At 35.6% G+C, this 72,089-nt stretch overlaps 2 protein-coding genes and 1 long non-coding RNA gene across 4 annotated transcripts; 1 reads left to right on the top strand and 2 right to left on the bottom strand.

Annotated features, from left to right (window-relative positions):
* Nucleotides 1–31,935: 31,935 nt before the first annotated feature.
* Nucleotides 31,936–38,231, bottom strand: LOC126601419 (uncharacterized). The gene is made up of 9 exons (XM_050268127.1): nt 37,609–38,231; nt 37,369–37,507; nt 37,069–37,190; nt 36,743–36,946; nt 34,409–34,468; nt 33,307–33,445; nt 32,914–33,032; nt 32,591–32,815; nt 31,936–32,415 (listed from the first exon to the last, which is right to left on the bottom strand). Exons 1-9 carry the CDS (start codon nt 38,065–38,067, stop codon nt 32,221–32,223), a joined length of 1,662 nt encoding a protein of 553 aa, XP_050124084.1. The 5' UTR covers nt 38,068–38,231; the 3' UTR covers nt 31,936–32,220.
* A 15,559-nt stretch (nt 38,232–53,790) lies between these two features.
* On the top strand, nt 53,791–56,333 carry LOC126601333 (uncharacterized). Its single transcript, XR_007615718.1, has 3 exons — nt 53,791–54,060; nt 54,669–55,968; nt 56,065–56,333. It is a non-coding gene; the product is annotated as an uncharacterized LOC126601333 (long non-coding RNA).
* LOC126601331 (sulfate transporter 1.2-like) lies at nt 55,684–60,132 on the bottom strand. 2 transcript variants are annotated; one of them, XM_050268016.1, is made up of 14 exons: nt 60,007–60,132; nt 59,363–59,718; nt 59,226–59,274; nt 58,918–59,125; nt 58,633–58,807; nt 58,473–58,538; nt 58,272–58,385; nt 58,067–58,183; nt 57,852–57,978; nt 57,231–57,517; nt 56,954–57,144; nt 56,484–56,569; nt 56,306–56,382; nt 55,684–56,184 (listed from the first exon to the last, which is right to left on the bottom strand). In XM_050268016.1, exons 2-14 carry the CDS (start codon nt 59,702–59,704, stop codon nt 56,041–56,043), a joined length of 1,983 nt encoding a protein of 660 aa, XP_050123973.1. In that variant the 5' UTR covers nt 59,705–59,718; nt 60,007–60,132; the 3' UTR covers nt 55,684–56,040. The 2 variants fall into 2 exon arrangements, with proteins under 2 accessions (XP_050123973.1, XP_050123974.1); XM_050268017.1 differs by lacking the exon at nt 60,007–60,132 and adding an exon at nt 59,820–59,918.
* Between the last annotated feature and the right edge of the window lie 11,957 nt (nt 60,133–72,089).

The following is a 72,089-nucleotide window of genomic DNA, read 5'->3' as shown; positions in this document are numbered from 1 at the left end:
TATTTTTACAACTCATGTAAAATTGTTTCCTAATTTGTCTCTTAGCTTTTTTTTTTACTGCACTCGTGTCTAAGTATATCATATACATGTTGAATTCTAGGTCTTATTGCAATATCATTTTTCTTTGGATGCTTTTGGCATTCATTCCAAATCTTTTCTCCTATTGGTCCTTTTATTTTTGTCATGTAAGTATCTAATAAATTAATATAACTAATTATACATGTTCTTCCTAAATATTTAAAGAAATATGTGGTATATTCAGTTATATACTGTAAATCACAAATTTGTAATTGTTCTAAATTTCTAATTGCTCTTATTTGTTCTTGTTCGCTTCTGTCATCTAACCTATTATGATCTAAAAACTCTTGTTTAATTAAAGTAACAGAACCATCAATATTAAAATGTGTTTTAGCTGCCTGATGATGTTCTGGATGTTGGACTTTCCATGACTGGAAATAATAAAAAACTAAACGATTCAAAGTATGCTCAAAGTAATCTAACATGTTTTGTGAATTACTAAAATCTAACATTAATGCTGCATGTACGCAACCTTTTTCCCATCTCTCAATCATTCTTTCCCAATCTTATGGATTTACATTATCTAAATTTAATATATTACCAGTTATATTAATTTGTTTTAACCCTCTCAAATATGGAATCCTATTTTTTCTAGGTTTTATCATACTTTCTTCTGTATAATCTACTTTTGCTTTTTCATTATATTGTTCATTTGTTGGTCTAAAAAATTGTTGATCAGTTCTACTTGCGTGTTCTGGATTTTCTACTCTTGATGTACTACTTTTTTATGCTGGATTACATTCTGCTTTCAATTCTAATAAATTATTATATTCTTTTGATCCTAAAATATGTTATACTCCTATTTCTAAGATTAATTTTTTCAACTCTTCATCTGAAATTCTATGTAGTCCTAAATCATATGTCTTATATTTTTCCAAATATTGTTCTTCATATAAATGATCAATATCTTCTATAAGCTTATCTACAATATGATCAAAGTTTTGCTCAACTAAATTATATCTAAATTATCAAAAACCATATGTATACTGTTATTTTCGATCTCACTATCATCCTCTTCTATTTTTTCTAGTTGCTTATAATTACTAAACCTAATTGTTGCTTGACATGTACTAGTTTCATATATTTGTACTTTATCTGGTTATCTATTTGTTGCTACTTGTAAATTAGGCAATGTCCACTGAGTTCCTTTTAAAAAGTTATTATCTACGGGTTTTGCTTCTATCATATTTACATGTTTACTACCAAATGTTTGAACTAAATTTTGAAACTCTAAATTAAACCTATGATTATATCTATCAGACACTTTACCTATATACATTAAGCTAATACACAAATTTTTATACTCTCCTTTCATATTATAATTTTTTGTTCTTATACTTACTTTAATATATTTACTAAATTCATTAATCGTCATAACATAATTTGGAATACAACTTATGACTGCTAAGTTTGAACTTAAGTCTACTTCAGTTGTTGTTATTGATGCTTGTTGGTGATTATCCCATCTATCATCATATATGTATACTAATGCTTTTGTGCCTACTTGTGCTCTGGTTAATCCTGCTATTCCAATTAATATTGTTCCTATATAAATCTGACTAAAATGTGATTTTCTCAAATGAGTAACTGCTTCTTTACTAATTAAATTAAGTGTGATTTCTTTATCAATAAAGCTAACTTCATGTTGACTGATGCTACTTACAATTCTACTTCTGTTTTCAAATAAACTTAATTGATACAAGTTTTATTTATTTTTCTGTGTTCTCTCAAAACCTTTTCGAATAAATTCTTGTGCTTCTTCTTCCTTTGGATAAATATCATCAGCTTTAACTACTTCTTTTCCTTTTTTTTCCTAAAAAGTTCCATTTTCTATTATCAAAAGAATTTGGCTTAGGTCTTCTAATATTATTATTTGCATTTAAAGTTAAATTTTCTAATTTATCTAGCAAAGATGGTGGAAGTGATGAAGATGCGTTATGTAAAACATGGTTTATTTCTGCTATTTGTTCTTCAACTTGATCTAATTTTTCAGCCAAACTTAAAACTAATTGAATAATCAAATTATTTTGCCTAATGGGAATATTACTACTGGATACTTGTGTTGAAAAATCTGTTAAACTTACTGGTTCTTTATCTAGCTCACTAATTTCTTTCAAAGCTTGAATACATTTTCTGCTAGGTCTGGAATCAATCATTAAACTAATAATTTATCTATTTTATTATGTAACTTATCTACTTGTTCACTTAACTCGTTTTGTACAAATTGAATTTTTTGAACTTCTAATTTTAGCTGCTCAACTATTTATAATGATCTAAGTTCTACTTGCTTCGGCTTACTATCTATGAGATCAACAAGCTCTTTTATCTCTCTTTTGCTAGGAAACCTTGGAATATTTTTATTATTATCTTCTAACTGATTATGCTTATTATTTTCTAATTTTATGTTTTCTGCTTGACTAATGATAAGATCTACAATACTATTGGCTTGTGGATTTTCTTCACTATGCAAAATATGATTATACTTTCTCAATGGAAAATAACAAACTAAACTATTTTGGCCTAAGGTTAATTTTTTTTTTTTTTTGAGGTTCACTAATTTCTAAATTAAGTTAATCTATCATAAACTATAATCTACCTTTCTCTAAAGTTACAGCTAATTAGTTTCTTAGAAACTCTCTTTCTTCTCTCAGGGTCTCTAAAACTTGATATGTTGCTCTTTTTGCTTCTAAAACTTTATGCTGAACTTCTGTATTATTATATTTACAAATAAATGAAGGATGTTCAAGATAACCAAGATAAAACTTTTGTTTCTTCAAAGTACTGGTAATTCTTCTGGATATATATGCTAATATTCTCTTTATGCTATTTATAGTTGGATGTCTAGGACAATAAATACATAGTGGTTGTGGCAGACAAGGTCTACAAGGACAATAATATTTGTTGTTGATACAAAATAAACAAGTGTGATATCAGTTGTGTTAATGACTTTCGTCCTCAAGGTATTTTACTATTGTAATTATACTATTAAAATGCTAAACTTGGCTTTGATACCAAATTCGCACAGCAAGGCCCGGTTAAATAGTCGAATGACCATTATAACAACTAGACATAAAACTTTAAAGGCCTTAAAGGCTGAACTCAGAGGTACCCTGGTTAATGTCCAGTTATTTGTATGACAAGCATTCAACTATAATAGAGTGCTCAAACAAAGTATGATCGTCAGTTTAGCAGGTTAATAATATAACTACAATAGTGTTTTCCTGTTTTGGACTAAAAGTCCAATTAAACAAACACACTAAAGAAAGAAAAGAAAACTTACTTAGGACTTGGAGATTGCTTGAATATGTACACTTGAACTTTTATCGATATATGGAATGTTTACAAAGATAGGTGTTTACAAGAAAGTGTTTACAAGGATGCTATGAAGACTACAGATGCTTGAGAGTATGAAGATGGTGTGAGTATGAGAGTAGGGTGTTCAAATGTTGAGTGGTTGAGGTAGTGGTGTTGAGGTTGAGAAGTGTTGAGGTGCCTTTACAATGAATGGAACTCCACTTATATATATTGAATGAGGATACAACAGTATAAAAATTTACAAATGGATGGTGTGGACATCTCCTTGATACTTGTCACTTTGCTTCTACTATTGCTGAAAATATCAGCAATGTTTCTGAAACGTGTCTGACTCTTGCTTTGTTTGATAAATGCATGTGAATTTGCTTGTCTCCTTTTGCTTTGCATGTGAACTTGCTTGTCTTTTGCTTTGCATGTGAACCTGCTACATAGTTTATTCTCTTGAAGTTTTTATATTTGCTTTGATGAAGAGCATGTGACTTATGATGGATGTTGGAGATTATGATACTTTTGGTTTTTTCTGTCAGAAGGTTTTCAAGGGCAACATTGCCATTTTTGAAATTATTTGTCCTTAAGGTTAAATGAAAGTTTTCTAGGGTGTTTCCATTAGTTTTCCCTAAAAAAAAACCGTCGGGCAAACTCTTATATATTAAAATGGTATGTACCTTCTTGACAATGAAGTTGAGGAACTTCCCAGAGGTGATGCCAAATGCAAACTTCAACGGGGTCATCTTGAGGTTGTAGTGTCGTAGTTTGTCGAACATCATTCGTAAATCCTTCAAGTGATCAGATCTCTTCTTGGTCTTGACAACTATGTCATCTACGTAACTTTCTATGTTTTTATGTAGCATGTCGTTAAAGATCTTCTGCATTGCATGTTGATATGTAGCATCAACGTTCTTCAAGCCAAAATGCATTACCTTGTAACAGTAGATACCTTTCGGAGTGCGGAAGGCTGTTAGTTCTTTGTCTTCAAGAGCCATAAGGATTGATTGTACCCAGAGGAGCCGTCCATGAATGATAGTGCCTCGTGGCCAGTGGTTACATCTATCATAATTTCGATGATTGGCAAGGGAAAGTCGTTCGAGCAAGCATCATTGAGGTTGCGGAAATCTACGTAAACATGTATTTGCCCATATTTCTTAAAGACAATTAAAGCCTGCTTTGATTAGCTTGTCAATCTCGACCTTAATTTATGGGATGAGTTCGGATCGATATCGTCTTTCAGTTTGCTTTATTGGTCGCGTTCCAGACTTGACTGTGAAACGATGCACGACGATGGGAGGTCAAGTCCGGGCATTTCTTTGTAAATCCAAGCACAGACGTCTTTGTACTCCAATACCAGTTAGTAGTACTCCTCGATTTCGTCTATACTTAGTAGCGTACTTACATGGATAGGCTTTGATTCCTTACTTGTGCCTAAATTGAGCTCTTTGAGATCATCAAATGTGGCTTGCCTCCTATCCTCGAGCTGTGGTGGTGCAGCAGTGACGTCCTCTTCGGGTATTTTGTCTTCTTTGTCTTCTTAGGTTGTGATATGGAAGACGTCTTGGACCTCATCTTCAGTGTCATCCCCTTGGGCTTGTTGGCATGAAGACTGGCCAATGTAAACGATGATGCCCTTTTTTACCTTCAGTTGTCCCTTTGTGTCGACTTCTAAGGTGGCTTGGCGCTTCATCCTTAAAGGAATTGAGCTTTGAACGTCATCTTTTTCTGCTAGACCGTCGAACTTGTCTTTCTTGGGTGTCGGCTTCCTATTTCTAGAAGGCTTTTTGGTTTCTTCAAGTCTTTCCAAGGCCGATTGTTGCGGATGAGAGCTAGCCGTGTTTCTTTGTTTCTTGGGTTTGGACAATCTTTCGAAAACATAGCCTTGGGATGTTGGCGTGTTAAGCCTTTTGAAGACGGAGGTTTGGTCTTGACCACCAATGCAATCAAGTGCCGAAATTCTGGGTTTTGAACAATTCAGCTTATCGAAGACTAACGTTCGAGGGGCGAGTTTAGGCTCTTCTTGATCTTGTTCAATGCTTACGTTGATGTGTTGAGCGCTAACATTTTTCTCTTTTCTTAAAATATTCACGGGTGTATTTGGTGTGAAGCCAAGTCCAGCTTTGTTGTTTTCAACTCCGTAACCATGCTCCTTCAACTTCTTTTGAGTCTCGGTGAGGTCACATTCTTTATTGTTAATGGTGTTTGCATTCTTCTTTCCAAGATTTGAAGATGAGGTGAAATAGTACCCAGCCTTTGACATGAGTTTGTAGGCATTTGGGTCGAAACCTTCTTCGATCCTCTTGGTTGGAAAAGAGCTTGGGTATGCCCCGTTTGATAGAGGTTTGGCGAAGCCTTGCAGTGGTTTTGAACCCTTAGCGTCGCCTAGCTGTGTCAGAGGTAAAACTGCATTTGTCTTGAGCAGCTTTACATCATCCTTGTGCAGCTGTGAGTTGGCTTTGCTTGTTACAGTTTCTAACGGAGATTGCCCATTCTTTCTTCTTAACATTGGGATGTATCGAAAGACAGGTGTGTTTGATCCTTTTAAAGGCGTCACACTTCCCTTAATTGTTGCAGGCTTGCCATGCTCATCATCGTCTTTGCTTGAAGATGGCGCAGGTTGCCTTCTTGCTTCTTGGGCATGGCTTGCCACTCCTTCTTTTTGGGTGCGACTTTGCCAATGGATTTGATATCCTTTGGAAGAGCTTCAGGTACTATGTCTTCATCCATATAGAACTTGGTATCGACGAAGTGTGATTCGGCTTCGGTGAATGGCTTGGTGTCGCCTTGTATCATCTTCACCCATTTTTGGTAGAACGTTAGGCAATGGTGGAGGGTGGACGGCACCACTCCATTCTCGTGGATCCAATGCCTTCCTAAGAGCAAGTTGTAGGAAGGCTTCAATCACATGGAATAGCGTGCTTAATTTGAGTTCACCAATGGTCATTTCCACTCAGATCATGCCTATCGCTATTTTTCATCCTTGGTTAAAACCTTGGATTAGGAGGTGGTTTTGGTATAATTCATCCACCTTGATGTCAATTGTAGTCATTGTTGACTTTGGCATGATGATTATGGCCGATTTGCCATCCACAAGCATGCGGTTGATTTTGTTTTTTCTCACGTACCCAGAGGCAAAGAGATGATGGTTTTGAGGCTTTGACCCTAGCAACAAGTCTTTGTCAGTGAAGTTGATCGCATCATAGGCAGCACAGCATGTGGTATATTCATACGGTCGAAGCTTCAAGCCTTCTCATTTGCTTTCTTAAACCTTGTGGTCATCAGGACTTGCCAAGACTACTACTAGTGCTCTTCGCATCGCCTTGGGCAATCGCAGTGCCTCCTCAATGCTAAAGTGTGTCGACATGCTTTCTTCAGGCATCAGGGTCTTCTCTTCCTCGACGGTGATAGCTTTGCCTTTTGAAAGCTTTTCTATCTCTATTTCAACCATGTGATAGGCAACGGTAGTGCACTGTTGGAAGAAATCCTTCAAGAAACACTCGTGCAATGAGACGGGAATGCGTGGCTCTTGCTCCATAGGTTCCCCAACGTACGTTGGCTTAGAAGCTCTTACATTTCTTTTGGGCTTCCTATTCTTACGACAGTGATGCTTTCTCCCTCGTTCTACCTTCGACCGTGTAGCTCGTGGTCTTGGCTTCTTTGTCTTTTTGTAGGTCACTAGTGTCCACCCTTCTTCATCGTCGGTAGGTGCATTTTGGTTCCGTACCCCTAGTGACGGATGTGCAGAAAGTGTCGTGTGGCTTGAACATGGACGGGAGTGGTCAAGTGTCACTTAAAGAGGCATGGGACCGAATGATCCAAACGCAATTGTAGTAGTATATGTTGCGGCCGGTCTTCAAGGTCAAGTTCAATTTGCCCTTGTTATGCCAACTTCATGATGAGCTCTTTGAGCACGAAGCACTTGCCAACAGGATGGCTCACGATACGATGGTATTTGCAGTACCTAATATCGTTAACGCGATTGATCTCTTCAAGGCGTTTGCATTCAAGTAGCTCGATCACCTTCTTTCCAGCAAGTTGTCTAACATTGCAGCCATATCAGAGTCAGAAAACGGGTACGTCTTCTGCTACATCTCCCTCAAGGTGTTTTTGGACCTGTCTTGGGTACGAGAAGGCTCACCTCTCTTTATCTCCTTCACTTTGTTTTTGGATGAGATCTTGAAGGGCGCAAGGGAGGTCTTGATGAGAGTAGTGTTAACGGTAAAAGCTTCATTGGCGGGATTCTTCCCAGTCTTGTTTACCTTTGGAGCAAACACCTTATCATTCTTGAAGTCGGTGATTGGCTCCTTTTTCCCATGATTAGTAATACTCAGCTGCATGTCATAGGACCGAGTTGCCAACTCTTCAAACGTTCTCGGGTTTATGCCTTAGAGGATGTAATGTAACCCCCAATGCATGCCTTGAATGCACATTTTAATGGCGGAGGTTTCAGAAAGCCAATCTTTGCAATCTAGACTTAATGAACGCCATCTATTGATGTAGTCGACAACAGGTTTATCCCTCCACTGCTTCGTACTCATCAGCTCCAGGATGCTTACAGTGCGGCAAATGTTGTACAAGCGGTTGAAGAATTCCCTTTGAAGCTAGTTCCAGCTGTTGATAGACTTGAGCTCAACGTCAGTGTACCAGTAAAAAACAGTACCTTTTAGCAAGCACACGAACTGCTTGACGAGGTAGTCTCCTTCCATCCCAGCATTGTTGCAGGTTTCAATGAAATTGGCAATATGTTGTTTAGGATTGCCTTTTCCATCAAATTGCACGAATTTAGGTGGCTGATAACCCTTTGGCATCGTCAAAGGGTCAATCTTCTTAGAGTCTAGCTTTAAGTACAACATGGAGTCATGTGAGCTTCATTCGTACTGCACCCTGATGGTGTTTGTGATCATCTCTTGCAGTTATTGGATAGAAAGAGATCCCATGAGCATCGTAGCTCGGTCCACCTCCAGCTTCGCCTCAGCTTTCTTCACCAAAGGCTCCTCTTTCTCGTCAGTTTCCTCATTTGATAAATTAACATTTGGGTCAGCTAGCTCGTCGTGTTACACCTCCAAACGATTGACGAATGTAGCAATCTACAATTTTTTTTCCTCCACAGTCCTTGTCAGCATTGCAATTGCTTCATTCATTTGGGGCAGCTGCTCCTCGATGGACATCGCACCAGTAGTCATGACTTGCATGGCTACAGGATACGAGTTGCCAAGGGTGGAGCCAGGATTTTTTTCTTGGGTAGGCTAACTGAAATTAGTGCCATAAAATCATACGTTTATTTTTTTGCTTATATAAAAATTATACAGTAATCAATATAAAAGAACAACAATAGATTATAAATTATTCTCAAAATCATAACCTAGCTGATATATTCAAGGACAATATAAATAATTAATCTATTAATTAAATCAAGAATAAGTAAATAAAGAGATTAAGAATGTACCAAAGGTGACTTCATTGGAAAATCGCAACGAAAAGTAAGGTATTGCGGACATAGGGATTATGGATTAAAAAAAAAACTATTTTCTTTTCTTGATTAAGAAGCACAGAGGCTAAATTTCATAGGGTAAATGATCTTTTTCTTTTACAAATAGGATAAAAGGGGATGGGAGATAGAACTAATTTATAATTTTTAGCATAAAACTTATGGGGTGTGATATCCACACACCTTTTCTTACTTCTCACACACCCCTTATTAATTTATGTCCTTTGATCTTCTTAAATTCATTTGATTTGATGGCCGAAAATTAAGAGGGTGTGTGAGAAGTAAAAAGGGGTGTGTAGATAACACACCCCAAACTTATTATTTAGGGCAAAAGACAGTTTACTACCCTCATGTTTCGTGGTTTTCAACATTTAGTACATCAATTTTTTTTCATCTCAGAGTCATACCTAAAGTGTAAATTTTGGGACAGTCTCATACATCCGTTAGTCAAACTGTTAAGTTTTCCGTTAAGTGATGACATGGCGTCCATGTGGACAATGACTGGGCGCCACGTGTCATTAAAAATATTAAAATATTAATTTGAAAAGAAAAAAAAATCCTTCCATCCTTCTTCTTCTTCTTCCTGCAGGTTGTAGGGAAGAAGCTTTTTTTTTTTTTCTTCTTCTTCTTCCTCCTTCCCAGATTTTTTTTTTCCTTCTTCTTCCTCCTCCTCCTTCTTCTTCTTCCTCCTTCCTCTTCCTTCTTCTTCCTTCTTCTTCTGCGTTTGCATATTTGACTTTTTTTTTTTTTTTTATTCCTTCCTTCTTCTTCTTCTTCTTCCTGCGGGTTGCAGGGAAGAAAGTTTGTTTTTTTTTCTTCTTCTTCTTCTTCTTCCTTCTCCTTCCCAGATTCTTTTTTTTTTCTTCTTCTTCTTCTTCCTTCTTCTTCCTTCTTCTTCTTTGCAGATTCGGCATTTTTTTTTCTTCTTCTTCCTCCTTCCTTCTTCCTTCTTCTTCTTCTTCTTCTTCTGGGTTGCAGATTCCCAGATTTTTTTTTTTTTCTTCTTCTTCTTCTTCCTTCTTCTTCATTCTTCTTCCTTCTTCTTCCTTATTCTTCCTTCTTTTTCCTCCTTCTTCTTCCTTCTTCTTCTTCCTTCTTCTTCCTTATTCTTCCTTCTTTTTCCTCCTTCTTCTTCCTTCTTCTTCTTCCTTCTTCTGCGTTTGCAAATTCGCCTAATATTTTTTTTTTCTTCTTCTTCCTCCTTCTTCCTTCTTCCTTCTTCCTTCTTCTTCCTTCTTCTTCTTCTTCTTCTGGGTAGCAGATTCCCAGATTCGTTTTTTTTTCTTCCTCTTCTTCTTCTTCCTTCTTCCTCCTTCTTCTTCCTTCTTCTTCTGCGTTTGCAGATTCAGCTTTTTTTTTACGCAGATTTTTTTTTCTTTTTTCAAATTAATATTTTAATATTTTAATGACACGTGGCACCCCGTCATTGTCCACGTGGGCGCCACATCATCACTTAACTGAAGACTTAACAGTTTGACTAACGGATGTATGAGACTGTCCTAAAATTTACACTTTAGGTATGACTCTGGGACGAAAAAAAATTGATGTACTAAATGTTGAAAACCACGAAACATGAGGGTAGTAAACAGTTTTTTGCCCTATTATTTATTACCTATCCTCTACTAAATTTACATTAAGTAATAACCTGTATTGAAATTGAATGGCCTATAAGCATGAGATTACAAAAGAATATTGTTATTCACCCTCATTTTTATCTCAAACACACCCTTATTAATTTTTTGCCATTGGCCATCTTCAATTCACTCTATCCGGCAGTCAAAAATTAAGAGAAGTGTGTGAGAAGTCAAATGAGTGCATGAATAACACTACCCTTATAGAAAACCTCCCTGGGCTATAGCCCACCTTAGCCTTAAGGGTGGAAGGCACAACAGAGAGAGTTCTTGCTTTGCTTTGGGTTGTGACGCCCAAGGTGCCACCACTTGCGGCAATGATGTTCTTGTTCTTCGCATTGGTTATAGGAACAACTTGATTTTTTACACTATGTGTGTTTCTTGTGGATTTGAAGACAAAGATGAAAGGCAGAGAAGTCCTACTGGGCGTGCCAAATTTGTAAACATGAAAATTCTATAACGAATGAAACGAGAACACATGTACAAAGTAGATTTGTATTAATGAATTTGTAGGGTTACAATCTCTATTTACAATTTTCCTCTGATTCAGTCTTCAAATTTGATATAGATACGTAGATTGTTGATCCAAGGGTCACGATAACTTGATCTTGGACAAACAATTGAATGATTGCTTCAAGATTTGAGCTTGAAAAGATGCTTGGATGGTCTTCACCTCAAAGTTATGGCAAAGGTAGAGTTGATGTAGGACTTCGTTGATTTAAGGGTTTTGGTGACTTGATCTTGAAACAAACAATGTTATAAGTTTTTAGCTTGCAACAATGTCTTGAAGGAATCTGCACAAATGCTTGTTGATTCTTCAAAGGAATGCTTCGACTTTGGTCGAAAGAAAGCTTCGGCTTTGGTTGTGCATTCTTTGAAAAGAGCTTTGACAGCATATTAGTCTTCAAAGATTTGGCAGAGGATCTCCTTTAGTGAGAATTTCGGCCCTTGAATGTAGAAATTGTCAACCTTTATGCTTGTCTGAGGACCTTGTATTTATAGACTTCTCAAAGCTTGCCTTTGGATGGATTTGGCTTTGATTTGTGTCTTTGATTCGTCCATGGGAGAATTTAGGCATGTCTTATGTCTTAATTTTAGCCATTTTCCCTTGCTTGGCTGAATTATAGGGCTTTCTTGCCTATTTTGTGAGCAATCTTCAATTCTTACTTGATTTATGAAGATGTTTTAGCTTTCTTTCCAGTTTTGGGAGCAATTTGGATCCCTTGCCGATATTAAGAGGGATTTTCTCCCTTTTTCCAAATTTTGGGAAGGTTTTGTACTTTCTTTGCTTGATTTGTGCCATATGTCATTGATGACTTGTCCATTTGTGATGAGTCATACGCCACGTGGAGCTTTATCATGCATCATTTGTATGCAACGAAATTTACATGTCTACAACTTTGTTGCAAGCTCAAAACTTGTAACGACGTTCGATTCAAGATCAAGTCGCCAAGACCCTTGAATCAACAAAATCCCACATCAACATCACATTTTCCGCAGGTCATACGCAAACCTAGAGGTAAAGACTATCCACGCCTTGTTTCAAGCTCGAAACTTGAAGCAATCATTCAATCGTTCGTCTGAGACCAAGACATCACGACCCTTGGATCAACAACCTATGCATCTACACTAATTTTGAAGACTGAATCAGAGGAAAATTGTAAACATAGATTGTAACCCGACAAATTCATCAATACAAATCTACTTTGAACACATGTTCTCATTTCATTTGTTACAGAATTTACGGCAGCAGCAACAAAAAAAACAAAAAAAAAGGACGGCAGCAAGCAGAGTCAATGTGCATGGCAAGAAGAGTTTATGGAAAAAAAACACACATACACCCAATTGCCCTATAAATAAAGATCAATTGCTTCCTAATGCTATAAGGGAAATACATACCAAATAGCAAATGGAAAATCAAAAGAAGGAAGTACATTCCAATCAAAAGAAGCAAGCAAATTCCAAGTAAAACATGGCAAGGTGATTTCGGCCACAAAGGGAAAAAAAGCATGTTGTTTTTGCAACAAAATCAGCAAAGAAAAGAAAAGGAAACAAAAAAAAATTAAGGAAAGGGCTTCAAAATTTCCAAAACATGAAAGGAAAGTACCTTTCCTTGTCAAAATACAAAAGGCAACCCCTCCAAAGTAAGGACAAGCCTTCAAGTTTCCCAAACCAAAAGGGAAACACTCCCTTGGCTAAAAAAGTGGAAAGAGAAAGGAAAAAACATGCAAATCCTACTTACCCAAAGACAAGCACTAAATCTTGAAGGGAATCACCAAGGCTTTCCAACACTTTGAAGGAAATCCCCTTTATTACCAAAATTGAAGGAGGTACCTAAGGAAGGAAAAATATTTTTCCCACAACCACAAGGAAAAAAATCCAAGCCTCAAAATACACCAAATGTATTTTGTCAAAATTAAGGAAAATCAATACGCACAATAAGTATGTGCCAATTTATCCATTTCCAAAATTTCTTTCAAAATCAAGCCTCTACGGCCCTTAAAGAATCTTCCAAGATCAAGCCTCTATGGCCTTTGAAGAAAAATTTCATTACTTTCAAGATCAAGCCTTTACGGCCATTGAAGAAAATTTTCATTTCTTTCAAGATCAAACCTCAACTGCCCTTAAAGAAATGTTTCATTCAAGAAATACGCCTCAACGGCCCTTGACGAAATTCATCATGTTAATTCAAGAAATACCCTCTACGGCCCTTGAAGAAGCCAACTAATTCAAGATCAAGTCTCAATGACCCTTAAGTTAGAACATTCACATTGCAGGACTTCAACATATGTTTCCTATAAGTGACAAGCACATGCCTACAACGTGCCTTGAAGTGGGGACATTTGTAGACTTGTAAATTTTGTTGCATACGAATGATGCATCACAAAACTCCACGTGGCATATGACTCATCACAAATAGACAAGTCATCAAAGACATGTGGCACAAATCAAGCAAAGGAAGTACAAAACCTTCCCAAAAGTTGGCAAAAGGGAGAAAATCCCTCTTAAAATCGGCAAAGGGACCAAGTTGCTCCCAAAACTGGCAAGAAAACAAAAGCATCTTCATTAAACAAGCATGAATTAAAGATTGCTTACAAAATAGGTACCAAGCCCTATAATTTAGCCAAGCAAAGGAAAGTGACTGAAATTAAGACACAAAACATGCCTAAATTCTCCCATGGACGAATCAAGACAAAATCAAAGCTAATACACCCAAAGGCATGCCTTTGGAAGTCTATAAATACAAGGTCCCAAGACAAGTAGAAGGTCGACAATTGCTACATTCAAAGGCAACAATTCTCACATTGAGAAGAACCTCTTCCAAATCTTTGAAGACTAATACATTGTCAAAGCTCTTTTCAAAGAACACACAACCAAAACTCTCTTAAAAAAATGCACAACCAAAGCTGAAGCGCTCCCTTAAAGAATCTACAAGCACCTGTGCCAATTCCTTCAAGACTTTGTTGCAAGCTCAAAACTTGTAATGACGTTCGATTCAAGATCAAGTCGTCAAGACCCTTGAATCAATAAAATCCTCCATCAACACTACCTTTGCCACAACTTTGAGGTGAAGACTATTAATGCATTGTTTCAAGCTCAAAACTTGAAGCAATTGTTCAATCGTTCGTCTGAGATCAAGTCATCGTGACCCTTGGATCAACAACCTACACATCTACATCAAATTTGAAGACTGAATCAGAGGAAAATTGTAAACAGAGATTGTAACCCTACAAATTCATCAATACAAATCTACTTTGTACACGTGTTCTCGTTTCATTTGTTACAGAATTTTTGTGGTTACAAATCCATGGCCATGGTTGCCCGCAAAATGGTGGGGGAGAAGCTATGAAAGGAAGAGAGAATGAAGCTGTCGTGAGGGTAGGATAAAGGCATAAAGACGAGCCAAGAGGTGTAGGATAAACAAAATTATGGAGGGGATGGGAGAAACGGAATCACAGTGGGTTGGAAGGTTGGGGGAAGATGGGAAAGGAAGGAAAAGCTAGAAGGGAGAATAGCTGGGCTTCCGTCGATCCTAAGCCGTAGCAGGAGACCAGTGGCTGTTGTGTCTGTAAACTAGGGTTTTTAGGCAAAGAATGAAGCAACGCGTTCTAATTTTTACGAAGTTGAGTTTATTTAGGGATACTAAAATGCACTTAGATATGTGGAAAACATCACCATCTTCATAGTTAGCGATGAACATGGGATAGTAGAATAGGTAAAGTTTTTTTTCTTCTTTCAATCGTTCAGTTGAGAGGGTTAGCGATGGCATGGTTCACTCGACTCCTAGCAGATGTGGCTTTCTTAGCCATCGGAGTGATTTTCTCCCTGGAGACCTTTGGATCAAAATCGGATGGCTCAATTCGTCCACCTAACTGAGTTTGATTCATCTACTCTACTTCTCCACTGCGTCCAGCGATGCTCTCTAAGTCACTTTCTTTGGCGTAGTTTGAGGTTGACGTTGTTGAGAACCACAAACTTTTGAAGCACAATTAGAAGCGCGAGGTTGTTGACACTTAAGACCCTTATGGTTGAAGACCAAGACCATTTTGTGTGACTTCACGCTCCCATCGGCGACCAGCAGCTTCATGATTACTAGAACTTCAGACCCTTCCACACTTGGCGATCAATGGCTTCGCCACTCTTGGATGAATCTCTTTTGCTGCTTCCTAATGAAAACAATGATAGTTTTTTTTTCTTTTTTTATTTACATTTTTTTAGATATTTAAAAAAAATTATTGTTAATACAAGTGGCGTCATATAATTGGATAGGTGAAATCCACTTGAGTGACACTTCAACACATTAACAAAAAAATTGATAGAAGTAGGGGTGGGTTCAAAAAACTGAAAACCGAAAACCAAATAGAATCGAAGCCGAAAAAAACTGAACCGAAACTACCGAACCGAATATGGCTGGTTTTGTTTCGGTATTTGAGGTCCGAAAACAGAATCGAACTGAACCGAAAAAAAATACCATATATAAATACTAAAGATGTGTTGGCGTCAGGGTTTGAACCCCTTCCCTGCAGGTTGGGGTTAATCGCTACAAGCCAACTTGACTGTAGGCTGAGTTGTTATAATTGCACCAGTAAGTTATTTATAGGTTTCTTAAATTTAATGCTTTATAAAATTTCTTAACTTTACAAACCCTAGCCGTCTCACTCCCATCCCATTTCCCATTTACCATTTCAGATCTCAAACACTCACTCTCTCTCCCCTCCGCTACTTCTTCTTTGCCTTTGCTTCCTCAGTCTCTCTCTCTCTCTCCTTCCTCTCTTCCTCCAAATCACTCTCTCTCCAGTCTCCAGTCTTCTCCTGTCCACCTCCTCTTCTTCCAAACCATGATTTTCCCTCTTCCAAACCATGATTTTCCCTCGCCCCTTTCGATTCAAAACCCCTTAGGATTCTAATCCAGGTTTTCCAATCTCTCACAGGTAATTTTCGAATCGAAACAAATATGATTTATAATTTTATATTGTGATTTACTGAATTAATAGACTATATGATTAATAAATGATTTCTCTTTTGTTCATATATGTATCAGCAACTCCTAGTTTGTTTCCCACGGTTTTTTTAGAAACCTTTGAAAATACAACCCTGGTTAATAATTGGTTTTGTAAATTCCATGAAACCAACAAATATTGGATTTGTATTTATAAATTATTATGTGCACAGCTAATGTCCACGTAAAATGGGTTTTTCTTTTAATTATTTTGTTGGGATTTTGCATATTATAATCTTCCAATTTGGCAGCAGATGCATAGGTGTTCCATGGCTGACGAGTGACTAGATGTTTGGGACTAAAAACAAACCCCCCAAGGTAAAAATCTCCCTGGCTAGCTGCTATTTAGTTCTATTGGGTTTATTTTCATGGAAAAATCAAAGAATTAACACATGCATGTGTTTTTTTCTTTGCGAGAACTCTTGGATCCACAACAAGAAAAATGCACCAACACCCAATAATGTCATATCCATGGCCAATCGTCCCAGTTCGTATTCATTTTATGCAGAAGTTTCTGCATCTTCAGTGCTCAATCAATTGTTGCAGATTTGTTCCAGATTTAAAAAAAAAATCATGGAAAAAAAACAAACCGAACTGAAACTGAACCGAAAAAATTTGAACCATTTCAAACCGCACCCAGCCCTAGATAGAAGTGTAACATAATGACTAAATTGATTTGCAAGACTTAATTTAGAAATCAAATCGATGAATTTCTATTTTAGAAACCATTTTGATTGGAATGTGCAATTTGAGGAACCAACCGTGATAAAAACCATAGTTCCTCTCATTTTCTTAAAAAAAAAAATGAAAAAGGATTTCATCTCATAATTAAAAAATAAAAATCATATCCAAAGACATCCTTGAATTTGTAATACATGACTTATATCCAACTCTAGAGGAATTAAAAATTATACAATTTAAAAAATAAAAAAACATAAAAAAAAAAGCTATAGTATATTTCGAATTGATTTGTCTAGAGATTTTATTCCAATAGACAAGAACCCATCACCAAAATATAAGGGTACAAGAAAGGAAAAAAAAATAAAAAATTACTTGGAAGGATATCTCTGCATAAATTGGCACTTCGATCATTTCTTCACTTTGTGCTTCATTTTTGCCTTCTCTTTTTCTTTTCTTCTCATCTCTTCACGTCTCTTCTTCTCCTTTTCTTGTTTCCTTTTCATCTCCTCTTTTTCCTGCCTTTTCCTCTCCTTCTCTTTGGCTTTTTTTATCTTTTCTTTCTCTTTAAGCTCTTCCTTTGTCAGCTCTCGTCCTATTTTGAGACACATTTTGATCTTTCTTTCTCAAAGATGAACAGATGAATTAATATATATGGTGGCTTTTTTTGGTATTTTCTGGGTTGGTTTCATGTGATGGCCGTCTCATTTGTTGTACGTGAAGGAACATTGCGTTTCTTGGCACGTATAAGTTGCCGTCCAAAACGACGTTGGTGGTGGCATTACCATGTTGAATCATGACATCCAGAAGGCCATCTTCCATGTCCTAATACATACTCTCACTTGACAATTAATAATCAATTAACCCAACGCACATGACATGTTTCAATTAGAATCTTAGATAGACAGTATAAACAACAAGTGATTCGGCACATCGCATTCAAACCAAGTCTCTTTCGAAAACACCAAATTCTTAGAGGGTAAATTTGTCATTCACCAGGAAACTGAAAGAAAATTGAACTTAATAAGTTGTTTTTCTACCACTTAGTACTATGGTCTAATGTATTGCTCTTCACTTGTAAGTGAGAAGTCTTAGGTTCGATTCTCACCAAAGACGATTATGCACAAAACCTCCTCAGAAATGTCTTCTCCACTTATTTGCTCGACGGCGTCCCTCAAGTCAATCGTCCAGAAATCCGAAAGTCATTTCCACTTCTATTGAGGATTTCAACCTCACAAAGGCCTCCACGGTCCGAACTAGTTACTTGCATTGTCTCTGATGATATATTCGTAAATCAACCTCTAATCATAAAGATTAATCTGAACCAAAGAATACGCAATTTTTTTTCCATTCAAATCTGAGTAAATGGAAAGAGAGAACGATGCAATTATGGTAGTTAAAAACAAGCAGATCTACACGTAGCTAACCTGGTTTCCAGTCCATATGTGGCTACCCACACAAATTTTGTCGAGACCAACAGTCTCCAGTATTGCCGTTTATAAACCTTCGATTCCTTGACCAGTAACAGAAGATGTCAAAACATGCTTACTGAACAACGCGATATCCTTGGAGGCTTGGATAATATGCAATACCGAAAGGCAATGCCATGATACGGCCTCTTTGGAAAATTGTTTTTAGCAGAATTGTAACACCAAGGAATTTGTGACTTTTCATCATATTTCAAGGTTATATTAGCATGAAAAGTTGTAACCTTACAGGCAGCTTTTGGGGAAGCAATGTGTCCAATTCAATGGGTGTAATTGAAGAGTTACACACCATTTGAAGATGCACATGTACTCCTATATATAGATACAATTGCATACAACTCGAATACATTATTTTTCTCCTTTTTATAGGGGTACACAAGCCTAATTAATAAGTAAACTAAACCAAATTCAAATAAGTTAACCTAATTCTTTGAGGACAAAGAAACCTACATCTTAATAAACTAACATAAAACAAAAGGGTAAGCTAGGAAGAACAAATTTTTAAAACCAAATTTGCAAACAAATGATGTTGTTGATGATTGGATTATTAATTAAATGCCGATTAACGTATTTGTTTCTTATTGGTGACACATTATTTAATTTGCAATTTGGTTTAAAAAATTTGGCCTCCCTAGCATTATCCAAAAAAAAAATAGTTAATATAGAAGAGTAATGCTAGATAGACTAAATTTGTAGACAAAATTTACAAACTAAAGGATGTGTCACCAATAGGAATGACCGAATGAGCACGTTTACCAATGCTTAAGTCATAATCCAATTTCATATCATTTAGTTTATAAAATGAAAACTTTCAAGAAAAGGGCTTGAGCTAAGTTTATTTTAACCAAAAATCATGTTATAAATTTATTTAATGAAAAAGAATAAATATAATAAAAAAACCCATTAAATTTTAATGAAAATGACACAGTTTTAATATAAAAAAATATTAAAAAAAAAAACTGACTCACAGGGTCCCACGCATCCATCACAGACACTGTTTATGAAACTGAACACTATTTATAAAACTAAATATTATTTATGACACTAAACACTATTTATGATAATGCCTAGTTTTTTGTCTACTTTCATAAATAGTGCCAAGTTCTTGGTCATGTTTCATAAATAGTGCCTAGTTATTGGGTCCGGTTTCATAAATAGTGTATAGTAATGGTACAGTTTCATAAATAATGCTTAGTTATTAGTCTACTTTCATAAATAGTGCTTAGTTTTTTGTCATGTTTCATAAATAATGTATAGTTCTTAGTTCAGTTTCATAAATAATTTACACCTGTTGGTTTAGTTTTAGAAATAGTACCTGATTCTTGGTTTCGTTTCATAAATAATATCTACTTATTGGTCCAGTTTTATAAATAGTGTCTACTTATTTGTCAATTTTCATAAATAGTGTTTACTTATTGGTCAAGTTTTATAAATAGTATCTAATTCTTGGTTCAGTTTCATAAGCTTTGAAACTTATACCCTGTATGGTCTTGTAAAAGCACCCATTGCACCAAAAATGATGAACCCAGAAGTGATCCTTTAAATCAAAACCTTGAGAAGATTATGTTTTCAGTAATTATATCTAAAAAGTTGTTTTCAATAACCAAATAAAAATACTGGATATTATGTAATTTGTGGAAAATTTTTCCTTATAAGTTGCACAAGATACTCTTCAGTGTTTCATATGTCCATAATATATAACAAATAATAGAATATGTATGTTTGGTGGAAAAGTTTTCCTTATAAGTTGCAGAAGATACTCTTCAGTGTTTCATATGTCCCTAATATATAACAAATAATAGGATATGTATGTATGTATGTGTGTATGTACGTACGTACGTATATTGAAGCAGCAGGCATTTGATAATGATGAACAAAGCAGCGGCAAAAGAGGTGCACCTGGTGACAGTAAAAATATATAGAAGCAGCAGTAGGCATTTGATAATGATGAACAAAGCAGCGGCAAAAGAGGTGCACCTGGTGACAGTAAAAATATATAGAAGCAGCAGTAGGCATTTGATAATGATGAACAAAGCAGCGGGCAAAGGAGGCACACCTGGTGCGCGTGTGATATATTTTTTTTCTTTGTCTTTCTTGTCTTTATCGTTAAATAAAATTGTAGGCATCGAAATTTCGGTAAATAAATGTTAACCGATAAATCAAAGTTTCGACGCTCATGTATTACATAAATTCTACACGTAGCGTATGTCTAAACAAAAAATCGAAATAAGTTAGAAAAGTCATCAAATAGGACACGTGTCAACACCTGGCAGAAATGACTTATTTCATCTGGCATATTATATTCAAAATTAGGCCTTGGAAAATTCTATAAATAGAAGTCATTTCATTCATTTTAGAGGAGAAGAACCAAAAAAATCATTAGGCAAAATTCTAAAGCTCTGAAGCTCTGAAATTTCGAAGCTCTCAAGCATCCAGGTTCCCAAAGAATCAAGAAAGCCTTCTTCGTTCTTCATTCTTCCAAGATCAAGCCCCGACGGCCCTTGGATCAACAATCATCCACCTTCAAGATCAAGCCCCGACGGCCCTTGAAGAAAGCCTTCTTCGTTCTTCGTTCATCATTCATCCAAGATCAAGCCCCGACGGCCCTTGAAGAAAGCCTTCTTCGTTCTTCGTTCATCATTCATCCAAGATCAAGCCTTGACGGCCCTTGGATCAATCGCACATCCACAAGTCAACACCTTACGGAGATCGAATCAGATGATCAAATTTGAGAGAGATTGTAACCCAAAATCATCAAAAAATACAAAATATTATTTTGTGCACGTTGTTCTTGTCTCTTTCGTTTCAGGAAAATTTCGTGTTCACAAAAATTATTAGATAGTTTTTTTTGTTAAAATTCAAAGTTTTGAAGTCATTTTCATCAGTTTCGTTTATAAAATTTTGTCTACAAATTTAGTCATCCTAACATTATCCATACATTAAACCTTTCCCTTTTTTTTTTCTAAATTCTAGGCTACTTTTGAAGTGAATCTAATCATGTTTTCTTGTCCGGTTACAATTTGTTAATGTATAATATCTAGGAAATTACATTTTCTACATAACAAAGGTTGAAAAACGATGAAAGCATACATATTCTTTTTATTTTTTATGCAAAGAAATTTATTAAAGTACAAAAAATCTAGTACAACTGTTTCCAATACAATCAAAATTAAGGGCAGGAAAAGCAACATCAGGCAAACAGAAATCCCAAAAACGAGGGTTCGAGAGGGAAAGACCAATGTGAGCTAAAGCATCCGCAACAAAATTTGCTCCTTGAAAATGTGCTTCCAATCAATATGACTAAAAGACCGAGCCATGATACAAATATCATTGATGATAGAGCTAACTCCCCAAGGAACTCCCCAATGACCCTGCATTGCTTCAATGATGAGCTTAGAGTCCCCTTCCACCGACACTTTAGTGAAACCCTTGCACCTAGCACATTGGAAACCCTCACACAAACCCATCGCTTCTGCAACCGAAATAGTAGTGCCATCAAGATTAAGAGCCCCCACCCCAATCACTTGTGAATTAATGTTACAAAGCATAAAGGCAGTAGCAGCACGGTTGTTCAAAACTGAACCATCAAAATTGAGCTTAACCACATCACGCTTGTCAGGAGGATGTCATTTAATAGAGGAAGAGATAGGTAAAGCCTCCTTGGGGTCACACTGAGAAAAGTTGAACCAACACTACATGCGATAGAAACAAAACATGCCGGGACCAAAGGCACACTTTTGAACACCAAGTTATTTCTTTCCGTCCATATATGATAGCTCCACTTTAGGGTTAATGTATAATATGTATAATAAATCTATGTTATAGGGCAGACACAGAATACTCAATCCTTTCCTTTTACATAGATAGAAAATAAATTTAATTTGTAATGGATGGAGGTAGATAACGTTACAGGGTAAACAAAAATAACCTGTGAAAGAGGTCGATTAAAAAAGTTGTAGTACAAGTAGATAAATACATAAAAATTAGTATTCGGTCCCTAGTTCTTCCTGTTCATTGACTAAGACCTTATTAGTTCTCAAATTTTGATTCAAGTCCCTATCATTAATGTGATAATGAATTTACATGTTTATTATATAATTTTTAATATAAAAATTAGTAATTAATTTAGGGTTTAATACTCACACCTCTATTAAACTTCTAATTAATTTTCAATTCAAACATTTCTAAAATAATAAAAAATTAAATTAAATTAAGTTTGTACCTATTAGTTTTTTTTATATATATAAAAAGATTCTCAATTTTTTAATCTTAAATATACCCATTCATATAATTTTTCAATTTTTTAAATCTTAAATGTACCCATTCTCAAATATATCAATTTGTTATATGTAAAATGTACCCTTTTTTTAATATAAAATCCATTCAAATTTTTTAATCCATGTTTAAACTTATATGGGTACATTCTTTTTCGTTGATTTGAGAATGTATCCATGTTTTGGTACAATACCTTTTTTTGTTAATTTTGGTTAATGTACCCATACATATATGTATACACACACACACAATATAATAGAGAGTATAATTTATATTTTATTATTTTTAATCCCATAAATTATGGGTTTTATTTAAAATCTCATTAATATAAACAATTACAAATTTCAATTTTTAATTTTTAATTTAAAAATATAGTAACTTACATTATTATATTAATGTCAGGGACCTCAATCAAAAACTAAAAACTAACAAGGTTTCAATTAAAGAATATTGATAGCTAGGGACCGCATCCAAAGTGTCCCTACATTTAATGTATGACAAGTATGAAACCCAACAGAAACTCAAAGATATGGTAGAGGTAGATAAATAACATGCGTAATTACAAGAAGCCTTCCATAAAAGAAAAAATTTCGGAGACCTACATCACAAGTAGATGATCCACGAGGAACAAATTGAAGAAAACACAAAACCAAGATGATGCATGAAGAAACCAAAAAGATAGAAAAAAGAAAACAAACGGTGAGGATGATCCATGAGGAACAAATATAAGAAAACACAAACCTCTCCCGAGTTGTGTATATATATAACCTTACCGATTTTCACTGAAAGTACTCTGCTCACAATATTTTCAGTGAATATGGACTTTAAGTCTCTGCATCAGTTGTGACCCTCGCATCTCGTATAGGTACGTGGCTATTTACTGCATTTAATTTTTAGTTTATGGGGTTTAGGGTTTATACACACACACATATATGTGTGTGTGTGTGTGTATTATTTTAGCTATATATCTAAATATATAAGGGAAGCACCGCAAAATGATGAAACCAGAGTTACATATTCGTCCAGTTCTTTCTGTGTTTGTCATCTAGACTTTTGTAAATTTCTACTCTCCTAAGTTAACTTTACTTAAATTTCCAGGGAGTAAAGTATGTTGGAAATATTGCTACTTCTCCTACAACAAATCACATAAAAATAATATTAACATATGATCATTTTATTGCCACTGTTTGTTAAATAAAATAAACAAAATAAGATAAACTACTTATCTTTTGTAGGTGGAAAACGATGTTCATCGATGCTTGATTAGAACAATTTTAAGTTGAGGCATGTAAATTAAGTGACATAAAAATAATATTAATATATGATAATTTTATTGCCACAGTTTATTAAATAAAATAAACAAAATAAGATAAACTACTTATCTTTTGTATGTGGAAAACACTGTTCGTTGATGCTTGATTAGAGCAATTTTAGGTTGAGGCATGTAATAAGTTAAGTGTCCTTAAGATATCTTGTGATTGATTCATGAAATTTCGCATTATCATTTGTAAATATTATCTCTACGAAAAATTAAAAAATAAGATTTTTAGTCAATCAATAGTAAATAGATAAACGGTTCGTAATATTTGTATTGTATTCGACCACCTGTTTTATATGGTTCGATGACTAAATTATCTTTACAGAGTAATTTATAGTATGAGTGGCTCTAATTATAAGCAAGCATTTCCGTAGATTGGTTAATCATTCTGCTTTGTGTATTAGTTGAATGGGATGACATATGTTAAGGTCGGAGAGTCTGTGGAGCTAGATGTTTTAAGAGCACTGAGTCGTACCCGTTTGAATCTGACGGTGGTTGACCACGAGAGTAACCCGGAAGAATTGAACGGGTAAATTGTCATGTATGCATTTTGGGATTAGTTTTTTATTTTATTAGTTAAAGAGTCATTTCACGTGATTTCTATTAAATTTTTATTGTCAAATTTGTAGGCATTTTGTTCTTTGAGCAATTACTTAAAATGATCCAATTTTTTCATATTTGATTGCTAAAATGATTGAAATCAAATATTGACGACATATCAATCATATATTAACGACATAACGATAAGATAACGACATGTTAAAAACGGATTATTTCAACTAGACTTGATAATTTCTTACACGATCTATTAACATGACACGTAAACGACACAAAAATAACAGATTTCAGGTCAACACAATAACTAATTGGGTCATCATCTGGTCACACAATAAGAACCCGTTAATAACGATTCTTAACAGGTTTACACGAAAGTGACACGCAGGTAACCTGTTTCGACACGATAAGAAAAAGGTTATTTTGATGATTTTAATTTTTTAAACTACTAAAAAAACTTACTACAAAATATTATAAGGAACTTTAACAAAAAGCTTCCAATACTGTTCACTTTAACGAAAAACCATATTTTACACTAAAAAGTCAATCCTGGTACTATTCACTTTACCCTTTATTTTGTCCTTATCATTAAAACTCAAAGTTTTCAAGTCATTTTCATTAGTTTTCCTAATATAAGTTATATATATATATATATATATAGTTTATTAATTACTATTGTATTATTATTCTATATAAATTTTAGAAATTGAAATTTTATTTATATATTTATTTTTGTAGTATACTATAGGCAAAGAGTGAGATTAAAAAATTATAAAATACATTAAAAATAAAAATATCAAGTAATTTAAAAATACCAAACACATTAAAAAAAATTATAATAATTAATTTACAAGTACGAAAAATGTGAAAAAAATATACAAATATTCGTAATCGCATCCTCTACGCTTTGAGGATTTGTACATCGTCATTTGAATTTTTAAAACCATACAAATCCTCATGAATAGTATTTTTAAGGGAGTTCAAAATAAAGAAAACTCATAATTATTAATGTATAAGTCTGAAAATGTGAAAGTATATATAAACGCTCGTGATTAAACCCTCCAAATCTCATAAATAGTGTTTGGGAAATTTTATTTGAATCCATGTAACATCTTTCTCCACTCAACTTAAATTTAAATTGTTAATTATCTATTTTACCCTATTGCATAATTACTATTAAGTACAAAATGAAATTAATAATAAAACTCAAATTTATCCATAAACCCATTAAACCCTACCATCACTTCTTGTTTATCCTACGTTCATTCTGGCTAAAACCCTAATAGGAAAAACAAGTTTTTTTATTGATGGATGGTGATTTTGAAGTTTTGAATCATCTAACTAAGGTATGACTCAATTTATGAATATTTTGTTTGTTTGATTTCAATTTTTTTTAAGTTTAGAAGATGAGTATTTGGGTTTCAATTTTTTTCATCAATCCCGAATGGTTTGTTAAATTTTCTGCAATTGGAAAATTCTAAGGAAAAACTTCTTACCAATGTTCTTAGATTATAAACTTCCTTACTTGTTGACAAATTTAAAAGGATGAATTGTTTGGTTTGTTACTTATGCACATTAGTACAAAGACAAAAAAAACAAATGTCTAGGTTTGGTAGCAGAAAGAAAAACTAAAGTAGCCATGGAAATGCTTGTGGGAAGAGGGATGGGGCAAGGACGCCTCTTTTGAAAAACAAATATTTAATTACATGTTATTTTATAAAGGAAATGAGTGTAAAGATAACTTAACATTTTTAATTGGATTTGAGAGGGTAGTTTAGGTAATAAATTTGGGTTTAAAGAGAGATTAATTCTTTAATAAAAAAACAATATGGGTGAAGTGTCACATCCCGGCCCGGGTCCACCACATCCCGGGCCCGTTCCACCACCGTAGCACGATATTATCCGTTTTGGGCTTACCATTCCCTCACGGTTTTGTTTTTGGGAACTCACGAGCAACTTCCCAGTGGATCACCCATCCTAGGAGTGCTCTGCCCTCTTTCTCGCTTAACTTCGGAGTTCCTACGAAATCCGAAGCCAATGAGCTCCCAAAAGGTCTCGAGCTAGGTAGGAATGGAAATATACATTTAAGGATCACTCCCCTGGACGATGTGGGATGTTACATGAAGAGAAATAAGTTGGGTGTAAAAAGAGGTTACATGGTTCAAATAAAATTTCTCATCATGTTTTTTATTTGAGTGCAAAATTAATGAAATTAATAATAATTATTGTAGAAGTGTGAAAAATATAAAAATAAATAAATATATACAATCACTCGTAATGACAAGCTTTACAACTTTCGTGAATAGGTTAACTCCGAAATCTAATACCATAATCCATAAACCTTAGATTTAAATTTAACCGTCCATTGCCATTTACACTTTATTCTACTCACCGAATTTCATTTTTCAGACTTTCTTTTTTGAAAAGTGATCTTTTAGTGGATGTAGAAAAATGAACGGTTCAGATCGTTGATATTAGACCCGGTAGTTTCTGACACGAAAATAATGGGTTCGGGTCAACACGATAACTTATTAGGTCATTATTGAGTGACCCGTTAAGAACCCGCGTAGGTAACACGTGGGTAACCCGTTTCGACCCGTTAAGAAAAAATTTATTTTGATCATTTTAAAGTTTAATTATTAAATGATTTATTATAAAATACAATGGCCATATCAATATATACAATATATTCTATATTGAATATATAGTTTTGTATTATTATTCTATAAAAGTTTTTTTTTTTTAAAATAGTCATTATTTATTTTTATTATGAGATTTCCTTATTATCAGTACTAGGATAAATTTTACTTAACATGTTGTTGTCCAAAATTAAAATAAACCAATATAGTATTTGTATTGGCAAGAACTAAGAAGACATACATACAAGTATGAAAAATATGAAAGAATATATAAACACTTGTGATTCATCATTATTCCTCCACGAGTAGATAATGGTTACACTTACATTATCGTTTAGATTTTTAAAATCCTCCAAACCTTCATGAATAATGTTTTTTATTTGAGGGCAAAATTAATAAAATTAATAATAATTATTGTAGAAGTATAAAAAAATGTAAAACAAATATACAATCACTCATAATTAGGCCTGGCAATTCCTGACACGACCCGATAACCCGACACGACACGACACGAAATTAACAGGTGTTCGGGTCGACACGATAACAAATCGGGTAGTTATCGGGTAACCCGATAAGCACCTGTTAAGATAATGGGTTGGTTCGGGTATACACGTGGGTAACACGATACACGATAAGCAGAATATTAATTTAATAATTTTATAACCCTAAATAAATACTATATATATATATATTAATTTAACAATTTTATACCCCAAAAAACTATAATAATTATACCCCCAAAATATTAACTATAATTATATATATATATTAAATTTTATACCCCTAAAAACTATAACAATTAATATGCATCTGCCATCCGCCCTTTGAAAGAAAAAAGGGAGGGAAAAAGTTTTCAAAAAAAAAAGGGAGGGAAAAAAGAAAATGATAAGAAAAGGAAACAAAAAAAAAGGGAAAGATGGGTGTACCAGTACCACTGTACCGTGTAGTGTAGGTGAGGTGAGGTGTCTGCCCTTTGAAGAAAAAGGGAGGGAAAAAGTTTTCAAAAAAATAAAAAAAAGGGAGGGAAAAAAATGATAAGAAAAGGAAACAAAAAAGAGAGGGAAAGATGAGATACGCATCCTATGAAACTAATTTCAACGATCCAACTGTCAAACATGTTTGTATATGTTTAGAGATCGTATACGCTAAAAATTGCAAAAAAAAAATATTCAGAGATCAAGTAACGGGACAAAACTTTTCGACGATTATAAACGAAAAATAACGATTTAACGGTTATTTTAACTCCGATTTTGATAATTTTTTACAGCTACACTCCTTGACCCTATATGAATACAATGAATGAACTCGATCTTCAATTTAAAATATTTACACTAGTGGATACCACAAAATCTTATGTTATACTTAATGAAAGTATAAATAAACTCTTAAGTATTAGTGAATCTATTGTTTTTATGGGATATACATTCTATGAAACTAATTTCAATGATCCAACCGTCAAACATGTTTGTATATACTTCGAGATCACATACGCCAAAAATTGAAAAAAACAAACATTAAGAGATCAAGTAACGGGACAAAACTTTTCAACGGTTATAAACGAAAAATCACTATTTAACGGTTATTTTAACTCCGATTTTGATTATTTTTTATAGCTACACTCCTTGACCCTATATGAATACAATGAATGAACTCGATCTTCAATTTCAAATATTTACAATAGTGGATACCACAAAATCTGATGTTATACTTAATGAAAGTATGAATAAACTCTTAAGTATTAGTGAATATATTGTTTTTACGGGATATGCATTCTACGAAACTAGTTTCAACGATCCAACCATCAAACATGTTTGTATATACTTCAAGATCACATACGCCAAAAATTGAAAAAAAAATAAACATTAAGAGATCAAGTAACGGGACAAAATTTTTCGACGGTTATAAAATGAAAAATCACGATTTAACGGTTATTTTAACTTCGATTTTGATGATTTTTTTACAGCTACACTCATTGACCCTATATGAATACAATGAATGAACTCGATCTTCAATTTCAAATATTTACAATAGTGGATACCACAAAATCTTATGTTATACTTAATGAAAGTATGAATAAACTCTTAAGTATTAGTGAATCTATTGTTTTTATGGGATACGCATTCTACGAGACTAGTTTCAACGATCCAATCGTCAAACAGGTTTGTATATACTTCGAGATCACATACGCCAAAAATTGAAAAAAAACAAACATTAAGAGATCAAGTAACGGGACAAAACTTTTCGACAGTTATAAAATGAAAAATCACAATGTAACGGTTATTTTAACTCCGATTTTGATGATTTTTTACATCTACACTTCTTGACCCTATATGAATACAATGAATGAACTCGATCTTCATTTTAAAATATTTACAATAGTGGATACCACAAAATCTTATGTTATACTTGATGAAAGTATGAATAAACTCTAAAGTATTAGTGAATCTATTGTTTTTATGGGATACGCATTCTACGAAACTAGTTTCAACGATCCAACCATCAAACATGTTTGTATATACTTCGAGATCACATACGCCAAAAATTGAAAAAAACAAACATTAAGAGATTAAGTAACGGGACAAAACTTTTCAACGGTTATAAAACAAAAAATCACGATTTAACGGTTATTTTAACTCCGATTTTGATGATTTTTTACAGCTACACTCCTTGACCCTATATGAATACAATGAATGAACTCGATCTTCAATTTAAAATATTTACAATAGTGGAGACCACAAAATCTTATGTTATACTTAATGAAAGTATGAATAAACTCTTAAGTGTTAGTGAATCTATATATTAAATTAAATTTAAAAATTTGACTAGTAGTGTATGAATGTTTTTTTATTAAGCTCTTATTTTCGAGTGTAGATGTAGTACTTAAACGATAAATGTATTTTAATGTTTTGAAGTAATATTTATGTGGCAATGTGTGATCTGTGCAAATTTAAGAAAAAAATATATTTTTCTTAACGAGTCGTAACGGGTCATAACGGGTCGGGTCACTTTACCCGCCTGTTAAGGACCCATTAAGATAACAGGTGTGACACGACACGACCCGTTAAGATAACAGATGTTACACGAAAACGACACGAACACGACAGACACGACCCGTTTGCCAAGCCTACTCATAGTGACAAACTTTACAACTTTCATGAACGGGTCAGCTTTGAAATCCAACACTATAATTCATAAACCTTAAATTTATATTTAACCGTCAATTGCCATTTATGCTTTATTCTTCTTTCTGAATTTCATTTTTTAAATTTTCTTTTCTGAAAACATGATCATTTGGCAGATGTAAAATGAACGGTTTAGATCTTTGATATCACATTTCGATATTCATGGTTAACTGAAATATGAGTCGATGTCATATAGTTTATAGAAACTTTATAAACATCAACCAATATTTTCACTAACCGTGAAACTCTGAATATAATATCAATGATCCAAACCGTTCATATCTTCCTGCATCCTCTAATAGATCAAGTTTTCAAAAAAAGAAAATCTGAAAAAACAAAATTTGATGAGAACAATGAAGCGTAAATGTAAACAACAATCAACGGTTAAATTTTGATCTATGATTTATATGATTATAATGGCGAATTTCGAAGTTAAGCTCTCCATGAAAGTTGTAAAGTTTGTCATTACGAGCGTTTATATATGTTTTTTCTATATATTTTTACACTTCTACATTAATTAAAAAACTATTAAAGACTTTAGGTAAGTGAAAATATACTTAAAAGAAAAATGTGTTTTTATGTTTTGGATGTGACAATATGGTAGGTATATACTTATTTAGTATTATGTTTTTTATTTGATTATTTATTGGTTTAAAATATATTTTCCTTAACGGGTAACTGGTCGGGTCATATTACCTGTTAATATTATCGGGTCGATTTCGGGTCGGATCATTTTACCCATTTATTTTAACGAGTGTTACACGACACGACCCGTTAAGATATCCGGTATGACACGAAAATGACACGAACACGGAAAACACGACACAAATGTCAGGTCTAGTTGATATGACATTCCGATATTTACGGTTAACTAAAATATGAGTTCATGTTATATAGTTTCTAGAGGCTTTATAAACTTCGAGCTATATTTTCACTAATGGTAAAACTCTGAACGTAATATCAATGATCCGAACCGTTTATCTTCCTGTATCCTCTAAGAGATCATGTTTTCAAAAAATAAAATCCGAAAAAAAAAATTGGTGAGAAGAATGGAGTGTAAATATAAATGACAATCAACGGTTAAATTTAAATCTATAGTTTATGGATTATGGAAAACCTTAGTGAAAACATCATCAATATAACCCATTAACCCTTCAAGACAATATATCAAGCCAAAGTTTCAATACCATTTCCTTTGGTGATTGATGAAAATTGAAGGCTTTTATTGCCAAAAACGTGTAAAGTTCCTCAACCTTGAAACGCAACTCTCTTTATTTGTGCATATCTTTGAACATCTCTATTTTGTAGTATGCACTAATGTTTTTTTATTAGGCTCTTATTTTGGGGTATGTAAACTTGAAAGACAAATGTTTTTATTTATTTATTTATTTATGTTTTGAAGTAATATTTATGTGATAATGTGGTATGTATATACTAATTTAGTATTATGCTTTACATTTTTTGGGTCAAATTATGTTTTTCGTTTTCATTATTTATTGATTTAAAGTATATATTTCTTAATGGGTAATAGGTCGGGTCATATTACCTGATAATATTAACGGATCGATTTCAGGTTGGGTCATATTACCCGTTTATTTTAACGGGTGTTACACAACACGACCTCTTAAGCCATCAGGTATGACACAAACACGAGAAACACGACACGAATGTCAGGTCTAATTCAGCAACCAAATGTCGAAAATGATCATTTCAAGCAATTTCCCTTATTCTTTTCACTTTTCACCGTGAAAGGGATTAAGGACTCTCAGTGAGTGGACAAAAATAAAATTACAAAATATACTACTTGGAACATACAAACTCCATTTCGCAAATGCATGTCAAATCACCAATGAAACTCTCAATGTTCCTTTCAAAATCATGTCCAACTGAAACTAATGCCCCAGGACTGAACTGGCCAACCATGCACCTTACAGTATTCTCGATACATGAAGCTGGTCATCCGCACGTGCAGATCTAGCTCGATGCGAGGGCCGCACGTGTCGGATGGGTATCTAACTTGGTCTATTTACCAACACAGAACTTGCTACAAAACTTTGTTTGATCAAATAATATTTTTAGGCATCTTCTATTTACCAATACAGAATTTGCCAAAAATGTTGGACAAAACCCCCTCAGAAATGTCTTCGCCGCTTATTTGCCCAAGGGCCATTGCCGCATCCCTCAAATCAATTGTCCAGAAGTCGAAAGGCATTTCCTCTTCGATTGAGGATTTCAACCTCACAAAAGCCTCCTTGGTCCGAACAAGCTGCTCGCATTGTCTCTGATGATTCATCAAAATTTCAATATAACAATCAGAATCAACCTCTGATTATAAGATCAATCTAAACCAACGTCAATGCATTCGTTTTGCCTTCAATTATGAGTAAATGGAAAGAGATAAACGATGCAATTATGGTAATTAAAACAGAAGATACGCAGATGTATACGTAGCAAACCTGGTTGACAGTCCATTTGCGGCTCCCCACGGAAATTTTGTCGAGGCCAACAATCTCTAATATTGCCGTCTCTAAACCTTGGATTCCTTGACCAGTGACAGCAGATGTCAAAACATGCTTACTGAACGAATTGATATCCTTCTCAATCCCCTCCATGCAATCAGATGGAATGCAGTCTATTTTGTTAATTACAAGAATCATTGGGGTCGAGGATCCGGTAGATTTCTGTAGGATACAATGATTTATTACATGCTTGAGTGAAAAACAGAATGCTTGATAAACAGAGAAATGCACGTGTTATATGATTAAGAGAGAGAGAAAACCTTATTAGATTGTATTCTATTTAGAAGTTCGGAGTCTTCTGGAGTCCAGCCATCAACAGCACTTATTGCCATTATAATAACATCAGCACCCATAGCAACTGCTTCGGACCTTTCAACACCTGTGATAAAGATGGTCAAGAAATGGATAAGCAATACCAGCGGGAGTGCCATGGTACGGCCACCAAACATCAAGCAACATGCATATCATTCCTCGTCAACAAACTCAACATTGGAGGCAGAATTATTTCACTAATGCTCAATGGCCTATTGAAAATAAACATAATCTTATGCTACTAAAAAAGAAACATCGGCACGATGTATTTGGCTTGTGCATCTGGTTTGAAATCAGAGGATCACTAGACATCAAAAGTGTGAAAAGACATATAACCTTACCGATTTTCTCCACAATGTCATTGGTTTCCCTAATGCCCGCTGTATCAAGAAGGGTTACAGGAATGCCATGAACCGTTATACTGGCTTCAACCACATCTCGAGTGGTCCCAGCAATTTCTGTAACTATTGCCCTCTCAGTCTGCACGCTAAAATTAAAATGCACTACTCAATAACATCTCATACTACCAGTAATTGCTAAACAGAACAAAAGGAATAACACCTAAAGAGGAAGGACTACATTTATGAAAAAATGGTATATTTTTAAAATATCTTGTTCCTTTTACAATACAGTTGTTCTACTATAATTACTGCTTATCGTGCCCACTTTATAAGTCCAAATGTTATGAATAGAAACACTTAAGGCTCGTTTGGTACACATGATTGGATTGGAACGGATAACTCCTTAATTTCAAGGTATATTGAAGGTAGAACTGAATGGTTTCTCATTTGGAGGGGATTAGAAGAGGACTAGCTATGAAGAAAATTGAACCCTTCTAATCCTACCATTTTACGGAGGATTGGAATGGATAAGTTTTCGTCGTGAGTAACCCATCGTCTATCCTCTAGGTAGTCACAATTTTATAATTTATCCCTTTAACCATTCCTTTAATTTAGTAGGATATCTATTCCAATCCAATCATTTGTACAAAACAAGCCCTTAACTGTATTACTCATCTCAAAACTCACTGAAAGAAGTACAAAAAGAACGTAAAAGTCATTAGCTTCCAGTCACATTTATTCAAAAAGAGACTCATGGTTATGAGAGTCATTTTCATATAGGCACACCTACCTTCCCTTATAAGTGCATCCATATTTTCTGGGTTTATCACTTAAAATGCGTATTACTGAAGATATAGTTCTACAAAGAGCTTAATAAGTAATATTATACTAGTCAGGTATGTCAATGGTCATCTCAATCCAGACGGGCAAACTCAATCCAAAATCGCTGGAGCACAATGGTTTTCCAAAAATCAACCGTTGACAGGCAAAAGGAGAAAAAATGATACAAGGCAATCATTACTATTTTAGCGTAGGACACACCAGCAATTCATTAAGAAAACAAGCAATCATGCCCCAAAAAGATAAAATTGTCACCACATACTTTGCTCCATGCATTGAGTAGACTTGACTTCCCAACGTTTGGACGGCCCAGAATTGCTATCTGCAAGATTTAATATGATCTCAATAAATCAGAAGCAAGCTCAGACTGCAGAGAATGAATACAGAAAAGACAAGTGTATTTAAATTTTTAAAGATACAAAGGAAGCCAAGTAGCAAACCCATATTACCATAATAAACAGAAAATGTAGTCCCATTTGGAGAAGTGGATTTCAAGTTTAAACAAGGAAAATAAATCTATATCTAACAGTGTAACCACCTCAAAGTTTTGATCATTAATAGCCAAAATTTAGCCCCAAATTTCATAAATGTCACTTTCTATGAACATGTTCAGATATAGCAGAAAACCCACTTAAATAGACCTAAATACCCTCAAAATTAAAACCAAATAAACCTAGGGGGCAATACCCTACTACTTTGTACAATGAAGAATGTGATCAATTCATCGTATCCATTCTTCTGCTTGGGTATAGGAACTGGAACGATTCAAGGGCAGCATTTTCGCACACCCCATTGTTTTGTTTTGATTGGTTCGTGAGGTCATTCTGCTACAATTCAGAACTTGGTAAGCGGTGTTATAGATTAATTAGATTAATTAGACGGTGTACACCACAGATCTGTTTTTTCTTTTTATTGGTAGTTACATATTTCTAGCCCTAAATTCGAATGATCCTCCCTTTTTTATCAAAAGAGGCAGAATTTCATTCGAAAGCCAAAGGCTAATTCAGTATATTAGAGAGGAGACTCTCCTCAAAAACCAAATCACAAATGACAAACAGGAGGTTCCTCAAACCAAGTACAGACACCATTGTTGAGGATAGCTACTCTTGCCAGGCGATGAGCAACTTCGTTTGCTTGGCGGCGAACATGGGAAGAAGAAGCTCCACTGATGGAACGCACGAGGGCCTTTGCATCTTCCACTATCGGTCCCATTGAAGAGAGGTTAGTAGAAGAGTCTTGAACCGCCACGATGATCTGGAGAGAGTCGCTCACAATAATGATATTTTGAAAGCCCCTCTCAACCGCCAAAATCAAACCTTGCCTGACCGCCAAAGCTTCCGCATGCACAGGGGAGGAAACACAATTGAACGATTTACTAAGATCCCCAATGAAAGCACCTTCAGAATTTCTGATGATAACTCCAACACCACCCTTGTGGATGGACACATTCCAAGCTCCATCGAAATTGATCTTTAGACAACCACTAGGGGGGCAAGACCAATGTGGGAGAGGAGGATGGGGTGAGGATTCACGGTGAGGAAAAGTCACCATCACGAACTCTTGCCACCAGCCAATTGCCTTGGAAGCAACCACCTTCGGGGCTACTCACTTGCTGTCCCACAATTTCATGTTTCTTGCATTCCATATGACTCAGAGCATTATCATAAAACAATCAAAGTCATACTTCTTTAGGACACGGCTAACCTCAAGAGCTTTATTCAAAAAGCAAAGTCCCTAATAGGAGGAATTCCCAGATAGGAAGATAACCAGAGGCACTTGGAAAAAGGGTACTCCATCATGAGATGCCAAGTGGATTCACCATTAGCTCCACTCAGTACACACCTGTTGTCAGCAGGGATACGCTTCTTCGCTAGATTGACCCTTGTAGGAAGCATATCAAGACAGAACCTCCAAACACACCATAACTTTTGGAGGGACATGAGCATTCCAAACTTTGTTCCATAGAAAATTCGAATGATCTTCTGAGAAAACTGTTATTGGTCTAAATCTTTGTACTTCGGTCTACAATAATCAGATTAGAAATTGATTCCAATGAGTTAGAAACCTCAACCAATATCATGTCTTAACAGACAATTGTAAAAAGAATATTCCACCACCACGGACATGACTACAGCTATTGAGTTTCAGCCATGAGTGGCAAAATTTGCCAGTCTGTACTCGGCTAGTTAAACTCCAACTTCAACAACACCCACAACTGCTCCACAACGTTTACCACTCCCTTTGTGGAACAACAATCCAAAGAAGTTCTATTCAAGTGTTTCAGCTTTCCTGTGTAATTCAGTTTTGATCTTGAGGGCATTTGAGACTCTTCACCAGAGTTTTTGGCCATTTGAAAGTTTTATAAAATGTGAGATTTATGAAATTTGGGGTTAAATTTTGGCTATTAACAATAAAAACTCTATATACATTCTGTGTAAATTGAAAAAAAAAAAACATCAACATCAGATTCAGTCACATTAGCATCAGATATATATAAAGTAACATGACCACAGTTTATCCTAAGCTATACATTAGACTATCATTCAATATCCACCAAAAAAGGAAGAAATGTAAGAAATCCATTTTTCAATTGTACCTGTAATCCAGATTGCAGAAGTTGATCATAATTGGCCGTCTCCAGAGCACTCTCAACATCTTGCGACATAGAATTTATTTTATTCACAATTTCATTTGTATCAAGCAGCGGCATCTCATCATCGAAATCCAAACGGGCTTCAATTTCAGTAAGAAGCTCAATGCACTGAGCTCTTATAGATTTTACCATGGAAGCAAATTCACCCTGCCAATGTTTAAAATGGTTTTCCGAGTTCATTATCATTTCCCAAATAAGGCTTACATAAATACTAGTAGTAATTAGTTTCTGAAACGCATAAATTATACAGACAAAACAAAGACACATGCCTGAATAGCGGCCAGTGCTGCATCTGCTGCAGCCGCAGACTTGGCTGAAATAAGTCTGTCAACATTTTCAGCTTGTGTTAAGTCCACTCGGCCATTCAGAAAGGCACGGAGAGTAAACTCGCCTATATTGAGAAAACAAACACACACATTAGTGTTGATGAAAATGTGGTGCCTACTCTTTAGTCCTTGCATAAGTTCAATTCGAAAAGTTCAATTCTTTAAGCTAAATATTCGATAAGTTCAAACATCTTAAGCCGAAAATTCGAAAAGTTGAAAAATAATTAAGCTAAGAATATGAACCTGGTTCTGCAAGCCTAGCTCCAGCTTCCACACAAGCTCTGAGAACACGATTGAGGCACACTTGGGTTCCATGGCACTGAAGCTCCACCACATCTTCCCGCGTGTAAGACCTTGGCGCCAACATGGGCACAGCCAAAACCTAAATGCAAGGAAAACGACGCCGTACTCGTGTTATCATCATTCACATAATTCAAATTTCAATTGCATTTCACTGAAAGTGAAATTTGAATAGAAGAGTACCTCATCGACGACATTGCCATTGGGGTCCTTAACGACGCCGTACTCCACCACATGGCTGGTGGGCCGCCATGCTTTCTTCGTCTTCTTCTTCATTGGACGGAAGACGCGACCGACAATGGCCACCGCGGACGGACCCGATAACCGTACAATCCCAACCGCACCGGGTGGGCCTCCCAGGGACGTCACGATTGCCGCGATTGTGGCCGTGCTCTCCAGCTTCTGGGACCCACTCAGTACTCGCTCGTCTCTGCTGAGAAGCAGGGTCGGGGTCTGCAGCTGGGTCTTGTCCAGCGAAGAGTTGGTGAAAGACGAGGAGTGGCAAGAGGGTAAATAAAGCGGGAAGCGAGGGTAGAGTTTGAGAGGTTTGGGAGTGAGGTGGGAGAGAGGGGGAAGTGAGGTGGAAGCTATGGCGAATAGTGGCGGTAAGTGGCGGAAGCGGAAAGCTGAGAGCAGAGCCATTGATGTGTTTGCCGCCGCTGACGGCGGATCTTTGCTCTTAATCTGATATTTCTATGGAGAGGATTTTCACCTTTACGTTTGGCTAACTTATCAGTTCCGGCTACTCGATTTAGCGGTGATTTTCCACTTCACTTGTGAGTAATTGTAAGTAAAAGGTATTGGATTCGCATCTTGTAAATGGTGCGATTTAGCCAAATTTCTCATCCCATTAGTGTAAAATATATTGTTGAAAAAAAAAATATCAATTCCATTAGATTTCTGTGTGATAGCTTATGCGTGACCCAAGGCCAATTATATGTCATGTGAATTATTTAAGAGTAGTGCTACATTTATTATTTAGTTATATTATCACTTGTACCATTTCTCTAATAGTGGTGAAGTCCGTTAACGTATGCAGGTGTCATCTCAATTAAAACAGTGGTACAAATGTTAGTACAACTAGATGGTATTAATATTTTTTATTATTTAAAGAATCTAAAATTTAAAATGTCATTTAAGTTTATTTTTTGAACAAACGATATTATCTAATCCAAATGAAGAGGGGTAGGCTTAGGCTCATAAGAAGCTAGCAATAATATAGTTTCGAATTTGCCTTTAGTGCGTATCGAACCGAATACCCTTAGTTAAAAGTGAAGAAAAAATATTACTAGACTGTAATACTAAATGACAAAAATCAGTTATATTTTTACAAACTTTAATACTAAAAAAGAAAAAAAATTAAAATTATTACAAAAACAAACCCAGCACCACCATCCGAGTTCAAATCTTTTGATTCAAAATTTTACGTGACATCTCTATAATCTATCTCACATTGTGACACTTGTACATCACTAACTTGAGTTAAACACCGTTATCCAAAAAACACTAAAAAATTAAAGGTAAAAACAATTGACACATGTTGTTTCAAATCCCTTGCATGATGCGTAAAGACTGGTCCCGTACCAAAACTCGTTCTCGTGCAATCCACGAAAGAAGATTCCTCCAATACTTGGTGGAATAACATGGGCATAATTAAGTATATTACGTACGGTCTTTTGCCTCAAACAATTAACACCTCCACCATGCTTTGCTATTATAAGTAACTAAGTATCAATTGTTGATGGCTACCAGTCCTGTTTGTAACATGTTGTGGTTATTTCCAGTTCATGCTTTCACTAGTGAAGCACAGGCGAATATTAGATATGTACCTTCCTACTTTGTATCAATTGTATGAATCATATGAATCAATTATAGGGTTCCTTCTTATAAATACTTGTATATTGTAACTTTGGAAATTATTAATCAAAGAAATATTCAGCCATATTAAATTCAATGTGGTATCAAAGCCCAGGGGCTGGGCTCTTTTTTTTTTTTTTTTTCCCCTCTAGCCAATTTTACATCTATCGTTCATATTTCAGTTCTTGAGGAGGACCCAGTGTGACCAATGAACAATTCAACAATTGTTGGCAATGATGTCTCAGAAATTGGGCATTGACGCCTAGCCTAGTGCCAACCATGCAACAGGCATGCTTTCCAAGTTTGGTTCCACAAAATGGGTAGTAGTCTAGTAGATAGTGGTGCCACGGACCACGTTTCTAATCTGCGGTTGGCCCAAGCAACGTTAAAACCACTATTGCCGTCAGTGAGTTTGCCAACTGGCGCTAGGGTTCCCAATTGATTCAATTGGAAATATTCATTTTGGCTCAAAATTTTCTCTTTGTGATGATGTTCTTGGGATTGCATCATTTATGATCAATTTGATTTCTGTGAGTTATCTCACTCGATCATTACGATGTTCTGTAATGTTTTATCCTGAATTTTATAGTTTGCAGGACCAGGAGACAATGACAATAATTGGTTGGGGATGACACTGTAATGGGCTCTATTACTTGGTGGACGAAAAAGAAGGCAATGTGTCATCACCACCTACTATGTCTTCGAAAACATTCTCTATTTGGCATCATCAGCTCGGTCACCCATCTTTAGCAAGACTTCAATTACTAGCTAAGAATTTTCCAGAAATTTCCATTCCTGCCAATAAAACTTGTGAACAAAGGTTCTAAAAGACGTTAGGCGCTAGTCGAGTGGCGGGCTGAGATCTAGTGCCTAGGCGGACTTGGCATTTTAAGTAACTTTATTATATATTGTATACAAAATGTTTATTTATACTTAAAAAACACACATAACTATGTTGGGATAAATAAATTGTAAAATAAAATGACATAAATTATAAAGTATTAAAACATATTGAAAACATGGGGAACAAGCATATAATGAGTGTTCATCTAGGTATTCAACAAGTCTCGTACATTTTATTGAAAAATTAGAATGCAAAAAGAAAGTTATCGATTTTTTATCTAAGTGAGAGTCGCAACCTAGGTGGATTTAGGTAGGCTAGGCAGACGCCTAATCGGGTCTAAGCACATTTTCTTAATTTTCAAACGCCTAGCTGTTAATTGGGGCGATGACCAGCAGTCTAGCGCCTAAGCAGGGCTTAGGCAGTGATGCGAAAATTATCTTAACACACAAATTTAACCCTCTTTTGACAATTGTAGTACAAGTATAAGTAGAGATCGTTTTGAACCGGGGATTAGGAGGGCTTGCTAATAACCTCTAAACTGACTCAAAAACATAAAACAAACTTAAAAACACTTAACAAGACTCACAAGACTCAAAGCAAACTTAAAATACTCAAAATAGCTTAAAACAACCAAATAAACTTAAACTAGACACTATGAATGACTTTGGACAAAAATTGACTTTTACTTAAATCAAAACACTTAAAAACACAAACTAAAACAGATTTGAAACACTTTGAAACAATAAACTAAAAGGGGGGTTTTGATTTGGATGAAGTTGAAACAAACAAACAAGTATGAAAAACTAGATAGATTGTAAAACGAATGTGAGAAATAAGATGATAGATGGGATGGCTAGAGGCTTTTTCTCCACACATGATATGTATGCAAACAACTCGATTTCCAGTTACTACTTCATTGAACTATGAATGACAATGCTCCAAATTAACCGTGACATCACTAATTAACTCTCAGATTTTCCTTGTTTTATTGGATTGGATGACATCATTCGACAACCCAAAACATTCTTCAAAAGTTCCCTACATGACATCATAATAGAGATACAATCAAAGATCATTACGTTTAATGAAAATCATAAGCATTGACAAAGCACTTGCAACTATGACATCATGTCACTCATGCTAGGAATTGAACTTAACGCGATCATTTATAAGCGACCTTCACTACATGTGAATATAAGTTTGTAACGATTATGTGAAACTTCCTTATATTCTAGCAATGGATTTATGCATGCCAATTAAGTGTCGACCCTTAATTAACAAATACAAATAAGTTATCAATCAAATAGTTAAGCCAATTGCATTCACGATTCAAGAGTTCATAACTGGAATTTATCAAATTATATTGCACACATAATCATGGCTTTGAAATCACCCCTAGCCAAGAGGGGTTTAGCCACTCATATTTACAACAAAACGAAAGGAAATGAATTTAAACATTAGAAACAAAAGAAAGAAAACACCTAAACGCTCCAACGATCCAAGTTGGACAGCAAGCACGTCCAAGCACTTTCCTTCCCTTCCTTTGCTACGGCACAAGGTGTTGGTGAGTGTTTGAAGGTTTGTTTGTATGGAGGAATGGATGTGTTTGGATGAAGGTTGTGTTGAAATGGGAGTGAATGATCTAACAAAGTATGAACTCAATTTATGTTACACACACTTCCTTTTATAAAGGAAGTGCATGGCAATGGAGGGGAACATGGAGTGGTATAGCAATTGAGTGCAATGATGCATGAAATCTGAAATGATGGAGGGAACAAGGAATGGTGTAGCAATTGAGTGCAATGATTCAATGTAATGATGCATGAAATCTGAAATGATGGAGGGAACAAGGAATGATGTAGCAATTGAGTGCAATGAGTGGTGTTTGAAATGATTCAAAGGTGAAAGTGAAGTGATGATGCAAAGCATGGGGGTAAAATTGAGTGGTGTTGCAGCTAGGGAACATGAATGATTGTGCACATGGTAGAGAAAGGAAAGGGAGGTAGAATGATGCAACAAATGAGTCAATTGAGGGAACATGGATGATGATGCACGGCATAGGAATCCAAAGGGAGTGCAATGGTGGTGCACGGCAATGATGGAAAGGTGAATGGTGGAGTGACACCCCTTTGTGGCTGAGCTCTTTGTCCTTTTTACATTAATTCTTCTTTCTCTTTAACACATTCGTACCCTCTTTAGTCTTCAATTTCGTCCATCTACCTTGCTCCATGCATGTGCTATTCATTCCGAGCCCAAATTTGCTCCAAAATGCACCAAAATGCATCTTATTGCTTCATAAGGCCTATGGACCTACAAACACACGAAAATAGCTTAAAATACATAATTAACTAAGAAATAACAACATAAATGCATGAGAACAAGCTAATTCAGTCGCATAAATATGCTCCTATCAGGCAGCGCTAGGCGGGGATTTTTAGAATAGTGGGCAAAACAAATTGAGATGCCTTTTGGATTAAGTCATATTACTACTAAGCATGCTTTGATCTTATACATTGTGATATTTAGGGATGCCATAGAATTTCTTCACATTCTGGAGCTTGTTATTTTCTTACAATTATTCATGATTTTATGTGTTGTACTTGGGTTTTTATATTGTGTCATAAGTCTGATCACATCAATTGCTTAAATCTTTCTTTACCTATGTTAACACACAATTCCATCAGAAAATTAAAATAATCTGGTCTGATAATGGGAGTGAATTTGGTTCCACGCATGATTTTTTTATTTTTTTTTTGTCAACATGGCATTATGTTTCAAAGGTCTTATGTTTCCATGCCTTAACAAACTGGGGTAATGGAGCACAAACATAGACATATACTTCAAACTGCTTGAGCATTACAATTTTAGTCTAGTTTGCCTTTAAGTTTTGTGAAGAATATATCCTCACTGCGGTGTACCTCATCAATCGCATACCTACACCACTCTTGAAGGGTCTCACACCCTATCAAAAACTTTTTGGTCATTCTCCTACATACACTCACCTCCGTAGTTTTGGGTGTTAAGTTTATGCTACCAATTTAAACCCTAAGCATAAATTTGATGTTCGAGCTCGTAAATGTGTTTTTATTGGGTATCCTTTTGAAAAAGAAAAAAAACATATAAGTTGTATGAGCTTAATTCCAAAATAAATAAATAAATTACAAGTCAGGATGTTTTTCATGAAACGATTTTTCCATATAAAACAACCATTTCATTACCTACGGACAGCTTAAACACTATCCTTCCCAAACTTATTGTCGACATACGTTCAACCCCAACACACCAAATTATATCCTCACCTTCACCAGACACCAAATTATATCCTCACCTCCACCAGATACCAATATTACACCATCTAACTCATCACCAAATTTTCCCCACTCTCTGTTAGACGAAGTCAAGCTCACAGCGTTATTCCTGCGACTTAAGGAGTCTTCATCAATTCAAACTCTTATCCTTTAGCTGTTCCTAGTTTATAGGATTTTTTTTTTCAAATGTTTGTTGTAAGTCAAGCTGCACATACAGTCTTCTGATAACTGATTGTAGATTTGAAAGCTCCATGTATCTCGGGTTTTCAAACCCTTTATGTAATCCTCAAGTTAATATAAATACATGCATCCCATCATTAACTGGGTATGCAATTGAAGTGAAAGTTTGAGTTCTTAAGTTTTACATGGTATTGAGCCCTACTGTCTAACGACTCGATCCAGTGTTTTTTTTTCCCACACTTCAATGGCTGAAAGCAATGGCAACTCCTCCAATTCTACCACATTTCCTACCACCAATCATTTCCATCTTTTCTCCACTGTTGTCAACATTAAGCTTGATAGAACCAACTACCCACTGTGGTTGGCTCAAATTCTCCCAATCCTCAAAAGTAGAGATCTGTTAAGGTATGTGAATGGTACCTCAGTGTGTCCTCCCAAACACATGCCCGATGTAACCACTGTCAATCTAGAATATGCTGCATGGGTCCAACAAGATCAAATGATCCTTAGTTGGATAAATGGCTCCTTGACTGCTTCTGTCCTGTCTACCGTGGCAAGTAAGAGGACTGCACATGCCACTTGGGAAGCTTTGGAGCAGAGGTATGCCTCCACATCACAAAATCGATTTTTTTTCTTACGAAATGAGTTACTGCATACCAAGAAAGGTGATCTCTCTGTTGCGAATTACTTGGAACGCATGAATGCGATAGCTGATAACCTTGCCTTAGCTGGGTAACCTATGAATAATGATGAACTCGTACAGATTGTGTTGAACAATCTAGAACCTGCATTTGAAATAACAGTGAGTGTTGCTCAAGCTAGGGATTCTCCCATTATTTATCCCACTATTTTGGCACTTCTATTGATAACTGAATGAAGAATGGCGGACCAACATTCTTCCTTGGCCGAGACTGTATCTATGACTGCTTTTGTTGCTGCTCGAGGCCGTGGCGGTGGAAGGTCGTGTGGAACTGGGAGAGGTGCCTCGCCATCCAACTGTGGCGTCTTGTTCAATCAACGAGGCTACAACCCTCGTAACAACAACAATCAGCACAACCAGGCAGCTAATGGTGATCATCCTTCTTGTCCTGGTGAGCGAATTGTTTGCCAAATTTGTGGCAAACCAGGTCATATAGCCTTTGATTGTTATCAACGGATGAACGCTGCTTTTGAAGGCCGCATTCCTGCCAAACATCTCTCTGCAATGGCATCATCTCCTATCACCCTCAACAAACAACAAAATGGCAACTGGTTATTGGACACAGGAGCCAATGCGCACATCACTCCGGATCTGCAAAACTTGGTAAACCCGAAGGAGTATAATGGTAATGATGGTGTTGGTGGTGTAGGTAATGATTCTGGTATTTTGATTTCACACTATGGTTCCAATAAACTTTGCACAAATGCTTGCTCATTCAATTTACAAGACATTCTACACTGCCCTAAAGCCTTCACTAGTATCATTTCTGCCTATAAGTTTACATTAGACAATGACTGCTACTTATTAATTTTCCCACACTTCTTTCTTGTTAAGGACCTCAAGACCTGGAGGACGCTTTTCCGAGGGAGATGTAAGAACGGCTTATACCCGTTTTCAGGTGGCGGTGGACAACTTCCAAATCCAGGCACAACCTTTCTAGGGGTTCGAGTTTCTATTGAAAAATGGCATGCTCGTCTTGGTCATCCTACCAATTCTACAATAAAGTTTATAGTTGCAAATAAATTGGTTCCAATTCATGGTACCTTCAATGTAACCTTTTGTCAGTCATGTCTTTTAGGAAAAAGTACCAAGTTACCTTTCAAAGTGTCTGAGTCAGTTTCCTATTGTCCTTTGCAACTTTTACATTCTGATGTTTGGAGTTCTCCAATTATTTCTAATGAAGCTATTATGTGCTGTTTGTTGATGATTACTCAAGATATTCCTGGATTTTTCCTATGAAAAATAAATCTCAAGTCTTTGAAATATTTATGCAGTTTAAAGCCAAAGTTGAAAATATGTTTAATTTAAAAATTAAAGACCTTCAATGTGATGAAGGTGGTGAATACAAAAGTCTTGCCTTTCAAAAGTTTTTAGCACTTCATGGCATTTCTCAAAGATTTTCGTGCCCTTAACATCCAGAACAAAATGGAATTACAGAGCGTAAACACAGACACATAGTTGAAACCAGTATTGTGATGCTTTCTCAGTCATACATGCCTAATAAGTTTTGGTTTGACGCTTGTTCTACTGCAACATATCTGATCAATAGGTTGCCAACCCGTGTGTTGTCAAACAAATCCCATTTTCATAAGCTTTTTCATAAACCACCAAATTATGATTCCCTTAAAATTTTTGGTTGTCAATGTTTTCCATGGTTGATGTCGTATACACAACATAAACTTCAACAAAAATCCAAATCATGTGTGTTCTTAGGTTATTCACTAAATCATCAAGGCTATAAATGTATGGATTTGTCCACGAGACGAGTTTATTTGTCTCGCCATGTTCTATTCAATGAGGACTTTTATCCTTTTCAAGGACTCATATCTTCCTCTGACAGCGTTCAAACACAAGGTAAATATCTTTCACCAAATCTCTTATTTAATTTTCCTCCACTTATTGTTCCTTCTTTGACTGAGACACCTACCTCACCACCACAAATCTTCTCCTCTACTAACATGTGCCCAACAGTAACCCAATCTGAACCTATTTCTACCAACATGTGCCCAACAGTGACCCACCCTACACCTACTTCTATCACACCATGCCAAACAATAACCCACCCTGCACCTACTTCTCCCAACCCACGTGAAACAGTGACCCGACTTGACCCTAATGATGCACCTATACTGATGGACACCACATATATGACTTCACAGCCTCGTCTTGAGGTCATTCTCCCGTGTTGAATAAGCAAGCTACTGTAAGTTCAGGACAAATGCCAGTGCCTCACGAGGCTCCTATTGAACCACCACACTCTATCACCACACGCTCTAAGTTAGGAATCCACAAACCAAACCCTAAGTATGCTATGCATGCTGCTACTAATGATGTTCCTGTTAAGCCTACTTGTTTTACTCAGGCGGTTAAATATTCAGAGTGGAGAAATGCCATGGTCCAAGAGTTCAATGCCTTACAGCGCTGTGGAACGTGGAGTTTAGTTCCATATCGTCCAAACATGAATCTTTTGTCCAACAAGTGGGTGTTCAAATAAAGAGGAATGCAGATGGTACTATCAAAAGACATAAAGCACGTTTGGTTGCAAATGGTTTTCATCAACAGGCTGGAATCGATTACACTGAGACTTTCAGTCCTGTTGTTAAACACAGTACCATTCGACTTGTTCTCAGTCTTGCAATCTCCAAAAATTGGCATGTTCGACAATTAGATGTGCAAAATGCGTTTCTGCATGGCTATTTAAGTGAAGAAGTATATATGAGACAACTTGTGGGGTTTGTTAACAAGCAGTTTCTCAACCATGTTTGCAAATTATAGCGTTCCATTTAGGGTTTAAAACAAGCTCCTAGGGCATGGTTTCAACGATTTTCAGAATTTTTGCTTCAACTTGGTTTTCACGAATCTACCTGTGATTACAGTTTATTTGTGTTTAATCAGAAAGGTGTGTATCTCATCCTGTTAATTTATGCAGATGACATTCTACTTACTGGGAATAGTCCACGACAGATGGCACACTTGATCACCAAGCTACGAACCTTATTTTCCATGAAGGACTTGAGACCACTTCACTATTTTTTGGGTATTGAAGTTAAATATTTTGGGAATTGCATGCATCTTAGTCAATCCAAATATGCTTTGGACCTACTCACCCGTACAAAGTTCAGTGATACTAAGCCTATATCAACCCCAGTTTCCTGTGGCCAAAAGCTGAGTGCATATGATGGTGAAGCGTACAAGAATCCAGCCCATTACAGTAGTGTTGTTGGAGCATTGCAGTATATTACTATTACTCGTCCTGATTTATCCTATGCGGTTAATCAAGTATATCAGTTTATGCATGCACCAAAACTTCCTCACTGGTAGGCAGTAAAAGGTATTCTACGTTACTTGAAAGCCACGCATAATCATGGTCTTTTCTACAAACCTGGCAATGCTAGTTTAACTACGTTTTCTGATGCTGATTATGCTGGTAATCCAGATACCAGACATTCCATAGGTGGCTATTGTATTTATTTGGGTTCCAATCTTGTATCGTGGAGTTCTAAGAAGCAGAAAACAGTTTCTCGGTCAAGTGTTAAGGCCGAGTACAGGCAGTTAGCCTACACATCCGCTGAGCTTTCATGGTTAAGGTCTTTGTTCAAGGACCTGTATTTGCATCTTCAGCGCCCACAGATATGGTGTGACAATGTATCTTCAATTGCTATAGCCTCGAATCCTGTGTTTCATTACAGGACAAAGCATTTGGAAGTTGATTATCACTATGTTCGGGAGAAGGTCGTTCGAGGTGAATTGCTAGTTAATTACATTTGCTCCCAAGATCAGCTTATTGATCTCTTTACCAAGGGATTGTCTTCGTCTAGATGTAAATTATTAGTGTCCAAGCTTCCAGTTGCTCCCCAACCTGTTAGCTTGCGGAAGGGTGGGGGTGTTAGACGAAGTCAAGCTCACAATTCCCGCGACTTGTGGAGTCTTCATCAGTTTAAACTCTTATCCTTTAGCTGTTCCTAGTTTATAGGATTTTGTTTTCAAATGTTTGTTGTAAGTCAAGCTGTGCAAGCAGTCTTCTAATAACTGATTGTAGATTTGAAAGCTCCATGTATCTCGGGTTTTCAAACCCTTTCTATAATCCTCAAGTTAATATAAATACATGCATCCCATCATTAAATGGGTATGCAATTGAAGTGAAAGTTTGAGTTCTTAAGTTTTACACTCTCCAGCTCATCATTCTTCTATTCCACCCAGAATCACCAAACCCCATACTCACCACTGAACCACTCCTAACTAACCCTCATGACCAGCCGTATGCTCCCACTAAACCAGTTGTCACTTCCGAAGAACTTCCAGAAGTTTCAGAAGTTGATGTTCCTCCTTTAGTGCGTCATTCCACACGGACACACACCAAACCCACCAAGCTTAATGATTACATTTGTTCTCAAATTACGTTGTCTCCAACCACTTCCTTGTTTGCCGGTCCTGGAATAAGGTATCATTTTTCCTGTTATTTGTCTTATAAAGACCTATCTCCCAAGTATCAAATTTTTCTTGCCAATATTACTTCCAAGTCGGAACCTAAAAGTTATGCAGAGGCTTGTTAACATCCGCATTGGCGTCATGCCATGGCTGAAGAGATTCAAGCCCTTGAAGCTAATCACACTTGGAGTCTTCTAGCCTTGCCTAGTGGAAAAGAACCCATTTGTTGTCATTGGGTTTACAAAATAAAGACTAAGGATGATGGCAATATTGAGTGCTATAAGGCTCACAATTGGCAGGCATTGATTATCATGACACATTTTTTCCCACTGCCAAACTCGTCACTTTCCGCTGCATTTTAGCTCTTGCTACCACTTCTTCCTGGCCTATCCATCACTTAAGTGTCCATAATGCTTCCTTCATGGTGATCTCATGGAGGAAATCTACATGGACCCTCCACCCAGTCTTCGGCGACAGGGGGAGAATCTAGTGTGTCGCCTACAAAAATCACTTAATGGGTTGAAACAAGCTTCTCGACAATGGTTTTTTGAGTTTTCTAAAGCTCTTTGTGCTGCAGGATATGTTCAGTCGAAAGCCGATTATTCCTTATTTACCAAGCAACAAGGAAAGTCCTTTACAGTCCTTCTCATTTATGTTGACGACATTTTGATTACAGGAAATGATTCGCATGCCACTGATAGTCTTAAAAGTTTTTTGAATACCAAATTTCGTATCAAGGATCTTGCTAATTTAAAATATTTTTTAGGCATAGAAGTGGCGCGCTCCAAGAAAGGTATTTTTATTTCACAACGAAAATATTTATTAGATATCCTTGAAGATGTTGGATTTTTAGGATCTTGGCCGGCAAAATCTCCACTGGAGTAAAATCTCAAATTACTTCCTAATTAGGGAGAGGTTCTTAAAAATCCTGCAAAATATCGAAGATTGATTGGTCATCTCATTTATCTTACTATTACACAACCAAATATTACATACTCAGTACACTTATTAAGTAGGTTTATGCAAACTCCTTGAATGCCACATTATGATGCTGCTTTGCTTATTTTGAAATACCTTAAGAGCACCCCCGGCCAAGCCATAATATTTCCTCAAAATGATTTAAAGTTGAAGGCATATTGTGATTCAGATTGGGCAGGTTATCTTACTACCTGACGATTCACCACAGGTTATTGTGTGTTTATCGGAAACTGTCTCATCTTATGGAAGATTAAAAGCCAGAAAACGGTATCTTTGTCATCAGCCGAAGCAGAGTACATGTCTATGGCAGCTGTGTGCTGTGAACTAGCATGCCTGCAAAACTTGTTTCATGATTTGAGGATTAAAAATCAAGGGCCTGCCACCCTATTTTGTGATAACCAAGCAACCCTCCATATTGTTGCCAATCTCATGTTTCATGAACAAACTAGACACATTGAGATTGTTTGTCATTTTGTTCGAGATAAGATTATGGAAGGAAAGATGTCACCGGAATTGTTCCATCCACATCACAGTTGGCAGACATATTTACCAAGGCCTTAGGCAAGGAACACTTTTGTTCTTTGTTAGGCAAGTTGGGTGTTCATGATATTCACTCTCCAACTTGAGGAGTAGTGTTGAGAAAGTCAACAATCATTCAAGATATTTGCCTAGATTAACATACAATCAACGTTGATTGGAGCAAATATGTTGGAATGATTACCTTCTTACTTAGTGTTGATTGTATCAATTAGCTAGATATGTACTTTCCTACTTTGTATCAATTCTATGAATCATAGGAATCAATTATTGGGTTCTTTCTTAGAAATACTTGTATATTGTAACTTTGGAAATTATCAATCAAAGAAATATTCAGCCATATTAAATTCAATTTGGAGGATGCAAACATATTGTCTGCTGCATAGATTCCGAGTGTTTCCTGCCGAAGTTAATATTGGGCACTCTTTCCCACCCTCCAAGAGTTCGATCACCTACTCTTATTGTTCATTGTTCCAGGTGTACTTCTTTTTTTCCTTCTGTGTATGGTTGAGGTGTGATTTGTGCATATTGTATAGAGCTTTGCCAACGTGAAAAATAAAATGAGAATTCTTTGTTTTAATGTGGTATCCAAAGGTCTGGTGGTATAGAGCTTTGTCACTCAGTACTATAGTCTGATAGTATTCCTCTTCACTTGGAAATGAGAGGTCTTAGGTTCAAATCTCATGGATAGCAAATTCGATACCAAATTAGACTGTTCAATGCGTGGCTAACCAAACCCCCTCCCCTTAGTGTAAAAATATTAATGTACAAAAAAAAAAAAAAGTCGGTGTCCAAATGCAACATGAGCTTCGTTTGAACCCAATCCAGTTTAGGAATTAGATTTTACAGCGTAGAGAGTATTACAATAAACTTTAGTTTTAGTTACTCCAATTGAATCCTGGATTAACACGTGGGAATAGTTTTTTTTATGCCTAACATTTCTATTACTTAACATGAGCCCGCCCTAGGCCATTGAATATTGAACCATGTTCCTGGGTTGTGTCTAAGAGGGCATGGTATTCTCCAATGTCATGCCATTCTATGACCAAATCAAATAGTCTTTTAACTGTGAAAAGTGAATTTGACTTTGCCGTATGTATCATTTGGTTTTTTGCTTTCTGCTTAATGATGAGTTGTTCAGCTTAAAGTAGATTTTTGGTGACACCAGCCTTTTAATTTGGTCCAACTAATTTCAAGGTTTTTTATGCTTTAGTGCTATGTGCCGGGTTAAATTTGTGATGCACGTTGATCAAGATGTTCAAAGTGACGTGCCAACGAGTCTGGATCTGGAGGTAGAGGGGTGAACTCGTTGGATTTGGGGACATCTTCCGGAAGGTCACCTATTCATGGTTGAGTGAAGGAGAGTAGGATACTACCGCTATGTTGAACGCATTATTTTGTTTCAGGGCTTGGTTTTTCTTTTAAGAAAACTAATTAAAATTGCTTGAAAACTTTAAGTTTTAACTATAAAGACAAAATAAAGGGTAAAGTGAATAGTACCAGGATTGACTTTTTAGTGTAAAAATGTGGTTTTTCGTTAAAATGAACATTACCGGAAGTTTTTTGTTAAAATTCCCTTTTCTATTTGCTGAATGAAATTCTCGAATTTGTTTGACATGTTGTCTTCTTATTACTAAGTATGTAGATAGATTCTACTACGTGTGTAAGGTGATGTTCGTAGTGTCTTAATACATTGCTTATTATTGCCATGTTAGATAGCTCATTAACTCATATTTGGGGTTTTCCCTTAGGGTCTTTTGTGCTGCGGTGGATTTGCCAAATGTTGTTTTACATAGTTTGTGGTTTAGCTAGAAAATAGCTGACAAGTATGACATGTTGGAAGATAAGATAGATTTCAATTTACAACGGGATTGATTTTCTATGAAGCACTTGTGTTGACAAGTTCTTCGACATGAACTTGTGTAACATCTATCAAAATATTAGGGGGAGAGGTTGGATTATAACAATAAACTTACTATAAAAGCACTTACACTATGTTTGGATGAAGAAATTTAAGATTACTAAGGAATTTTAAAATGACGGAAATTGAAATGAAGGAATTTTATTTTCTAGAATTTGTGAATTTTGTTGTTTGGTTAATTTAAAAGAACAATGGAATTGAAAACGGAATTTGTTAATTTTAAACTCTCAATCATATAATTAAAGTCCATCAAAATCCATGACCTTTTAAAGTCCTTCAAAATAAATAAAATTTTAATTACACCCAGATTTTTGTTGGAAAACAAATACCACGAGATATTTTTTTTGGCTTTATAAAAGTCCTAAAAAGTCTTTATTCAATACCGAGTGACTTTCGTTGAGTCTAATTTAAAAGTATATATTAAATACATTTAAATTTAAGAGTCAAACAAAGTCCATGAAACTCCACAAACTCCTTAGCTCATTTAGAAAATTCTTTTTGTCATTCCTGAAGTAGTCAATATGTTCCTTTCATGCGACAACATGATTTTTTTTATACCTTAGAAGCTGGCAAATGCCATTGCTCTCATGAGCTCATTGCTCGCAATTCAACAAACTTGGCTCAGGTTAATAGTTCTCAAAAGCTTTCCAGCTAAAAAGTCGACCAGAGAAGTAATAATAGCCAAGTTTGCACCATGTGTATACTTCATGCCCTATGACTACAGTCTGACGGGTTGTATGTTATAATTCGTAGTGGAATTGGGACCTTAATTTATCCACAAATTCCAACAACTGTAAGCAGCATATAACTGAGCATTGCAATGAATAATGAGTCCATATAAGCAAGGTTTATTTGTGCCTAAAATACCACCTGATCACCTGAGAGAATCGTTTCTTGTAAAGAAAGAAAAAAAAAAAAGAATAGCATCTTGTGCTGCCAAAACCCTATTACTTTATATCCCTAAACTTTTGTCATAATTTGAATATCCATCCTCAATGCATGTAGCTTCCTTTGCATCCACATTCATCCTATACCAACAAAGTAAAACCAAATCCACTTGCTTCCTTTTGCTTAAACATCTTTAAAAAGCAGTCGCATTCACTTCCTTCCAAACTGCATGTGTCATCATTCTGCATATAATATGGTTTATGATACTGAAAATGTAGCACATCACTTGTTTAAGATCATTGTTATATATGCAAGACGTTTTTTCTAGTTCACATGATAAAGACTACCTACTCCTCAATCAAGATCTTGTGTTCGAATCTCATGTGCTTCAATAACCTAATTGTATTTTAAATAAGCTTGGTTAATGGAATAATGACACAATTAAGAACTTGAAGATGAAATATGGGAAATTTTCAATGTGAGAGCATAGAGATCCTATGGATTCAGATTCTTATAAAACCAATCTTATCCCTTATGCAAAATGATCAACCTTTTTCTAGTTGTGCATACTTTATTAGAATTATCGCTACTTTTTGGTGCTGGGGTTTCAGATGAGGATCCCACTCTCCACTTAATTTACCTGCTTGCTGCTTTTTCAGTCCACCACTTAACCTATTCGTAATTTTTCCTCTCTTATTTCTCAAAATCTCATCCTGCTCCTCCTCCTACTACTACTGCTACCTCTCTCTCTCTCTCTCTCTCTCTCTCTCATCCATACGTAAATAAATAAGGCCACACTAGTAGTCTCTTCTTCCATATCTTGTTATTTTCTCTCATCAGAATATCCAATTTCCAATTTCATCAAAACTTATTCGTTAAATGGGATGATAGAACAAGTAACTAGTTAGCCAGCTTTCTACAAACATGAGAAGAAATATTATCCATGGCCTGCAAGCAGATTTTCGCAAAATTTGGACAAAAAAAGACTCTGCAGGTAAGCCAATTTGTTTAGTTTAATTGCAAATCATTTTATAGACTTCAAATTTAGTGTGAATTTGATATGTAGGGTATGTATGGGGTAGATCAATCCACTTCAGCACTACCCTATGCATACTCTTAAATATATTTTTCATAAAACATAAAATTGGACAATGAAGATTATGTAATGTTTTCTTTACCTTTTTTTTTATATCATTCAAGTTTTATGTTATTCATTTTTCTGGCCACCTAACAAATTATCTGAAACCTTCAACATGTAATCCATGAATGGATGAGTCCTTACCCATTGGCTGATTAAGGGTTCAGGTGACCCTAGATTGAAGTATTTTGAGATTATATATGATTTGGTTTCAGACAGATCCAACCTGAACACTAACTATCAAACAATGGAATATTGCTACGTATATCTTGCACTACACTATATAGTAATACTACTGTATTCTTGATGTCGATGTACCCAGCCCCAAACCCTCTGTGACTAGCTATGATTCCTAGGGTTTGATACGCCCGTACTACATCCATAAACTAATATACAGATTTACGCTTTTCTACCAATAACTTGGGCCAAGTTTCATACTAACTAACTTTGTGAATTTGTTTAAGGTGTTGTTATTGTCACTTCAAAAAGCTTATTTGAGCCATCTAACCATGGGTCTATACTCTACATATTCTTACCATGGAAGACGTTGCATATATTGTTTATGATATTTATATTGCTCTATTTCAAATAGAGTATGCCTTCCTCTAGCTTGGTTAGCAAAGCCCTCAACGAGGTTAGTTTTTTCAACTTTCCTGTAAACTATAGCAAGACCTACCTATCTAATGAGACGTTTTTGTATTCTTGAGTACCTTGATCTCCAAACGTAAAATCTCTGGCAGTTTATTGGCTCCAAGTATTGATATGGGGACTGAGTTGGGATTGCCGTTTCATTGTGGGCTTCTGTAAGACTGTCTTTAGGCCATGAGTAGTATTGCAAGATCGGATTGGAATGGATAAAACACTATTTTGAAGGAAGAGATGAAAAAAGTGTGACCAACGTGGATGTAAGTGATAGATTACTTAAGAAAAAAAACTTATCCATTCCAATCCAATTATCTCCCAAATGATAGGATTAGAATGGAGAAGTTTCATTTATGTCTAATTCCTTTTATTCCTCTTCAAAATGAAAAATTATTCTCTTCTACCCTTAATATGTTAAACAGTTATTTATTCCAATCCAATCTCTTTACGTGCAAAATGATTCCTAAATCCATAGTCCGATTATTGCTTCTAGCAAGCTTACATCACATATTGTGTACTGTTCTAATAGATAGTTTATATTTGTTGAAGGGTGATATTATTTACACTCCATAAAAATTATTATGCACTCCACACTTTTTATATTTAGAAAGAAAATTACACTTATAAAGGGTGCACAATGAATTTTTTGGAGTGCCAATTACACCACCCTTTTGTTTGACCATTATACGGAATCACTGCGACTCTTTTCTTTTTTGAAAAGGATTTATTAATCGAATCGATACAAAGTTGAATCTCAATCAATCGTAAGCATTCCACCCACTTCGTTAATACTAAAACATTGGTGTTAGTTGCAATAGGAAATAGTAAGATCCATGCTTTGAACTCACAAAAACTCTTATATACTGATAAATAAAAGTGGAATACCAAACTTGCAAACACAGATCCAAAAGCATACAAATCTATATGTAGAAAGAAAACCAACAGTTCGATTCTCATTCTACACACATTTTTCCTGTAATTTGAACACCCATTTACCAATTTGCACCTTTTTATGTTGTTACATATCTTTTTTACTTGTTACTTGCATTGGACTCAAACACTTCAGCTTTTACCACTTTCACATTTGCTTCCCGGCCATCCACTTTTCAACTGAAGAACCTGGTAAGCCTCTCTCTCCATTTCAATACTTTGTTTGTGCTTACTCTCTCAAACAATAATCACATTCCATTTACACTAAACTTCTTCCACCAATTTCAGAGAACAGGATGAGACGGCATCAGCCACCGTGAGAAAGATTCTGTCTTCGCCGATCAAGGTTGAAACGTGGGATGCGTGAATCTTATCAATCACCACCGGTCCGGGGTTTGCGAGAACAAGCTGCACAACAAGATTGGAGGTAAGACAACTTGAACAAGTTCATATCACATAGAATGTCAAATGTCATTTTTGTTCACTTTAGTAGAAAATGACAGGATGATTTCGCGTGCATATAATTTACCTGAATGTCTCTCTTTTGGAGACCCCTATGCAACTCTTCCAAAGCATGAATTCCACTGGTGTCAATGTCAGTCACGGCTGCAACGAACACAAGACACCATGAGAAATGAGTTTAGATAAACCGGGAGTAATGAATCAGCATATCGGCATTTGGTTTTAAAGATTAGAAAACTGCTTACGTGACATTTCAACGATCAAAAACTGAATGCTTGGTAGGTAGGCTTCTTTCAACTGTTCTTCTTCATCTACCAACCATCTTAATATCCTGCAAGGAAGTTGAAATTGAGGACCGCGAAAACTACAGATAGTATGACTAAGAAAATTGTGAAACATGAAAATCAGCCTATTTCTAGGTTCTTTCCATGATAGGGCATATTAACTACTAGAACTAACATGTGACTTATATAGCCTATGCTGCTCATTTCAAGTACGAAAGCTTTAATAAGTCGAAAGAAACAGCTTAGTTTGGCAGTTAAGCCAAAGTTTAACAGCCAAACAAAATATAACTAATGAAAAGGTCTCAAAGGCAACCACAAGTTCTCTTTTTATAGGTTTTTTAGTCCTAGGTTACCCTTTTTCATTGCAGCTTTAAGAATTACCACGAAGATTTAAGTGAACCGAGCATATACAAGAGACCATATATATGTACCTCTCCTTAATGTAATTGGAGTTGGAGAAGTAAACTGCAGAGTCAATTCTCACAATCATAACCCCTGGAACCTTAGTTGCTTCTGGATACTGTTGGATGTTTCTGTATACATTTGTCCTCGGAATCTTCCCGAGTATTGCAGTCCGTGGTCTGGTAACTTGTAAGAGGATTTTAGCAAAGGATATTGAGACCTGGACAGAAACAAATGTTAATTTAGATTGCTGATCTCTATAAGATAGTTTTCGAATACAAGGCAGTTAACAATAAAGATATGTACCGCGATTAAGAGGCCGATCTCAACAGATGCAAAGATAACACCAAAGAAGGCTCCCATGCAAGCGACAAAGTCGAATTTGTCAATCTTCCATATAAGGATTGCTGCTTGGAAGTCGACTAGGTTGATCACAGCGGATATAATGATGGCAGCAAGAATGGCATTCGGGGTGTACTTAAAAAGAGGTGTAATGAATTGCAAGGTTAGGAAAACAACAACGGACATGACAATATTTGAGACTGCAGTTTCGCATCCGGCATAGTAATTCACTGCTGAGCGTGAGAAGGAACCTGCAAGTATAAGAGCATTCAATCAGTTCCATGTCCTTAGTCACGCATCCCTCTAGATACAAGGTTCAAGGGTTTTAAGTATGCTTATTGCTTAACCTTAGAGTATCAACTAGCTACGTTTGCTAGATTTGTATTATTTTGAGAATTTGTTATGCATTAACTATAATCCATCTTCAACGGTTTTACTAGTCAAATTTTTGCATTGAAAACATGGTCTAGGCCTGCTAGGAGCCCAAACCAAGAGACTACAGCTCCTGAACCCTTACCATGCACAAATATGCATTCGTAACTATTAGAGTGTAATTCATAATTTAAATGGTACTTTCTTTCTCACCTGTCGCGACATAGCAGGAAGTCATTGAGCCGACAATATTCATGGTTCCTAGAGCCACCATTTCTTTGTTTCCGTCTAACTGGTAGTCCTTCATGGAAGCAAAAGTTCTTCCAATTGCTATAGCTTCCTGATAATTCACACCAATAAGAAAAAGATACAAGAAATGATATCAAATTTTCTTCTTGGTTAGAGGAAATGAGCTCTGAGATGCTCACCGTCAATGCTACCATTCCAGCTACAACCCCAATCTTGAAACCCTTCGCAAGATAGTCACCAGTAAAAAATATTTCATTCACAGATGGAGGATTGATTCCTTTTTCGATATGTCTCACCTACATACATGGAGAAACCCTAAGTACTGCATCTTGCAACTGAAATTAACATTCTTCTGAAGTACTATTTATAACACACTGGACTTACAATTGCAACCCCATCCTTTTCTGCATGAGTTATGTACACAAAAAAAGTGGACAGGATAACAGATATTAGCGGGGCGATTGCTGGAACCCAGAAGAGATTCTTCTTCTTCTTTCCCTGCTCCCCAGAACATGTGAAATCAGACAAGAACTAACAAGCTTGAATCGTATTAGGTGAGCAGCAGTAAAGTTTGGGGATTCTTACAATATATTTGGCAAGCAAGAGGAATGATAAAAATGATACTCCGATAACTATTGTCTGCCAGTTCCACTGCAAAATTGTGTAATATGGGGATCAGTAACTTGATGTTTCAGTTAGTGAAAGAAAAAAGATGTTTCGGATTTTAACCCTAGATAGAGCTTACCCCATGATGAGCTGAGTGAAATACAGATTGCATTACAGAAACAATATCAGTTTTCTTTGTGAACTTTTGTATTCCGAGAAAACCCTTAAGCTGTTGGAGAGCAATTGTGATGGCAGCTCCACCCATAAACCCAACAATGGCAGCATGAGATAAGAAATCAATCAAGAACCCCATCCTGATAACAAAAACAAAACCAGGATAGTATTATGACCGAGAATCAAAAGCTAAGAGGCCTTCATTAAGGTAAAAAAAAATGTAAGATGTAAATAAAGCTAAAGCAATTACCTCAAAATCCCAAGGGTGGCTTGGGTGATGCCTGCAAAGAAGGTAGCCGTAAAGGCCAGGCGCCGGTAATCATCTGGGTTCTTAACAGGGTCAATCTCATTCTGAAGAAGTGTACCCAGCAGGAGAGACACCACAGCCACAGGTCCGATGGCAATATCTCTTGAGCTGCCCATGATCGCATAGATCAACGGTGGAACAAAGCTCGAATCTGTAAATGTTTTGAAAAACAAAAGAGAAGCCTCAGAACAACATCCAAGGAAATCAGGTAACAATAAAGGTGTGTTCTTTAGTAGCATAGATATACTTACACAAACCATACTGGGGAGCCAAGTTTGCAAGTTTTGCATATCCAATGTCCTGATTTTGCAGTTGAGAAAATCATTAGAACTACGGAACCGGAAAAATGACATAAGCTGATTTTCAATAGATTAAGCTGCCAATTTACCTGAGGAATGCAGAGACTAGCAATAGTCAGTCCAGCAATTAGATCACCCCGAAACTTCAATAGGTTATAGCCTCTCCCCCATTCGAATATGGGGAAAATAGCCTGCACGCCAAGGATGAACTTTCGCGACTTAGGTTGGTGCTTGAAGGGCCGTAGAGGATCATCTGAAAAGAAGGTTTCTTTCACAGTGTTCGAGAATTCCTTGAAAAGGTTCTGCTTTGGAGGAACTCCCACTTTGTGAATGTATGGCGCACCCTGCGAATGATTGCGAGAAGATGACACGCTTCTGGTGTCCAATTCTTTGGCTTCGATGTCCTCGTTGCTTGAATGAATTGAAGCCATGGATAATCAGTTCACTGTAATGCAAGAAACAGAAAAAGAAATGATGAACAGGCAGATCAGAATAGCAATTCTCATATTCCGAAAAAAGTAATAGCGAAAAAGTGTGAAGGAGTACAATAGACCACTAGAAGCTTATAGTTGCATGCAGAATGTGTTTTTTCAACTAGTCCAAGGGAATATACGTTTGATGGACTTATTCAGTTCATGCACATATCTTAAAGAACCGAAGACTAAAACAACTACACTCAAGATATATAACTTGTTAGGCAAAAGTGATAGCTACAGAAGAGACTGAATCTAACCAAATGAAAGGAGGATGCGGGAGAAGGCACTTCGCAGAAGTTGTTTTTGGAGTAGGCAGGGCTTACGTGAATGCTGAGGGAAGGCCGAGAAGCTCTTCCATATATAAGCACTTAAAAAGTACTTGTGGCCAGACTTTTCAAACTGTACAAAAAGTGGATATCTTACTTGTCAAATACATGATTAGTAATATGTCAACAAAGTTTAACAAAACAAAAGATAATCTGATCCTGCCCACGAATTGATTATTAAATAAGCTAAGCGATCATCATCCGTTCCATAATTGCATAGCTTAGATGTATAAAATGTATTAAAAAATGGTGTTTGACTTAGGAGGACAGATGGGCAGCAACTAGAAAACCAGAAGCATAAACCAACTTTAAATATTAATTAGGCCTTATTTTTCAACCCTAAGTCCCTCACAAACAGCAACTAAAAGTCTGAAAGTAGAAGTTCCATGATTTTAGCTGGTGTCTTAGATAAAAAAAAAAAAAAAAAACAAAACTTTTGGAATCAAATTCTTGATTATGGTCCCATTGGAAGCAAACCCTTGTTGTCTAAGTTGCTTTTCAACTACTATTTGAGAATTTTGTTAGGACCACAATGGGATTTGATTTGAGCCATTGATTCCATTGACTGACTTAAAACAAGTGAACAAGAATGTAAGAAGGGATGGAGGGAGGGGGCAAAAAAAAGAGGGTCTACTTCATTGAAACAAGAGGTGAAGTTGTCGATCGATGTAAGCGATACGTCTTGTGTTACAGATGGCTAAATACCTAATCTTCTTTTTCACAGTAAGTTGAAATTACAATGTTGATTGATGCTGATATGAAACAAACAACAGAAGCAGAAGCATCCAGTGCTTTTAAACTTTTTAAAAACTAGTGTCGCAAGAGAAATATGATACTGTTCCAAACAAAAAAAGCGGGATTAAAAGTTGAAACCCTACTTCCCTACTTAATTTATTTCTAATTCCTGCACAAAAGTTCAAAAATCAATTATGCCACTTTAGAATTCCTTAAAATTCCACTAGACCAGTTCGATTGAACTGCAATAATCTTTAAACTATTTGGTTTTAATAATAACATCACCCCAATTAAACAATCTCATTACTAGAATCTTACAGGAAATACATACAAATGAAACTGGTTATAAACTTTTAATAAAAAATAGAATCCAAGTAACACTAGCACGTTAGCAAAAGGCACTAAACCACGATTTAGTCTTTAATGTCAAATTAGATTTGTAACCGATTTTATTTATGCATGTTTTACAATCTTATACATGGTTACACCACCATTGCTCTAAGAAAAGGCATGCTTAACCAATTGAGGAATAATAAAAATCAGAACCAGTGGTTGATAAATATGAACCGAAGACTACCTTATCTCCTAGAAACGCTTCTCATGCAAGCCACTGATAGTGGAAGGGACAATTTACACCTAACCTAAAAGTTCTTCCTTTCTGAAAATATAAAAATCCACTTGAGCTCCGAAAGGGCAAAAAGAACAAAACAAATTCACAAAATAATGCAGAAAATTGGGGAGAAGGAATAAAAACTAGATAAAATATGCACGAGAAAGCAAAACGCAAGCAAAGAGTTTGCACCTTCTCTTTCCCACACTCAATGGTCGTCATGTTTCTGAGAAAATAAAATATTCAATTTATAAAAGAAGGAGCAATCTTTGAAGGGGCACAGAGAGGAAGATTAAGGTAGATGAAAAAGCCCAAATTTTTGTCTAGGTTCAATGAACCCAAAAAAAAAAAAACCAAACTGATTCTCAAACTCCCTTATATACCACCTGTTTAGTGTTCAGGCATTTGTTTTACAAGAAGAAAAAGCCCCCCAAAAAAGAAAATAAAAACCCAATAAAAAAGGAGACCTGTTTGGCTACTGAGAAAATTACATAACCATCTCCCTGTGTAACTAAAGTAACATTAAACAGGTAGGCAGCACGACAGCAAGAATCCTTTTATGTTTTCAAAGAAATCTCGAAACCCAGTTCACGTTCGCTTACTCTTTTATAGCATTATTATTAAAGATTTTAGAAAATTTAGAAATTCAACTTGTTGGAATTTTCTCCTTTTATCTTGTGATGGAATGGTTTTGTTGAATTTTGGGGAAACATAACTTGTCAAGGACTCACTGTTATAGTAGGTCACGTTTAGGAACCCAAATAGGACTCATTTGTGATTGCCTTAATCGGTGATTTAGAGAGTTAATTGAAGGTTTTATGCTTTAGTTTTATTATTAAGGACTGTTACATATGCCAGCTGGCATTTTAATGTGTGGAATCTGTATAAAAGGAGCGCAGCTCCCAGAAATGAAAGGAGATCATTTTTCACACATCAGTGAAAATTAGTCTCTGAGTTATCACCTCAGTGAAATTAGGTATTTGAATTATTTTTTCAGTAAAATAAGTCTTTAAATTCATTAAAAATTGTCAATGTCATCCCTACTATTATATTCAAAGTTATTTTATCCAATTTTTCGTCAACTTAAGTCACTTGATACACTTTAAAATGTCATACTGATTTTTTCTCGCCTATAAACCCTAACATTTCATATAGGGTGTGAATGTAACGTCTAATTTAGCCTCCAAAGTTAATTCCATACACTATTTCTTTTGTCAAATTACCAATCTACCCTCCAATGTGTATCATATGCAAGTAATGTGACTTAAATTGACAGAAAATTGAATATAGTAGCTTCGAATCTAATATTAGGGATGTAATTGGTAGATTTTTATAATTCAATGACTGATTTTTCTGAAGAAAAAAAAATTGTTTAGGAACCTAATTTTCACTCAAGTGATAATTCAAGGATTAAATTGGCAATTCACCTTAAAAATTATATTGGAGAGCTTGCTCCTTCTTCCTTCCTTCCCTCTTTTTCTAAGTGCAATCACGACGCTAGGCGGCTGGCCACCGCCCTAATTAATGCCTAGGCGTTTGAAAATTAAGAAATGGCGCCTAGATTTGTTGAGGCACTTACCTAGACCGCCTAGCACGCCCAGATCTGCCTAGGCACCTGCCTAAGTTGCGACTCACTCAAAGATAAAATGGATAACTTTCATTTTGCATTTTATTTTTTCAATAAATTGTAAGAGACTTGTTGAATACTTAAATGAACACACATTATATGTTTGTTCTCCATATTTTCATTATGTTCCAATACTCACATTACATATGTCATTCTATTTTGTAATTTATGATAAAATTACATATATTTAAAGTATAAACAGACATTTATTTACACGAAATGTAATAAATTTACTTAAACGACTTAGTCCGTCTAGGCCCTACCTAGGCGCTAGGCCCCAGCTCGCCGCCCGACTAGCATCTAGTGTCTTTTAGAACCTTGAGTACAATAGTTAAGGTTGAGTTAGGGTTGAGAATTGGGTTCTATCAACGTACAAGTAAATATGATTGCAGATGAATTTATTGTTGAATTATAAACGGTTAATTTGATTTACATGTTAATTTACCTTAAGCTCATATGCAAGGTAGTAGAAAAGAGTTGTTATTTTTCAGTTTGTTACAAGGAATTGCCACTTCTCTAAAGCTCCTAGGGATTAGATGCATGGCTAGGATTACAAGTTGTAATTCAACCTCTCTCCTCAAGTAACCGTTAGTGAGCTAAGCTTCTTATTTGCTGGCTCTACATGTTTTATCTTCGTGAAATACGCTTCTGCACCATAATACTACAAATTTTGTAAGTGATCTTTTATTATAGTGATGAAAATGTATTGTGCCTTTATATGATGGCGTGAATTCGAACTCCGTCGATATCTAATTTAACATCTAACTTACTATACGCTATTGCTCGACTAAAAAAAAAACATACTACAAATTATATATACTCTAACATTTATTACCTTAAAACATTATTAAAATTAATATTAAAGTATTTGATTTATCATTTTATCCGGGCTCAATCATCCAAGAAAAACGTAAATAAAGCTTAACTTGCGAGTGACACTAGCATTCATGTCACGTCTCTTTGGCATGCTTGTATACCATCTAAATCGACAATACATTGTATAAAATAAGAAAATACGAAAATACATGTTGTATACACTTCATATACATTTTAAATTGTTTCATGAAGTTGATTTAGTTTGTTCACACCGTTTACATATAATTTATCATACTCCGTATTGTCTAACGATAAGCTAGGTCACATCGCAGTTCTAAAAAATAATCTGTATAAAACTAAATAAATACATGTTAGACAGTCAACGGGTATAGGTATTTACGGAAATGTCCGCTTCCAACGTTAGTTATTCAAAGTGCAAAATTGTGAAAAAACAACATGTTTGGCTAAGAGATTTTTTGGTGTATCGAAAATATAGTTTGGTTCATAATATAAATAATTAGATATTTAAAAAAAAAAATTTATTGTACCACTTAATATATTAAACCGTATTTTCATTAAAAAATTTCCCCATTTGAGGTCTTTGGGCATTGGCTTTTTCGCCTTTTCGTTGCGATCCGTCCAAATTCAATACCCTGCGATTTTTTATTTTATGTTAAAGACGGGGGCGGGGTCCACGGAAAATGAACAGAGCCGTGTACAAGGCCAGGTTCAAGATGTGCGAACGTGGACTTTGCCAGTTGTTGACGACGAACCATGGGGATTTAGGCTAATCATGATTAAATGACTAAACCTTTTTTTTTTGTCGAGAAAATGACTAAACTATTTGATTAGTAGGAAAAAATCGCGTGGCTTTTGGCTTTCCTTCAAAATTGAATAAAGAAAGAAGGGTTATTTATTATTATTATTTTTTGTCAAGGGATAGATTTCAAAGAAAATTAATAAAAAGGGTTTCAAATAAGTTTACATCATCCGATATTAAAAAAAAAAGTCAGGACCAATACAATCTCAACTATAAGACCCTTATGTGATTATTCCAATGATTAACTGACAGACGAGGGCATATGTGAATCTCAAAGGTTTACTATTATAAATTTTAAGTAGAAATTTCATTGTTCCACATTGGTTACTACCAAAAGGTTTCTTCACTTTATAAGGTTTTGTCCCTTATAGAAAGTGATTGGAGTGATAAACCTTGGAAAATAAAGGCTCACCCTTAGGGTTAGACTTTGAGGTGTGCTAATTAATTGATATATATATATATATATATATAATTAATTCAATTAATTATCAAAGGATGGGCATTGGGCCTCTTGGGTTCGGGCTCTAATAATTAAATTATTTAATTAATTATTTTTCAGATTTAATTAATTATTTTTAATTAATTTCGAATTTAAGTAATTTTTTATTTTTTATCAACAGACTCATCATTTCAAATGAAGTATGTGAAGAGTGATGAAAGAGCGCAGAGAGCAAAGCACCCCTCTAGAGAAGATGTTTCCTAACAGACACATCTCATTCTCATACATGTTGCGAACAGGCATACACCTACTATATATACATTCATCTGTATGACATTTCGAATACAGAAAATCAACATTCTTCTTCTACAATCACAAATATCCTTTTTGAGAGAACCACACAGAAATTCGCCAGAAGTTAAGTTTTCCGGTGCTGGAATTCTGACTTGATCGTTGAATCCTGGTGAAGCAGACGTCTGTAGAACTACAAGCACTGAGTAGGGACGAAATTTCTGTTTCAAGGACATTGCGGTACGCAAGCCTCGATCTTCAATATTGCTATTAAATATTATTTCATTGTTCATACACTGTTAATTAGTTGTTCGCATTTATTACTTATTAGCATATATAAATTTATCACGGATTGTTGACATATCTCCAACAATCTTTAAACAGAAAATTCATGGATCAACAATCTATGAATGTGAATGGCGCTGTGCCAAAATCCTCTAAAAAGCCTGAAAAGTTCAAAGGGCTGGATTTCAAGAGATGGCAATATAAGATGTTGTTTTTCCTATCAATTATGAATCTCGCTCATGTTGTCAAGGAAGAAGCTCCGAAGTCTAATGAGAATCCAATGACGAAAGAGACTGTCATGGCAATTGAAGCTTGGAATCACTCTGAGTTTTGTTGTAGGAATTATATTCTGAATAGTTTGGATAACAATCTCTACAACATTTATTCTCTGTGCAAGACTGCAAAGGAGTTGTGGGAATCCCTGGAGAAAAAGTATAAGATTGATGATACCGGTTCAAAGAAATTTGTTATTGATAAGTTTCTCAAATATACTATGGTGGATTCGAAATCTGTTGTCTCTCAGGTCGAAGAAATCTAGAAATTGATTTATAAATTGCACTCTGAGGGATGCGAGATCAATGATCATTTGGCTAAAATAGAGAAATTGCCAACTTCCTGGAATGACTTCTAAATTTATTACAGATTGTTGACATATCTCCAACATTTACTACATGATATATGGTACTTGGCGGGTTGCATGGAATCTGTGGAGTTTGTGTTTTCGAACCGTGAAACCAACAAAGTCTAATAAATAAGTTTACATCATCCGCAAGGATATTAAAAAGAAGGTCATGACCAATACAATCCCAACTATAAGACCCTCATGCCGATTGAATGAAAGCTGCTACGGCATGCGCTGCTTTGTTGGTTTCACGGTTCGAAAAGACAAACTCCACAGATTCCATGTAACCCGCCAAGTACCATATATCATGTCGTAAACCTTTGGGATTCACATCTACCCTCGTCCGTCAATTAATCATTCGAATAATCACCTGAGCCTGAGCGTCAGAAAGAAGGGTTATTGGATCTGAAAAAACAGAATATCACTATCCTATATCGTGGTCACACAATATTAAAAAAGAAGAATATCATAATTAACCTTTAAAATTTGTTTTGTGTTAAAATAAGTCGCTGAAGGTTGTGTAATTCATGTTCGCAATCAAGTTAATGTTTTTTTCTTGGAACAACCGTCGTTCCGAAGAGCTTGCAACTACATGTATGATTTATAATATACTATTCCGATTATAATGAGGGTGTGCTATTACATGCTGATGATTGTGTTACTCATGTATGCTGTCAAGTTAGTGGTGCAACTCATCGTTTTCAATTGTGTGTGTGTGTGTGTGTGTGTATGTTGTTGTAGTTCGAATTGCCTGCATGCATGATTTATGATGTACTATATCGATTTATAATGAGGGTGTGATACTGCATTTGTTTTGTTTTTATCTAATTACACTACGTTAGTAGCTATAGACATTAATTTCAGATGGTAACATCCTTCTTTCCCTTTTTGGTACGATTTCGGTTTTTTTATTTTTTTATTTTAAATAAACGATATTATTTACATTAAAAGGGAAGGGGTGCACTTAGCCTCACAATGGACCATCAATAATGTAGTTCGAATTCACCTTTGGCGAGAATTAAACCTAAAACCTCTCACTTACAAGTGAAAAGGAATATCATTAGACTGTACTACTAAGTGACTTTCAGTTATTAATTCTGATTAATCTGAATATTTTTTTTAGACTACACCTTAGTGAATTATGCCAGAGGTCCATTAGCTGCCAAACTGCGTTGACATTTGAAGTATGTTGACTAAAGTGCAAGCTACACTTGTGTATCGTAACATGCATTGGTCTGAGTCTGAGATATGGTCTGTAATGGAGATGAGTAGGGAAGAAGCGGAAAAAGAATAGCACCAAATACAAGCAAAACATCCTGCCTCTCTAACTCTATTACTTTTATTAGAAATTCAAATCTCACCCAAGAAAATAATAATAACAATAAAAACAAATAATAAATTAGCATTATTTGTTGGATCATGCATCTACAACTATTTCTCAAGTAAACTAGCAAAAATGCCTGTGCAATATCATTTAAGATGATTTATATTAGTTATATATATATGTAGCTTCATATTCAACCGACAGCAGGTGTCTTCCTTTGCTTATTCTTCGTATCTACTGGACTATTACCTGCCAAGATAAACGAAAAATTCAATTTAGAAAATTGAAAACTAAATTAAATGATTGAAATTTCAAATGGTCAAGTTTTGGGCGGAGACACCCACATTTTTTTTTTGTTTTAAAATAAATTAAATAACAAACATGAATGTTTATTGTAAAATTTTAATGATTTTTAGAAATTTGACACGTGCATTTGTAAATAGTTACTTAAGATATTCATGTCGACCATCCAGATAACAAAACTAACACCATAAGATAAATAAATAGTCACATTACATATTATTAGAGTAAATGTAGAAATATAGAGAATAAACTGAAGGATGATATTGAGGTACGACTTGAATCGTTTCCTTAAACTGTTATTTGCCCCCACTCGAATGAGTTTGCTAAAGGGTTCTTGACAAATCACTTCTAGAACACAACAAAGTATGGAATATTCGATTAGCAAAACTAAATTATATTCCGTTAGAAATAACTGGAAAGAAATTGTATGAATGTGATGGAGAGAGAAGAAAGAGCAAAGAAATTGTGTAGATAACAAATTTTTGAATGATTTCTTTTCTACTAATGTTACCAATATATATAGAGAGAATTGCACCTTTTAGACTTATCCTTTGATTTTGGGTGTGTCCTCTCACCATGAGATACAAGTGAACATTGCAACAGTATTTCTAATGGGTATGCTTGATACAAGAGACCAATTACCAATGATCACGTATGTTCATAAAGGAATGCATCATGTCTATTCGCCAGTGCTCTAAAAAACGCCCTAGGCGGCTGCCTAGTCGCTGGGCGCTTAGCAACCGAGGCGTTTTTGGGCAAATTGCGCGGAAAAATCGGGTTGGGCCTAGGCGGGCTGGGCGGGCTAGGCGGTCCTAGGAGGTATTTTTTATTAATTGCGTGCTTTTTTCTTTTTGGGTTTCATGGTGGTATACTTATGGAAATGGTGTATCTAATTTGCAAATGATGGATTTACTACAAGTTCATCCAATACTTATGGAAATAGTGTACCTAATTTGCATTTTATCATTATTTTATTATCCATACAAGTATAGTTTTTTTTAGGTGTCAATATGCACTTATTTACAAGATATACAAGAAATTTACCTAAATCCGCCTAGGCCGCCTAGCCGCCTAGGCGCTAGGCGCTAGCCCACCGCCCGACTAGCACCTAGCTTTTTTTAGAACCTTGCTTTTCGCCAAATAGAAAAAGGTGTAGTGTTTAATTTCAAAGAGTGTGATTGTTGGGTCAATAACGCAACTTCCCATCCTCTGTCAAGCAGCCGCACATATATATATTTATATACTATTATTAGGAGAACCCTCATTGTCAACTTTTTTTTCCCTTTTTTTTCCTATTTTGCCCTCACTTTTGATACACACTATTGACAAAAAAAGGAAGGCAAAATAGTAATTTTGTACCTTTTGACAAAATGACAGCTGTCATATCCCTATTTTTCCTATTTTACCCTTTTTTTTTTGAGAAAATGACAATCATATACTTATTTTTTCAATTTTACCCTCACTTTTGATACACAATATTTACATAAGGAGGACAAAATAGGAAAAAAGGGGAAAAGTTGACAAGGAGGCTTCTCTTAATAACACTTTTGATACAAGAACCCTCCTTGTCAACTTTTTTTCCCTTTTTTCCTATTTTGCCCTCACTTTTGATACACACTATTACAAAAAAGAGGGCAAAATAGTACTTTTGTACCTTTTGACAAAATGACAATCATATCCCTATTTTTCCTATTTTACCCTCTTTTTTTGAGAAAATGACAATCATATACTTATTTTTCCAATTTTACCCTCACTTTTGATACACAATATTTACATAAGGAGGACAAAATAGGAAAAAAAGGGGGAAAAGTTGACAAGGAAGCTTCTCTTAATAACACTTTTGATACACAATATTTATATAAGGAGAACAAAATAGGGAAAAAAAAGGGGGGGGGGAAAGTTGACAATGAGGCTTCTCTTAGTAATAGTATAGAAAAAAAATTGCACTTTATTAAGAGAAATTGTGCACACACACAAAGTGTGTGCTCTCTACTCGTATATATTATATTCTTAAAATATTCAACACATGTGAACGATGAAAGTGAAGTTGGAAAGATCTGAGAGATCCCGCGATCATGTATGTTCATCGTATATCGTGCAGTTAGAAATTATTTGAAATTTAAAATTTAAAATTAAATATAAACAGTACCTAACGAAAACTGACCGTACGATGTACGATGAACAGTTACGATCACGGAATCCCTCGGACCCCAAAAAAAATGATCCTTTTCCAATGAAGTCCAGATGAACTAATATCATTTATACCCCAACTTGTTGGGAAAGTGCACTCAAAAAGAAATAAAAAACTTTAAGGTTCCTATATATATGTATGCAAGAAAAGCAATGAAACTAAAAGTTTAATAACATTTTACTGTATTTATATTTGTGATATGCACGTTTCCTAAGCATAAGTACCTTCACATCTCTACGTTAGGGAGTATAATTATCTTCCTTCTTAATTTCTCTTCCTTTTTATTTCCTCTTATTTAAACGATTATGTTACCTCAACATCTTGTATTGATTTTTTTATAGATAGATGAAGACAAAAAAAAAAGTGTGAGAGGAGGGATGGAAATGAGAGGAGATTAGGAAGAAAGATAATCATACTGCCTACACTTCTACCTGCTCCATATTGACATTAAGAAGGGTAGGGATCCACAAAACTAAAAGAATTTAACAAGAATCATTAAAGATTAAAACATGCAACATAAATTGGTGACTAAAGTCTTGTTAATCATTTAACCTTGAAATTGAGTCATTTACCGTGTTGATGCACAAAATCAGTGAGGACTTTGGTACAACAGAAAGTGTTAAGTTCGTGATCTTCGCTAGATTGCTCCGGTCACTAGTGTGGATAAGTATGTAAATGGATAGGGACATATAAGCAAACACAAGATGTACGTGGTTCACCCAGATTGGCTACGTCCACGGAGTAGAGGAGTTCTCATTAATTGTGAAGGGTTTACACAAGTACATAGGTTCAAGCTCTCCTTTAGTGAGTACTAGTGAATGATTTAGTACAAATGACATTAGGAAATATTGTGAGAGAATGATCTCTATTTATAGAAGAGAGTTTCTAGTTTCATTCTGACATTGACACGTGTCATGTTGTGATTGGCTTTTGATGTTAACATGTGTCGCGCTATAATTGGCTTCTGATGTCGACACATGTCGCGCTGCGATTGGTCTCCTGGTTGGAGGGAAACTCTTTTGGGTCCTTGACGGTATAACGTTGACCGATGCTCAGTAGTTTCGGGATTGGTCAAGTATGGTACAAACAGTGCTCCCCTAAGTTCCCGAGTGAGGGAAGCTCCTCAGTTGGGGACTTGCAAGATCCAAGCCATTGAGTAATCACGAAACTTCTAAGTACCGAAGTGTGGTATCATTTTCACTTGCCTTATGTGTCTCATACGTAGATGTGGCATCTTCTCTGGAAGTATTTTTCCTCCATCCAGGGGTGGTATCTTTAACCGATGAAGATGCACAAGGTAATGTATCAATTTCACTTGAAGCTTACTTGTAGTTTCAGGCTTGGTCAAGTGCGATACAAAACCCTATAGTAAGAGTCCCCCAAGTTGCCGAGTTAGGAGATTTGCCAAAAGAGGTAACAAACAAGGTAAGCAATCAGACTTCCAAGCAAGCAACCTGGATCGGAGCTTCGACTTCGGCTTCCGGTTGATTGTTCTCCTTCTCATTGTGTCGTAAACAGCAACAAGGATAAGGAGAAGCAAATGGAGAAGATATGATATAAGATACTTTTGCTTTTGAAGAAGTAACTTTCCATAGGCTTATTCTTGAACTGGGTTGGAGGGTTTTCTGGTTTCCTCCAGAGTATAAGGCCGACTCAAGAATTTGAGGGTCAAAACAAGTCCATCAAATCAAGAGTGCGTTCGACCTTGATGATATGGGATACTTTTGCTGTTGACGAAGTAATAGATGAATCGGCATGTGTTCTGTTGTGCTTGTCTCCACATGCTTCCTTGTATCATTCTCACTTGCCCTATCTGTTCCTCAGGCAGATGTGGTATCTTTTCTGGAAGCATAAGATGTTGAAGATGAGTACTCGAGAGCAATCCCAGGTAAGTAATCAGGCAAAGGGTTCTAGGCAGTCAGTTCCTGATTGGAAGCTTGATTCCAAGTGC

This window comes from Malus sylvestris, chromosome 15, assembly GCF_916048215.2.
Source record: "Malus sylvestris chromosome 15, drMalSylv7.2, whole genome shotgun sequence".
NCBI classification, from domain to species: Eukaryota; Viridiplantae; Streptophyta; class Magnoliopsida; order Rosales; family Rosaceae; genus Malus; species Malus sylvestris.
This window is presented reverse-complemented; position numbering and strand designations above follow the sequence as displayed.

Bases quoted from the DNA above. Each gene is read 5' to 3' on its own strand.
- LOC126601419 (XM_050268127.1), bottom strand. From the start codon at position 38,067: ATGGCTCTGCTCTCAGCTTTCCGCTTCCGCCACTTACCGCCACTATTC. The intron at 37,508-37,608 runs GTACTCTTCTAT...CCTTGCATTTAG, and splicing joins ATGGCAATGTCGTCGATGAG to GTTTTGGCTGTGCCCATGTT. The intron at 33,446-34,408 runs GTATGTGGTGAC...TTTAGCGTGCAG, and splicing joins TACTCAATGCATGGAGCAAA to ACTGAGAGGGCAATAGTTAC.
- LOC126601331 (XM_050268016.1), bottom strand. From the start codon at position 59,704: ATGGCTTCAATTCATTCAAGCAACGAGGACATCGAAGCCAAAGAATTG. The intron at 57,145-57,230 runs GTACATATCTTT...GTTTCTGTCCAG, and splicing joins AGATCGGCCTCTTAATCGCG to GTCTCAATATCCTTTGCTAA. The intron at 56,185-56,305 runs GTAAATTATATG...CTTGTTGTGCAG, and splicing joins TCCAAAAGAGAGACATTCAG to CTTGTTCTCGCAAACCCCGG.